Source organism: Lepisma saccharinum (genome assembly GCF_977018435.1).
Source record: "Lepisma saccharinum chromosome 12 unlocalized genomic scaffold, izLepSacc3.1 SUPER_12_unloc_1, whole genome shotgun sequence".
Classification (NCBI taxonomy): Eukaryota; Metazoa; Arthropoda; class Insecta; order Zygentoma; family Lepismatidae; genus Lepisma; species Lepisma saccharinum.
In genome coordinates this window covers 9184258-9256346 of record NW_028142891.1, presented here as the reverse complement: position 1 = coordinate 9256346, position 72089 = coordinate 9184258, and the positions used below count along the sequence as shown (strand labels likewise).

The following is a 72089-nucleotide window of genomic DNA, read 5'->3' as shown; positions in this document are numbered from 1 at the left end:
TGACGACCTTGCGTGAAAAAATTGCGAATTTCATTTTGATTTTCCAGGATGGCGTCGTCGAACACAACAACTGAATTTTCACGACAATCGTCGAGTGGTTTTATTTCCGAGGCGAACGTTGCAATGTCCAGACCATCGTACACTTTCATCAGTTGCTGGTATTTGGATTGCTCCAAACTTTTCGAGAACACGTACAGGTGCCTGTTCTTCCAATCTAACCAATTCGGTGCGAGGAGAAAATTGTCCACGAGCAGTGTCGTTTTCCCACACCCCGAAGGACCTACGATCAGACAGCGGATGCTGTCGGGAAGCAACTTGCCGTTCTTTTTTTTTCTCGTTTGACTTTCCGGATCCGGTAGACGCTTCACCACGTTCCACGTACTCACAAGATCACTTCGTTCGCGTCGATCCAACTCTTTTCCGGAAGTCCCAGCCATTTGACAAACAGTTTGTCACCTTTCCTACGCAATACTTTCTCGATGAGGTACGTGTCGGGGTGTTTCGTTTTAGAGAGTTCCTCTTCGTAAAATCTTCCTTTCAAAATCTCGCCGCTACTATCTTTTATTATATACGTGTGTCGGTTTCCGGGTAGAACTCGAACCACCGTAAAAAGTTCCGTGCTCCAATTTTTTGTGAATCCCTTCTCGAAGGTGCGTTTGAATTTGCTGATCCTCACCTGGTCTCCAATTTTGTATTTAGCTTTTTTTGTCGTGGGTGTGTACTTTGGGCAGTAAACGGTAGAAATTAAACGCTGCTCGTCAGACTTGGTAACGTCAACTGGCTTCATGCCTATCGTTCTGTGTACCGTATCATTATAGGTGTCGACGAGTTCCGACAGGATGTCGACCCATTTGTAATTTCCCCGAAGCGTGAATCGTTTCCACATGTGTGTTTTCAAGGTTCGATTGAATCTTTCCACGATGCTGGCTTTGACGTGACTGAAAGTCGAATAATGTCGAATCTCATGTTTTTGAATAAACTTTTGGAATACAGCGTTGTAAAATTCTTTACCGTTGTCCGTTTGCAGAAACCGTGGTTGTCTGCCGCCGCTTTCGCGAAAAATTAATTTGAAAGCTTCCGTGACGCATGTTCCCGTTTTGGCTTTCAAAAGTAGAGCCCATGCGAATTTCGAAAACGTGTCTATGACGGTGAGGAGGTACTTGTTACCCTTGTTCAATTTATGTACGTTTTTCAAATTGCCGCTACTCATCTCCACGAGGTCGCTTTGCCAGAGGTCGTCGATGCCCTTGGTTACCACAGCCAAACGTTCGTAGTTACGGCGTGCAGGTTTATGCAATTCTTCGACGATGGCTTGCCTAGACATTTTTTTGTTTAGAGATTACGTTTCAAGAGAAGCACAAGCGTGATGGGATTCAAAGAGGGTGGCACTTCGCTCGTGTTTTGAATGATCAGCTTATCGCCGGCACTCACGTCGAAAACGGTAAGATCTTCGTCTTCGTGTATTTCATATATGTTGCGCGTTTCGTTCCAACGTGCCAGAGGAATGTTTCCTGCTTTCTGGACACCACGATTCGATATCAAGGTCATGGTGGGAACGCTAGCTTTTCTACCGTGAGACCAGTACGAAAATTCGTTTATCTGAATCGTGCCATCGAGGAGAAACTTGTAGTACGGATGATAAGGATGTAACATGTACAGTTTGTTACCTTCGACGAACGTGGAGATTCTCTGTTGATTGGGTACGCTGTTGATTTCGATGGCTTGCAGAGAATGCAGTTTAGCGAATTTAGTGTCGACGCCGAGCAGATTACTGTGAACTTGTCCGAGTTTATTTTCGATGGGCAGCAAATGCTCGACTATGGTATCCGTTACGGCAGAAAACGACGGTTTGATTTTCACTTCCACGTTCAACTGCTTGTAGTTTTCGTTGAGTTCTTGCAACTTGGCACCGAAAGAGGCCAGCGTCGATTCCTGCGTGGATTCCAGCACTCCAACTTGATCTCTGATGTTGACGACAATGTTCTGAAGGTTCTCGACTTGATTCAATTTCGAGCTCTTCTCGGTATGATCGCTCACGATGCTTCGGATCTCTGTAAACTGCGTGTGAAGGTCGGCGACGCTCTGCGAAGTGGGCAGCGTCGACACCAGCGAACTAATTTCGTCTCGAATCTGTTCCACGTTCGCCGTTTCCGTTTCTAGTCGTTTCAGCATACGTGATATGTTTCTTTTCAAAGCGTGCAATTCTTTGGAGGTGGGGAGATTGGCCACCCTACTCTCGAGATCGCTCAATGAACTTTTGATGTTGCTCGATTCGGATAGTGCCGTCACCGCCGTTTTCAATTTTTCCAAATCTTCGCTCGAAGGCACGCTCGTCCGTAACGATTCCAAGTCAGCCTGTATGTTGTCCAGTACGTGATGAAAATGAGCGAGATTCGTTTCGACGTTCGAATTTTCTAAATATTCGATCTTCTGCTGAACCGTGCTCAACGTGTCTTGAATGCTCGTCAACGCTCTCGCTTCAGCGTGAATATTTTTAATTTCTTCGTTGATCAATTCCAGAGACGCCTGAAGCGTAGCGATGGTGGTTTGAATGTGTTCGAAATCTTGATAGGCCTCCAATTCAATTTTTATGTTCGCGACGCTTTTACCGATGACCTGCAGTTCGTCCGACGATGGTAGGTTCGTCATTGTATCTTCCAAAGTCTGCAACTTGGATTTAATTTCTTCCAACGTGCTGGTGAATTCTTCTTGTAATTTGGAAACAACGACATGTAAGCGTTCTGCGTCTATATCGTTCACGACGGTTTGAAGTTCAGAGAAATTCTTTTCTATTGCGGAAGTTCGTTCTTCGATTTCGAGTTTCAGTTTTTCCAAATCTTCATTTTTCGATTGAAATTGCTGTAATTTGGCCAAATCATTTTGAAGCGAATCCACGCTCAACTGTATATTTTGAACGCTGTCGTAAGAAGGTACGTCGACATAATTTTTTATGAGTGTTTTTAGTTCGGAATCGATTTTCAGAATGGGGTCGAGACATTGCGTTTGGAGCGTAGCGATTTCCGACTCTAAACTTTTGTTTAAGGTCTCCTGCAAAGCAATCAAATCAGTCCTCAACTTCTTAACTCGAATGTCCAACATGAGAATCTCTTCTGCGTGGTCTACACGCTTGGTGTTGCCGAAAATGTCGTTAGGCATTTTTGGTTAACGGTTATTTATAATAGGATAGACGATTCGTAATTCTACGAAGAGAGGAATAAGTTTGTCGTAATCTCCGAGAAGTTCCATGTAAAGATAATCTCCTGCAGACACATCGTACGTAATGTTAGAAAGCATCTTGTCGTGCTTGATTCGAAAAATGTTCTTGCTGGTAGAAATTTTGATTTCGCCTGCGTTTTCCGGATTCACAGTGATTTGAAGTTTCCCGTCGATCGGAATTTCGTAGAAATGTAAATTGTTATTAAAAACATAAAACATCTTGCCCACATCGTCATTCAGTTTCGTCCAAATGCTGTTGAGGTGAATAATCAACAGACCGTTGAGTTTAGGTAACACGGAAGGTAAGGCATGATCTGGTATGGTTTCCATAATGATCTGTTTTTTGAAACCGAACAAATTCATAGGCATGCTGGTTATTTAAGAATACGGTCAAAGTTTTTTGTAATGACAGTCAAAATGTTTTTTTTTGTTTTGTTTTGTTTTTATGAATCTTCTGTTGAAGATGGACATATGTTGCAGGTTTTGCTTTCTGCTAAGCGATAGTGCCACCACGACAATGTGTGAATACGACACTCGAGGACGCGCCTCTTATTGTCATTAGGATCCAGCGCAATTTTTCTAACTTTATTTGTGGTCAACACATGGTCGACGCTCTGGATGCGCTGTTCTGCTCTTAGGACCGACGACCTGGTCTTGAGGCAATCGACGAAGTCCTCGAATGTGAGATGCTCCCGAACCACCTGTCTGCCGACACCCTTGGCCTTCTTGGTAAAGCTGCCCTCGGCTTTGATGGCATAGGCCTTGGCGCGAGGACCTGCAAACTCGAGACTTAAATCACCGTTCTTCTCGTCTTTGAGTTTGCCAGGCACCTTCTTGTTGCGGGGCAGGATACCGTACTTGTTTTGCTGGGCATAGCCCGAGGCGTCGAAAAGGTTAACCAAAGATGGAACTGTGGCTATATCCCCGTACGCGTCGTCCGTGCGAACGTGGTACACCAAGCTGTCCGTGTCCGTGTAGAGTAGGCTAATATTGTCGTTATAGTGCTGGCGTAGTTTCCCATAATATATTTGAAACATGTGCAGCTTGCTCAGGTCTAATACTGAGGCGCCAACATAAATTGGCTTGTTGAGCTTAACCTCGCTCTTCCTCATATGCACCAGAGCAAGCTGTTCGTTATAAATAGTCCCCGATTTGAATAACGGGTTTGCTACGAGCCTGCGACATTGTGCTTTGTTTGATATTAGCCTCACATCTACACGATTCCGTACATTCTCCATGGTTTTCCCGAACACCGCATTGTTCATAAGCTTGAAGAAATCCTTATCAAGCTCGGACGTGGCTGCGGTGCGGTGTTTGGTGTTGACTTCAATATATGGACGCAACCACGGAGAATGCTCGAACTTGAGGATGCGGTGAACTGCGTGGACCGCGACCCCTTGCTGCATCAACCACCGGAGATTCTGGTAGTGTAGGACGTAATTCTTCTTGGGCTCGAAATCCATAACGAGCTTCTTCTGGTTGGAATCGGGTGGACACTTGAACTCGGGTGCAGGGGGGACATCGCTGAACAAATCCTGCAGCTTCTCGGAGAATTGCAGATCAACCTCGGCGAAGAACCCATGTTCTGAATCGTCGAAGCTTTCAATGTTAAAGTTGGAGGGGTCGGCCCACTCGAACCCTCTAAAGGGGAGTGGCTGCATCATGGAGTGTCCGTACAAGTTATTCACGTCCGTGTGCATGATGTAGCTGGACGGTTGTGAGGGGTCGTAGCCAGTAGCCATGTGATGGTTGTTGGCGCGCGCGTACCGTTGCGACACCTGGACCATGCCACCCCGGATGCCGCGTTCCACAAACAGCACCATGTCATAATCGGAAAGAAGCTCCAGCTCGATCTTCGTCACCAGAAACATGGCTGACCACGCCAGTCCGGGGAGACTATAGAAGTAGGCGGGGTCCAGCTGGTAGATCTTCATTGCGGTCGCACGGAACGTCTGGAACACGTCGGCGAGGAGCGTCACATCAAGTCTGAGGTAGGCGTCGTGGTAGTCCCCGAGAGTTCGACAACCCAGCTCGCGCCACATGGACTGGGCATGGTGATATTCTTCGTCGGTGATGTTCGAGCCTCGTAGCTGACTGTAGAACTTCGCCTGGGGAGGTAGCGACGTCTCCGCGAACTTGGTAGGGTCTGTGATGTATTCGTAGGGATAGACCCCCTTACGCTTGAAGAGGCCGGCGTCCAAGTTCGGAAAGTTTGCTGAGGTGATGAGCATTTGCTCGTCGCTAAGCTTCCCCACGAGAGCATCGAGGCTTGCCGGGAGGAACCTCAGGGAGTCGAGGAAGCGAAGCTCGACGGTAGAGCGTGATCCCGGGATCGACACTCGTTTGCTCACACTGATGTAACGCTCCTCGTTCTGGGCGAGAACGTTGATTCCCTTGTTGTCGTATCCAAGATGCTTGATCAGGTGGTGGAAGTCGTACCCCGAGCCGTTGTGGAAAAAGATCGGGATAAATCGAGAGTCCCGGGCCATGAGGTTGCATCCGTTGCACCATGGACCAACGTACCTACCGTTAAAGTGATCGTGGTGTTGGACTTTACGGTTGTTGGCGGTGTACTTCTTGACGCAGACAGGGCAAGCGATGGCCTCGTCGTGTCTACGTTGATCGTCGGGGGACAGTGGGAGCATAGACTTGGGGGCCAACAGTACCTTTCCTATCTCGTTGGCCTCGACAACCATCCTCTCGAGGAAGTGTTTGGCTTCGTCGGGGCCACGGTACACGTAGGGCTCGGGGGCGATGTGCTGGTCACGTCGCACCACAACGTATGCGAAACTGGATGCCTCGTGGAGTTGGTAAGGGGTGGTGGAGGAAACTTCGGGATCTGGATCGCAAGTGGACAGGGGTTTGAGGAAGGCCTCGAAATCCGCGATGATGATAGCGGGATGCTCCACCATGGCACCGTGCATGCGGAAACGCTCCACGGTGCCACGTTTGGGCAAGACTGCCACCCCAGGCTCGTTGGCATCGCAATAAAATTTGTGGCGAGCGAGCTTCTCTGCAGCGATGTTGGGACCTCTGATGCGCTGATAATCCTGCTGTTCTCGATTATCAAATATGGACAAGCACCTGCGACAAACTTCTATGTGGTGACTCTCACTGCTCCGTTGACTCGAAACAAGTCTAGAGAGGGAGCGAATGAGGGTGTAGTGGTGATGAGTTTCATCCTTGATTAGCAGAAGGTGAATTTCCCGCACACCATCGTCGTCTACGTCGCTCACCCGGATAGGGTACACCACATTTTTGTCAGTGAGGCCGTAAACGTTGATGGCCAACCGAGGGTGTAGTGGTGATGAGTTGTGTGTACGGGCCTCGAACTTGCGAATGTCCCGGACCTCCACCGGGTAGTCGATCCCAACCATAGCAACTTCCAGCTGACTCGTAGGGTAGGTAGTGGTTAACTCGGCGTGGTTGGTTTTTCCAGTGGACAGGGTGCAACGCTGCCAGAACACACCATACGAAGCACTTGGCGTCACCGTTTTGAATGTTCAGGACAGCCTTCTTTGCCGCGATGGAAGGTGGTAAGGGGACGTAGCTGGTGGCGGAGAGAGGCGTAAACTTGCAAAGTTTGACGCACAGTTCGTGAGGCCCGCCACACAGCGAACCCCCCGAGCCCTCAGCTTCATGTTCTTCTTGTTTTGCCACCAGCTCCTCGGCAAACTGGTTGTAGATGACCTCGAGGTTGTCGACATCCGCCAGATGCAGCGTCTTCGCCTTGGTGTTGTGGCAGAAGCTGTAAATTTCATCGGACGGCTTCTTGTACTGGCAACGTAGCGATGCGTAGAATTTGGTGGAGTGCGTTGCAAGCGCATCACCGAGGATGGAAATTATCTCTGCTCGCTTCTCCTCTAAAAAGCTACGCACGTCGCATGAGCCCTCCGAAGTGAGGACAAAGTCCTCTAACAACCGCTCGAAAGCAGTCCGGTTCGCTTTCGCCACAGGCTTGACACGTTTGGCGGATGGTGCATTGATGGAGGCTGCTTCTGCCTTCCTCTTGGTGGGGCTGGTCGACGGTTGTGGAACAGGTGTTCCGACGACAATTTTGCATGATGTTATATGCCTCTTTAAATTATTAATGGTAATATGTATACCGCACCTGGGACATGGTTCGGTGGCAGCCAAATGCTTGCCTGGCACGCAGGTACGACAATGTCTTGCAAAATTTCTGCTTGATATGCTTATTTTGCACACAGGGCAACTTTTCATGGAGCGCATTTTTTTTGGGGGGTATGTTTATTTATATGCGATCTGTTGGTGGTAGAGTGTTTACAAAAAAATGCCTTACGAGAAAAATTTTGTTTTCCTCAAATATGTGCTTTAATAAACCCTGTAAAAAAATTTAAAAAAATATATAAGAAAAATATGATTGTAGATAGAAAAAAAAGCACAATAAATATTGTATGCATGTGTAATTCTATTTAGTTTATTTTTTGCTAGACACGAATCTTCTTCAGATTTTATTGCCCATTAGTATATTTTTCTACCAATCTAGTAGAGGTATGAAACTATGAAAATATACTTGTTTATATATATTCTATTGTTTCGGCTGATATAATAGCAAATATATATATATATATATATATATAGCTATTTTAAAATTCTAAAATTTTCAGGTATACTTATTTTTACATGCAAACATACATCATAAAAAATTACACAATCGTATTTTTTTTCCATACACACATTTTTTACTTTCAGAAAACAAAGTTATTTTCGATTTTTTTAAATCAAACAATAAACATTATTTGTGTTTATAGTATTTGTCGGGCAATAGCAGATAAAACAAGAATGGGTTTTCTACGACCCATAGTTTACGAGTTACAAAACAACTTAGAAATTACATCTTGAAATTTAAATTTAAAATAACTTGGAAACAGTAAGCACTAATCATTATGTTTCCAATAGGTTGTAGAGTACATTCAATTTTTTATCAAATATCATTAAAATTTTCAAATTAGAGTAAAAACTAAGCCGGCAAATCAAGTTTCTCAAAAAATAAAAAAATTGTCTGTATTTCCAAAACTTGAGGGGGTGGAATCGATTTTATTTGCTAGTCGAATAGTTTTCGTCGAATACTATCCAACAAACCTAAAATCATCATCCTAGCTCAATTAGGAGCCGAGAAAATCAATGTCTTGGAAAACGTCTTAAGATTTTTGTCTTAAGAAAATTTTCTTGACAGACCGGAAGTAACATCTTGAGATACCGGAAGTCGACTTTCTTAAAGATTAAGATATTTGTCTTAAGACGTTTTCCAAGACATTGATTTTCTCGACTCCTAATTGAGCTAGAACCATGTAACTTTGGTCTATGTATATACCAGTACTTGCCCGACCCTGTGGCCGAGTGGTTAACACATCACGCTACGACGCCAAGAGTCCCGGGTTCAAATCCCGGTCGGGTATGGTTGTTTGTGAATATCCATTTTCATCAATTTCATCACTCATCCCCATCTTCGCAAATTAGCCAAGAGGCACAAAACGCGAAGTTAAAATAAACTAAATCAATCAATCAATCAATCATTAAGTTCCGTGTTGCAATCATGAAATTAAATTTTAATTAACTTTTTTTTCTATCCATCTCTCAAATCTATATAGCCTGTTCATATTTGGCATGTCGACCATTTTGTTTACGTAGCAAAAAAATCTCAAGCCATTTTTTTTGCGAATGCTCGTTGTAGCCATAAGTATATTTGGATATAATTGCCGGATTTTATTTAACTTTAGGTTTAAAAATCAATAAGCGTGCATAAAAAAAACTAAATATTTTAAATAAATAAGATTCGAATAACTATGTACTTCCACTAGCCTTTGCGATGGCGCAGCGATAGCATTGTAATCAAGAGATCTCGGGTTCGATACCCGCACAAGTGGTTCTTGAAACTGTAGGTCCAGTCCCGATTAGCCTTACTGTGCATAAAGTAGACTTAAAACATCAAATCAATCAGTACTTCCACTAGCCTCTGCGATAGCACAGCGGTAGCATTGTAATCAAGGGTTCGATACCTGCACAAGTGGTTCTTGAAACTGTAGGTCCAGTCCCGATTAGCCTTACTGTGCATAAAGTAGACTTAAAACATCAAATCAATCAGTACTTCCACTAGCCTCTGCGATGGCACAGCAATAGCCTTGTAATCAAGGGTTCGATATCCGGTGGAGGCATAAGTGGTTCTTGAAACTGTAGGTCCAGTCCCGATTAACCTTACGCACATAAAATAGACTTAAAAAAACACCAACTCAATCAATCAATCAGTACTTCCACTAGATATCAAAAACACGCAACTCTCCTCCATTTTTTCTTGCGTTCCTCTAACAATTTAACACATTTTATTTTTTTTTAAATATGCCCCGCACACATATTTCCTACCTACCAACAACAGCACACGGAAAAAAAAAATATTCCAGCTACCAAAATGCATGCTTCAAATATATCAAAGCAGAGAGAGACATGAAACATCTTCTATATTCTCTCTTTTTTTGCATGTTTTGTGAGTATATTTTCTTCCACAATACATAAGAGCTATTTGGTTTTCAAGAAGTTATACCTTCCTTCCGCAATCTCTTATATCTGTTTGGCTAGTTTCAAAAATCAACTCACAAAAACAAAGCCATACTTATAAATCAAAGCCAACTCATGCAAGCTAAGAAACAAAATTACTTACTTTTGGAAAATACTGCAGAAATGCTCTTCACTAACGTTCAAAATAAAACAGAACTTTCTACACCAGTGCTTTAGGTTTTATACGGTTTTCTAATGAGGTCAAAAATGAAATGTTAGCCATGCAAGGTAATATTGCATACAATACACATGATGTTATCTGTAGGGCAGGAAGTTAACATCAGCTCTGGCAATTGTTGAGAAATAGTGACATCAGTTTGCAGCATAGGTAGCAGTGGCCCCAAGGCCAACGTATTGTTAAATTTGTTAACAACCTGCTGTACAGATAGCATCATGTGTATTGTATACGTCAGTAGGGCAGGAAGTTACTTCCATCGTCCCAAGGCCTATGTATTGTTGACTTTGTGTCATTGCATCAACATTGATAGCACACGCAGAGAGGAGAGAGAACAAAATTGTAGTTTTTCTAGATGTGTTTGCGTCGCAATACAGAAATAAAAATAAGCACGCGCAACGCGTATGCGTGTGCAGCACATCGTTCCTGCGAGAGAGGTTTACATTGGTGCCCGGGACTTGGAAATAAGGCATATTCGCTCACCACTGTTGCCAACTCTAGGTCTCTCTTTTTATCTTACAGCAATGTTGGTATCTCTATCTTTTTTTTAGTTGCAGGTGGGTTGCCAACACACTCTAGTTAATAATGCTACATATTATACACACACACGCACACGCATACTGTGTTGCCATCCATCCATCCATCTCTTTCTCTTTTACGGCAGTGTGTGTTTGTTGCCGGCTCTCCTTGCCCAGTGTATGTATGTTACGCCAGTATATAAATTGGCTAAACCCTTGCCAAGTAAAAAAAAGCTGTAGGTAAATATTAGCGACATTGTCAGTTGTTTAACTCTTCCCCCTCTCTCTCCTCTCTCTTTTTTTTTGTAAAAAGCTATGGTAAAAATACCAGTAGGTTGGCAAATTGCTTTATGCACTGTAAAGCAAACCTCAAGGAAGGTTGCCAGCTCCTTGCTTTAGGTTAGGTTAGACCAAAATAAAAACCTTGGTGACTTTTCGAGTAAGATGTTGGCAATACTGCGAGCACACAAGATTGCCAGCTTCTTGCTTTAGGTTAGATTAGACCAAAAAAAATCTTGGTGATTTTTTCAGGTAAGATGTTGGCCACACTGCGAGAAAATAAGACTTATGCCTTACAAGAGCAAACCATTAAAGCGAGCCTCAAGCAAGATTGCCAGCTCCTTGCTTTAGGCTAGGTTAGACCCAAAAAAAACCTTGGTGATTTTTTCGAGTAAAATATTAGCAACACTGCAAGAAAATAGAGTTTATGCCTTACGAAAACAAACCATTAAGGCAAGCCTCAAGCAAGATTGCCAGCTCCTTGCTTTAGGCTAGGTTAGACCCAAAAAAAAACCTTGGTGATTTTTTCGAGTGAGGAGTTGGCAACACTGCGAGAAAATGAGGCTCATGCCTTACGAGAGAAATCCATTAAGGCGAGCCTCACCGAGCCTCAATTGAGGTTTGTCAACTGGTCCACTACCACTACTCCCCTCCGCCACGGAGGCCGGCGAGGTGGGAATGTCTTTTGGATTTTCTTTGTAGATGCGAAAATCTTTAACTGTGAATATTATATATTCAATAATGTGGTTTCTGTATCCAGTGGGTGAGAGGTGATTATTCCTGGTTGGGGTGGCTCAAGATCCTCCTCACCCCCTTTAATCTCAACCTCCATTAAAATGAATAGATGTGTCTAGGATCGCAATTTTCACATTTCGAGGACCTCCCCGATGGCGCCTTGTAATCAAGGGGTCCCGAGGTCGATACCCGGTGGAGGCACATAGTGGTTCGGATCTCACTTTAAATTGTAGGCCAGTCCAGATTAGCCTTACTGTGCATAAAAGTGGACTTAAACCACCAAATCAATCAATTTCACATTTCGAACTCCTGATTTTCCGTTCCGTTAAATTCAAATAAGCTCGAAACGAGGTCCACAGTTTTATATGTTTTAGAGCTGTTACCTGGTTTTAAAATTTGTTCTTTTTTAAAAAAAAAAACATGAATTCTAAAAACAAAGAAAAATATTTATGCAAATTTTGCATTAAACAACAGGACATTCGTGTATGCTGTTCTAAAATAAAATATTTATCATGGCTTCACAATATATCTAGGTACCAAGGTCGTATTTAGGGAGGTCCAGGGAGTCCGGACCCCCCCCCCCGAAAGACTTACCAAGTAGTAATGGTAAATAATCAAAATATAATTGTTTAGCATTTGTTATATAATTGATGGTTATTTCCGCTGATATGGCTTTGAGGGTTCTAAAGATTTATGCACGCTACTAATGATAATATCCGTAACATATTAATAAGGAACTTCACTTTTCGCTAATTTGATCAAAATCCTATTTTGTTATTCAATAAATATTCAATTCCTTTTCTATTTGACATTAAATTCCTTGCCAGGGCAGTTGTTTTTATGCAAATCTTGGCGATCTTAACTACACGTAAGCTAGATAATGAATGCGTGCTGTTATATATCTATTCTTTTACTATCTTTTACCTGTTCATGTAATAATAACAATACAATATCAATTAATTTACATATTTAATTAATATTTTAATTTAATTAAATATAATTATTTTAATTCTTATTATAATTATTATTGCGACACTTGGTTGGACCCCCGAAATATATGTCTAGATGTGCCTGCTAGTATATATATATATGGGAGGCTGAATTTTGTAACCCCCCAAATGAAAAACGTTCCTGCGCCACTGGTGACACAGACAACTGGTATCAGAAGGACGAAGTGGATAGATTAAATTGTAGATGCCAACTTGGTAACTAGATTTGCAAATATTTGACATGTAAGCGGAGACAAAATTCGATATGACCATTTCCACTTGAATTATATTTTCTTTCTATCATTTTTCGTATGGTTTGTTTACTTCCTGTTAGGTTACAGAACGTTTTCTCGTTTTGTTTTACGGTACATAATGTGGCTGATTGTAACTATGTCATTTTTCACAGAATATGTGTGTTCCTGGCAAACCTGGAACGCATCGCTTCACGGCAGGATATGACGTCACAAATGCAATCAAATGTTGTGTGTGGTTGCCAGCATTCAGGCGGCAAATCGGGCTTTTTTGAACGACTGTAGCGCCGAAACGATGCACCAACGAGAAAAGTGTTACTGAGAAAAGTTGTTTGTTTTGATGTCCTCTATACGTTTCCGTGGTTCGTAGGCGCCATTAAAATGACACCTTGTACACACACACACACACACACACACACACACACACACACACACACACACACACGCACGCACGCACGCACGCACACACACATACACACAAACACTGATGGCCTCGTGCACCAACGCCGATTATTTCGAAATTCAGATGAACGAGATTTCCACAATTTTATTCCACTCTAAATGAACTTGGTTTAAAGATTTCCATTGCACCAACGAAAAACGACGTTCGCGATATTCCGTTCAACTGATCCGAGGTTAATTTCTAAAGCCGCGTTTAAAATTAACCGATATGCCATCTGGTGGGAATTTCAGGAACTTGTCTAAGTAGGATACGTTGTGTTAAAGTCGTTTAAAGCATGGAAATATGCGAAAGAGTATGGTCTACTGTTCATTCTTTTTTGTGCTCTAAATCGTTTTATGGGTCAGAACAAATGAAAAGTTTTAATGTATTTCCACCCCGTGGAATCAACAAAATGAAATGTGTAAATAAATCAGGGGAAACGTAATTGATTGACAGAAGATTGGCATGGGAAACAACACTGTAATTCGCAAAGAAATTACGAAGAATTTCTATTTTTCTATATTGCCATGAAAGTAAAGTTTTAAATTGTACTTTATAAATAAAACTTTTTTCTTTTTCGAAAAGTCATGAAGCGTCTTACCCAATGTATTCATGTATTATGTATGTGTGAAATTTGGAACAGGTGCAAGTCGATTAAGAGAGAAGATGAAAATAGTTTGAGAATGATTTAATGTCAAATGTAACCAGAAAAAGAAAATGGAAATGCTAATGTTGCTGCTTCATTCAGTACGATGTCCTTTTCCAGTGAGGATAGCCTAGTCATGAAATCGTGAATATTATCGAGAAAGAACTGCAACGATATGTTCGCAATTTTCTCCTGCCAGCTTTTCAAGTATAGGTCAATTTCAATTTCATTATTTTCAAACAATTTCCGAGAATCCCAGTTACAACCGAAGTAGTAGTCAATATGTACCTTTGACAACAACTTTGATTTCTTGACCCCACGACCGCCAAAACCTCAAAAACTCACTTTCTCTCCACGTTCCGCGCCTCATTTATTGCGCCGACGATGTTTCACGGCGCAAAAAAAGCCGTGATGAGTGAAAGATGAGCTCTCATCCTCTCATCCTCTCATCCTCTCATCCTTGAAGGATGAATGCATCTTATTGTAATTTTCCAAGTCCCGGTCAAATGTTTGTATATCGTGACCTTTGTAAACCTCTCTCTTTCGGGAACGATGTGCCACACACACGCACACACACGCGCGCACGTGTATCACTTTCTCTCCACGTTCCGCGCCTTATTTATTGCGCTGACGATGTTTCACGGCGCAGAAAAGCAGTGATGAGTGAAAGATGCACTCTCATCCCCTCATCCCCTCATCTTCTCATCCTCTCATCCTCTCATCCTCTCATTCTCTCATCCTCTCATCCTCTCATCCTTTGAAGGATGAATGCACTTTATCGTAATTTTCCAACCCCGGGGGACCAAAAATGTTTATATATCGTGACCTTTGTAAACCTCTCTCGGGGGAACGATGTGCCACACGAGCGCGCCTGCCTCTTATTATTTCCGTATTGTGACGCAAACAAACAAATAATAATTGTTGTTTTTTAGGATTCCTGGCCCCTATAACCTCGCCAGGGTGCGTGGTGCCCAACCAAAAAAGTAAAAGGTTTTCTAACGGCTGCGGTTCTAGATAACCACACCTCTGTAGAGTTTCACGTGTTTTTTTTTTTCTCAAACTTCCATGAAACTCTACAGAGGACCTCCGTAATGCATGCAACGTGTACTAACGACTCTAGTGTTATTTTGATGTTGTAATATTTTTGGATATAGAGTTTTATTGTGAGATATAGATAAAAATAATTATGTTTATTATAATATTTTCTTGATGAAGATGGAGAATGTATGTGCGTGTGTTACAAAAAAAGTTGCATGTTTTTTTTTTCTAGTGTGTGTGTATGTGTTTTTGATGTTTCGGCAGCATCTGAAACGATAAAAAAAGAAAGAATTTTATTGTTAATTTTTGTGTAAAAACAACAACAAATTTTCTGCAAATTCTGATTGTCTTGTGCTATAGTGATGAAAAAAAAGATATTGTAACTGATAACTAATAAAATTGACATTTGTAACTGATCTGAACTAGTGAAATTCGTATTGTGCTATTGTAACTGATTGTGCTAGTACAAAAAATTTCTTATTGTGCAAGAAAATTGTAAAAAAATTGTTAAAACTGCTCTGTGACCCTCTCGTTCTTCACGTCATGGACGAAGAATTTCTCTGCAATCAGGATGACGCTGCACACGGTGTCCTCGGGCAAGGCATCGTGGAACTCGCAGACGACCTTGATGTTGGTGCGATCGTTGACCACAACCTTCTTCCTTTTTGTGGCGTTGATGACGAACATCGGCCTGTGGATTTTGAATTCGCTGGGCGTGTAGTACATGTCCACGCTTCCCTCGGTCACGCGTTTGAAAGAGGTGTAAGCTTCTTAAAGTTTGAGGTAATCGTTTTTGGTCATGTCGAGGTTGTAATTCTCGCGCGGGAACACTTCGTTGCGTCCATTCTTGAGATAAACGTTCTTGATTTTGCAGTCATCGAATTTGCTGGAATTTTTTTCCTGATTCTTATCGCGCCCGGTCTGAAAGAGCACTACGACGAAATCTGGCATGTCGAACTGTATGTTGTTGAACTGCGTCGTCACGTCGAATTCCATGTGACTTCCCGACGCCACCTTCTGTACGCACTGGTAACCGTGAAAGTGAATCGCCACCTGCGGACTTTTCAAGATCTCCGCTTTGTACTTGAGGGCGTAGTTCGTTTCGTATTCCACCACAGGCATTCTCAATTCCATGCTCCGGATGACGCATTTCGCCGCTTCGGGTAAAGTGTTGGCTATCGGCGTGCCGTCGGCGTTCAAGTTGGTGTATCGCATCAGTGCGTCGTTGTCGTTGGCCGCTCTTCGAAACGTGACCATCAGTCCTCCCTTCCACATGATCTCCTTGTAGTCGGAGAAGAATCCCGGAAGCAGACGCATGGGAAAGAGCGCCGTGTGACTTCTCGTCGATATTTTGGTTCCCGCTTCGAATCCTCCCGCCTGATAGTACGCTGCGTCCGTTTTGGATAATTTCAATGTTCCCACTGCCGTCGACGTGATGCCTGGATAGTCTATTCTGTCTATGACGGTGTTGTGTTTTCTCACCTCCACCTGCGAGAACAGGTGAGGCACGAAGTTGTCCACGAGTATCAAATTTGCATTGGGCGGAAAGGCTTCTCCGCTTTCTTTCTTCACCACGTCGAATTGAAGGTAGAGGTCCGCTCTGTGAGGATGAATAAACCCGTCGCCTACGTCCACGTCGTATTCGATCTCCCTGTTCGCTTCGTTGAGATTGGCGAACGTGCGACGGTTGGGAGGGAAAGATTGCAATTCGTAACTTTCGATTTGCTCCATTTTCATTATGCGTGTTATTTATTATACGTTGATCTCCACGATGGCCGTCGTCGTTGCACCTGCGAAATCCACCACCTCTCCTTTCTCGTTCGTCACCACCAACTCTATGTCGTCTATGCGGTTGCGACATACTGGAAAATAGATCGGTGAAGAGGGCGTGTAGATGATCGGTTCCATGATCTCGGAACTTGGTTTGAACGTGGCTATGATTCCCGTCTGCTTGTGACTTCCTAACAATCCGTCCGAAGATTTCGTGATCATTCCTTCCGCCACGTTACAGTGTACGTTCAGAGTCTCTATGGCCAAGAATTTCGGAATGTTGGTTGCTACGTGCTTGATGCCAGCTTCGAGTTTGGTGTCGTTCTCGAAACCTAAAAGTTCTCCCATGGTGCCCAGGTCCACGGTCTCCGTCGCGGATAGGATTTCCACTCTGTGGGTGACCGAATTTTGAGAAAGGTATGTGCCTTTGGGTAACTGAGCTTGCAAAGTGGAAAGATTGTATTGGCCTGGCGTGACGACCATGTGTTCGCTTCCGACGCTAATTTTGTTGTTGTGATGCGTGACATTAGGTATGAGGTACATGCTGTAGAATGCACGCAGAGCCACGGATTTAGGATAGACGATGTCGTCGTGCAGCGTGAGTTTCAAGATCGAAGATTCGCTCGTGAGATGGAACACCCCCATTGTCGTGATGCTGTTTCAGGTTCCACAGTGCTTTCTGGAAATCTTCCACCTGCGGTGGCTTATTTATTTTAGAGAGAAACGCGAGCACGGAGAGGCAGAGATGACCGCAGTTCACGTCTCTGAAATCTTGAATGCGTTCGTCGTTGTAGTATATAGAGGTTTTGTTCGTTTTCAGGTAATGGACTAAATTTGTAGGTGGAACACCTCCGAAAGAATCGAAAACGAATGCTTTGTTATTGTCATTGTTTTTGTGGTAACATATCCAATGCGTGCCTGGATTTTTTGATTGTCCAAGTTGACTACTCCACATTCTCTTTTTTTGACGGTTGAAGGTAACGAGTCGGACATGAAAACTCCTCTGAAGTGTTTGATTCGTAACGGTTCGATCAGAGATTCAATGTCTCGGTTGGTGAGTGCAGCTGTTTCTTTTTTTTAAACTTTCTCATCACGCCCTTCCCCCCTTTCTTCTCCATGGCCAGGTTGTGGCGTTTCTGTTCTTCCAACTCGGCCTTGTTCTTCTTCGAGTCGATGACGGTTTTCGCGATGGCGGCACTTCCACCGGCCAAACTTCCAACGGCCCCCAATGCTGCCAGGATGGCTGGGATGCTGAATATGAAACCTCCGATCTTTTGCTGTTTCCGCGAACGCTGCAATCTTTTCAATTGAGGTGTGCTGAGCAGTAATTTCATTCCGTGTCCTTTCGACAAGCAAGAACGTTTCTTCTCGCGCTGTTTCTTGGTGAGTAACCCATCGAGGGCACCTAGATTTTTTAGATTCGAATATGGTATCTGGTACACGACACCCTTGGGCTTCATGTTGATGCTCTATGTGTTATTTTTTCATGGTATGTTATTTATATATAAATGTTCTGAGATTTTTTTCAATGGATGTTATTTTATATATACTCCGCGTAGCCCCATTACACAAATTCTATTACATGCTTTGTTTTCTTACCAAGAAGTTCTTTTGTCCCCTTGTACACGATACGAGTTTTGTTCTCGATTAAGATAGCTAGCTTCTCGTCGGATAACATGATAGCGTATCGATCTGGTAAAAATAGACTGTATTGTCCGTTGAGCAACAGACGCACCTTGGGACCATACTGGGTAGAAACGATTGAACCGGAAGTTATCGTGTAAGGTTTGTCGACTTCCAATTCCTGAATTTTTACATACTCGACTGACAAATTTAGCATTTGTTTTAATGCTTGGAGGTCACTCATTTTCCAGTTGTCATATCGAAGGAGAGAAATTTTCAGTGTGTGTGTTAGAGAAATTTAATTTTTTTCACGATGTGTGTTATTTATATATACCGAAGATCATTTTTTTTTCACGATGTGTGTTATTTATATATATATATTTTTTTCACGATTTGTATCGAAGATTTTTTAACAGAGGAAGAAAGTTCGTGCTTCGGAGAACGCGATGATGTGCGTGATGATTTCTTCAGTTTCCTGTTTGGACTTACGCCAATCATCAGTATATCGTCTTCTTCCCTGCCTCGCCTCGTGCAGTTCGTCCAACCTCTCGTTCAATTTCTCCCCCGCGGCCGACGGAAGAGTGTTGAGATCACCGCACCTCATTCCACTGATCTCCCGAAGACGGTCCTTGAGAACTATTTCGCATCCCATGTGAAATGCCGGCGTCGTTTTAGCTATGATCACAAGTTTATTAACATCTCCGTTACCTATCTTTTTGAATATTTTAGATAGTAGTTCGTGCGGCAAATCAGTTATGCAAGCCATGTTTATTTTTTACTGTATGTTATTTATATACTCCACCCCAATTTTTGTTTCGTGTTCATGGCGATGGTGGTACCCAGTGCGGCGACCCGTTCACCCAACGATGCGTCTCTGCTCACGAACCTTTCGAAAGCTGCATGTTCCAATTTTTTGTCTGCTTCGTGACGTGCGTCCAGATCCGTCTGCGTGGTGTTGTAGGCAATGTCGTGATCTTTGCATGCCGCGTCCATCGGATTCACACCCTTGTCTCCTCTCTCCAATCTTTTCTCGAGTTTGGTACCCGGTCCGCAGTACTGGTAGCCAGGTAAATGCATCTCGAAAGGTAACTTGTTGATGATGTCGTTCACGAGTCCCTTTCCTTCGGCCACGTTCCAGAATCTCGGAGGCAGCGTGTTGATGATTTTGATCAGGTAACCTATGCCCTTGTCGTCGTTCACGATGAAGTTGGAAAGTTTTGTGCTGATCATGTCCACGATGCCAACCTTCTCGTTGTAGAAATTACGATTGCCTGCATTCTCTTCGCCGGCTATCACCAACAATCGGTCCACGAGCTTCCTCACGTCGTCCACCCAAACGAATTCTTTGGGTAACGTGTTGTAGCGTTTGACGCCGCTGCCTGTTTTGACCTGGTTCCAAATCGGTTTGATGAGATTCCTGTACTTCTCGCCGCTGCTCGATTTCACCCTATTCTGCGAGGCATCGTTGTTTTGGTACAAGGCATCCGTCATGATCAAAATTTCCTTGTAACTCTGGTAATCTTCGTCGGTGTAATCTTTCGGCTGCTTTTTGGCAAAGAGTTCCCACAGTCCCACCGTACCCGGATACCTGGTCCAACTATCCTTCTCGCCTAAATTAACTTTAATGTCGTTGCCTTAGAAGGTCACCTTCGATTTCCCAATCTTCCACACCACACCACCGCCTTCGTTGGTTTCCATGCTGGGATACAATCCGAACACTTCATCCTTGTCGAATTTCCCCGTACTCAGGTAGTCTCGTGCCAAAGGTCCCAACTCGATTTTATCCGAAGACGACGACGTGCTACCTATAGCTCGACGTCGTGCCGGTGCATCCTTCAGTTCGAACGGCGTCGAAGGAATGCTCGAAATGGGCGTGGGTACGGCATAACTTTTAGCTGCGAGCGGTACGAGTTCGTTGATCAAATTTTTATTTTGTTCCGTGACACTTTTAATTTCTTTACCTAGACCGCTGATGGCATCGATCACAGGTTGATCCTTACGTTTCTTCTCTTCGTAGAATCCGCGATTCTCGGATTTCCAACCTTTGAAGCGTTTCGCGAGGTAATCGCGAAGCTTGAGATTTTCGTCTTCGATTTTTCGTTTCGTCATAACGTTTATTTATATACGTCGTTTCTCACAACGTTGCAACGTTTAGAAAGTCGTTGATTTTGTTTCTGTATTTTCCGTCGTTGGGTTTCCTCGTCATGTCGATCGTCGTGAATCCGAAATCGTCACCGTTCCAGCAAGTAGAGCAGCAGCGTTCCGAAAATTGATTGTAGTTCATGTCTCCGCCTACGTAGTCATCGTACGCGTGCTTGAGGTTGGTGTGATCTTGACGAAACAAACATATGAAATTAGCGTTGTCGCGTACTAACTGTTTTGGAATTTTGGAAAACGTTTGAGCTAGGTAGAAGCAATCCATTCCTTTGTGACGACCTTGCGTGAAAAAGTTGCGAATTTCATTTTGATTTTCCAGGATGGCGTCGTCGAACACAACAACTGAATTTTCACGACAATCGTCGAGTGGTTTTATTTCCGAGGCGAACGTTGCAATGTCCAGACCATCGTACACTTTCATCAGTTGCTGGTATTTGGATTGCTCCAAACTTTTCGAGAACACGTACAGGTGCCTATTCTTCCAATCTAACCAATTCGGTGCGAGGAGAAAATTGTCCACGAGCAGTGTCGTTTTCCCACACCCCGAAGGACCTACGATCAGACAGCGGATGCTGTCGGGAAGCAACTCGCCGTTCTTTTTTTTCTCGTTTGACTTTCCGGATCCGGTAGACGCTTCACCACGTTCCACGTACTCACAAGATCACTTCGTTCGCGTCGATTCAACTCTTTTCCGGAAGTCCCAGCCATTTGACAAACAGTTTGTCACCTTTCCTACGCAATACTTTCTCGATGAGGTACGTGTCGGGGTGTTTCGTTTTAGAGAGTTCCTCTTCATAAAATCTTCCTTTCAAAATCTCGCTGCTACTATCTTTTATTATATACGTGTGTCGGTTTCCGGGTAGAACTCGAACCACGGTAAAAAGTTCCGTGCTCCAATTTTTTGTGAATCCCTTCTCGAAGGTGCGTTTGAATTTGCTGATCCTCACCCGGTCTCCAATTTTGTATTTAGCTTTCTTTGTCGTGGGTGTGTACTTTGGACAGTAAACGGTAGAAATTAAACGCTTCTCGTCGGACTTGGTAACGTCAGCTGGCTTCATGCCTATCGTTCTGTGTACCGTGTGATTATAGGTGTCGACGAGTTCCGGCAGGATGTCGACCCATTTGTAATTTCCCCGAAGCGTGAATCGTTTCCACATGTGTGTTTTCAAGGTTCGATTGAATCTTTCCACGATGCCGGCTTTGATGTGACTGAAGGTCGAATAATGTCGAATCTTGTGTTTTTGAATAAACTTTTGGAATACAGCGTTGTAAAATTCCTTCCCCTTGTCCGTTTGCAGAAACCGTGGTCGTCTGCCGCCGCTTTCGCGAAAAATTAATTTGAATGTTTCCGTGACGGACGATCCCGTTTTGGCTTTCAAAGGTAGAGCCCATGCGAATTTCGAAAATGTGTCTATGACGGTGAGGAGGTACTTGTTGCCCTTGTTGAATTTATGTACATTTTTCAAATTGCCACTGCTCATCTCTGCGAGATCGCTTTGCCAGAGGTCGTCGATGCCCTTGGTTACCACAGCCAAACGTTCGTAGTTACCGCGTGCAGGTTTATGCAATTCTTCGACGATGGCTTGCCTAGACATTTTTTTAGAGATTACGTTTCAAAAGAAGCACCAGCGTGATGGGATTCACAGAGGGTGGCACCTCGCTCGTGTTTTGAATGATCAGCTTATCGCCGGCACTCACGTCGAAAACGGTAAGATCTTCGTCTTCGTGTATTTCATATATGTTGCGCGTTTCGTTCCAACGTGCCAGAGGAATGTTTCCTGCTTTCTGGACACCACGATTCGATATCAAAGTCATGGTGGGAACGCTAGCTTTTCTACCATGAGACCAGTACGAAAATTCGTTTATCTGAATCGTGCCATCGAGGAGAAACTTGTAGTACTGATGATAAGGATGTAACATGTAGAGTTTGTTACCTTCGACGAACGTGGAGATTCTCTGTTGATTGGGTACGCTGTTGATTTCGATGGCTTGCAGAGAATGCAGTTTAGCGAATTTAGTGTCGACGCCGAGCAGATTACTGTGAACGTGTCCGAGTTTATTTTCGATGGGCAGCAAATGCTCGACTATGGTATCCGTTACGGCAGACAACGACGGTTTGATTTTCACTTCCACGTTCAACTGCTTGTAGTTTTCGTTGAGTTCTTGCAAATTGGCAGCGAAAGAAGCCAGCGTCGATTCCTGCGCGGATTCCAGCACTCCGACTTGATCTCTGATGTTGACGACGATGTTCTGAAGGTTCTCGACTTGATTCAATTTCGAGCTCTTCTCGGTAAGATCGTTCACGATGCTTCGGATCTCTGTAAACTGCGTGTGAAGATCGGCGACGCTCTGCGAAGTGGGCAGCGTCGACACCAGCGAACTGATTTCGTCTCGAATCTGTTCCACGTTCGCCGTTTCCGTTTCCAGTCGTTTCAGCATACGTGATATGTTCCTTTTCAAAGCGTGCAATTCTTTGGAGGTGGGGAGATTGGCCACCCTACTCTCGAGATCGCTCAATGAACTTTTGATGTTGCTCGATTCGGATAGTGCCGTCACCGCCGTTTTCAATTTTTCCAAATCTTCGCTCGAAGGCACGCTCGTCCGTAACGATTCCAAGTCACCCTGTATGTTGTCCAGTACGTGATGAAAATGAGCGAGATTGGATTCGACGTTCAAATTTTCTAAATATTCGATCTTCTGCTGAACCGTGCCCAACGTGTCTTGAATGCTCGTCAACGCTCTCGCTTCAGCTTGAATATTTTTAATTTCTTCGTTGATCAATTCCAAGGATGCCTGAAGCGTAGCGATGGTGGTTTGAATGTGTTCGAAATCTTGATAGGCCTCCAATTGAATTTTTATGTTCGCTACGCTTTTACCGATGACCTGCAGTTCGTCCGACGATGGTAGGTTCGTCATGGTATCTTCCAAAGTCTGTAACTTGGATTTAATTTCTTCCAACGTGCCGGTGAATTCTTCTTGTAATTTGGAAACGACGACGTGCAAGCGTTCTACATCAATATCCTTCACCACGGTTTGAAGTTCGGAGAAATTCTTCTCGATTGCGGAAGTTCGCTCCTCGATTTCGAGTTTCAATTTTTCCAAATCTTCATTTTTCAATTGAAATTGCTGTAATTTGGTCAAATCATTTTGAAGCGAATCCACGCTCAACTGTATATTTTGAACGTTGTCGTAAGAAGGTACGTCGACATAATTTTTTATGAGCGTTTTCAGTTCGGAATCGATTTTCAGAATAAGGTCGAGACATTGCGTTTGGAGCGTAGCAATTTCCGACTCTAAACTTTTGTTTAAGGTCTCCTGCAAAGCAATCAAATCGGTCCTCAACTTCTTAACACGAACGTCCAACATGAGAATCTCTTCTGCGTGGTCCACACGCTTGGTGTTGCCGAAAATGTCGTTAGGCATTTTTGGTTAACGGTTATTTATAATAGGATAGACGATTCGTAATTCTACGAAGAGAGGAATGAGTTTGTCGTAATCCCCGAGGAGTTCCATGTAAAAATAATCTCCTGCTGAAACATCGTACGCAATGTTAGAAAGCATCTTGTCGTGCTTGATTCGAAAAATGTTCTTGCCGGTAGAAATTTTGATTTCGCCTACGTTTTCCGGATTCACGGTGATCCGAAGTTTCCCGTCGATCGGAATTTCGTAGAAATGTAAATTGTTATTGAAGACGTAAAACATCTTGCCCACATCGTCGTCCAATTTCGTCCAAATACTGTTGAGGTGAACGATCAGTAGACCGTTGAGTATGGATAACATGGAAGGTAAGAGGTTATTGGAATTTGGTGGTGCACTTTCCATGTTGATCTGTTTCCGGAAACCAAAAAGATTCATTGTTCTTGTTAGTTATTTAAATTTTCTATATGCTGTGCCCCTTTGTAGATCGAATAAAAAGAAGAGAAGATTTTATCTACGGCGATGCAATTCAAAACACTCGAACGTGTAATTATGTCATTAGATCGGGATGAAGAAGAAAAAAATAAGAGTTGAATTTAATGAGGCCTCGTTTAGAGCGAGCTTAACGACATAATAACAACTTCCAACTTTTCATCCCCCGAGGGCTCCTCTTTTCCTCCATATGTTTTTGAAGAATAGCAAAAGACACAGCGGACTTCATGGCTATGGGGTTACGGTTAACACACGTCACATTTATCGCTTCCATTACAGTGGCCCCACTCTCTCGTGTGGATTTGACAATCGAGAACACGTAACTTGTTGTCTCTGCCATTCAATGCGACCTTGGTTACGCGCGTCGTGTACAGTTCGTGTAATTTATTCGCAATGCGATGATCTGTGCTGAGTTGTCTTTTACCTTGAAACAGGCATTCTTTGTAGTCTTTCATGCTAAATTTGCTGGTACTTATTTTTTCTACCCCTTTCGCTTTCTTGATCTCTTTTTCTTCTGCAATCTTGACGCAGTACATTTTGGCACGAAGCCCCGCAAATTCGCTGATGTAATTACCAGCCGCTTCATCTTTGAACTTTCCTATGGTCATTTTATTTTCTGTCGAATGCAAGTGATGGTCTGATGGTAAGTTGCTAAAATCAAAAAGATGCTTCATCGAACTCAGATCATGTTCGAGGCTTGGTGTTTGGATTAGAAAAATGAAGCTATCCGTATCAATGTAACATATTCGGATGTTATCTCCATAAAAGGGTTGAAACTGATCGTAGTACGATTGGTACATGTGCAATTTTGATAGTTCAAGGACGGTGGCACCTATGGCAATCGGCTTGTTGAGCATCACTTGCTTCTTGTTCTTCTCGACGAATACTAGATTCTCGTCGAAAATGGTGAAGTTTTTGAAGTAGGGGGACGCGACAATCTTCTCAAATTTCTTTTCGTCCGTGACCAACATTGCGTCGATGTAATTACGCACGTTCTCCATCGTCTTGCCGTAGATGGCGTTATTGAACAGTTTGTACAGATCCTTGTCTGCAGGCGATGTCGATTGCGCTCTGCGTCGCGTGTTCTCGGCTATGTACGGTTCGAGCCACCTACTCTGTCGGAACTTCAATCCTCTATGTACTTTCTTCAGCTGCAAGCCGTGACTCACGTAAAATTGGAGGAGTCGGTAGTGCAGAACGTAATTCCGCTTGTTCTCCATGCTTAGTATTAGTTTTGGCTCCGATCCTCCAGGTGGCTTCTCTTTGGTGGGGGCCAGGGCCAATCCGTGATGTTTCTCGTGAAGCGTTTCGGGATAATCGAGATCCACTTCCAAGAAACAGCCCCATTCGTTATCTTCGCTCCAGTTGAGAAAATCCTCGCAGGAGAGTTCCTCTTCGGTCATCCACGCGTAGTCGCTGATGGGAAGACACTGGGACATGGAGTGGCCGTACAGGTTGTTGACATCCCAGTAGACGATGTAGGTGTTGGGCTTCGATGCATCGTAACCAGGCGTATGAGGATTGTTTGCCTGAGCATGGCGTCGGGGACATTGGACGATGCCACCGCGTATCGCACTCTCCATGAATGCATACTGTTCCTTCTCTGCAATAAGTCCCAGTTCCACGTTGGTGTATTTCATCATCGATTCCCAAGTCAATCCCGGCGTGGTGAAGAAATACGCAGGATCCAACTTGTAGATCGAGATGCATCTCTTGCGAAACGATTCGAAAATGTCCATGAGGAGAGTCACGTCCAATTTGAGATAGAGATCGTGATAATCACGAAAAGTTTGGCAATTGAAGGCCGTCCACACACTACGAGCGTGTTCGTAGTCCTCTTCGGAACAGACGTCCTCCGTGAGATGAGAATAAAATGCCTCCCGGGGTGGAAGTTCCGTCTCGTCAAATTTGTCGAAATCGTTGACGTACTCGTAGGGGTAGACGCCCTTGCGACGCAACAGATTCAAATTCTCATCTCTCCCCAAAAAACATTTTTGCTTGGTGGCCACAAGATCTTCGTCGCCAAGTTGAGCTGCAAGAGTAGCAAGGCTGGAGGACAGGAAATTGTAAGAGTCCAGGATTCTAACTTCCACACTTCCTCCTTCTTCGAGAGGGATCCACACTCTCACTGTAATATACTTCTCGCTCGTTCTCGGAATGATACTGATTCGAGTCACTATGTTGTAGAGCTCTTTGACGAACAGATGCGTATCGTATTTTTCCGTGTAATGCAGAAACACGGCAACAAAATGCGACTCCTTAATTTTAAGATTGCACGAATTACAGATGGTGCTCAGGAATAATCCATTCTGGTGGTCTTGGTGTACGACCCTGTGATTTTCGGGGGTGAAAGTCTGGTTACACTCCGCGCATCTTGTCGCCGTGTCATGTCTCCGCTGTTGTTCCGTCGTGAGAGCAGGTGGAGAAACGTAAGAGCCTTTCAGGCTGGGTGCAAGTTCTCTCGCGCATTCCGCTATCTTCTTAACAAAATATTTTGCCGCATCGGGTCCGCAATACAAGATGACATCATTTAATTTTTCTCCGTAGATGGAGAAACTGCAAGGCTCGTGGTGAAAAATTTGGATTGTGCTTGAGGTAGAGGGATCAGGGTTGCAAGACGTCATGGGAACTTGGAAGCTTTCAAAGTCGGCATAAAGAACGACGGGATGGTGGAGAAGAGCCTGGTGTTTCTGAAATTTCATCTTGGTTCCGGGTTCCGGCATGACATCTTCGGGTTCTGCATTCACGGAACCAAAACACTTGTGCTGTTCTCTCATCTTCTTTCCCACGCGAAAAGTTCTCAAGCATCGATCGCAAATTTCGATCTTATCGTGATGCTTGCTGATCTGTCTTCCTACTAATCGTGAGAAATTCCGTATCAAACTGTAACGGCCATCTACAAGCAAGAGTCGAATTACATTATTCTGGCTTCTCGCAGGTCTTAACACACGAATGTTGTCGCAATCGTCAACCCCAAACACAAAAATATCGATATCTTCTTTTTTTTTTTTCCTCTCTATAGTTTTTTAAAAATTGATCGATCTCATTCACGGGCAGAGGATAGGAAATTCCTCGCATGATATTCTTGTATTTCCTCTCGTATCGTCTGTAATTGGACAGGCGTTGGGGGTTAACATTATTAGCTGGGTGTAATGCGGCGATGACAGACCATAGGAAACTCTTCTCATCATTACTTTGTATGTTTAACACTGCATTTTGCTTTTTTTTTTGTTTGTTTTTTTGAGCGCTACGTAAGGGTTTGAAATTGCACACTCGAAGCTGTAACGTGTGGCTGCGACCGCAAGGGGTCCATCCACTTCCTCTACCTTCAAACTCTTCTTGTTTTTGTGTCAGGTGCTCAAATAGCCGTGTCACTATCTCGTCCAGATCCTTGTGATTGCCCTCATGCAAGTCTTCGCACCCTACGTAAAAGCTGAAAGTGCTTGTCTTGGATGAGACAACTTTCTCATACATGAGGGTCAAGACGAGATGAATTTTAATTGAAACATTGACGAGGCAATCACGTAATTGATCAACTACCAGAGATTTCACATTGTCGAGGAAGGTGCTCGAGTCACATTTTTCGTCACCTCCGGATTTATACGTCATGATGCGTGCACTTTTATTCAAAGCACCGCCTTCATGCGCATCAATGCGAGATTTCTTTACCGGGGGGGCGACATCATGTTCAGGTAGACGACATTTTTTCAAATGCCTGGCAATATTGGGTTTAGAAATTAATTTTCCACAGTTACGACATGCCACTTTCCCGCAAAAACCAGAGGGACCTGGTTGCGGTTCCATTTTTTTCTCTGTTATTTATATACAGAGAAATTTTTTTTGGGGGGGGTTGTGGTGCTGGTGGTAGGGGAAAGCACACTGAAACAGAAGGAAAAAAAATAGATTAAAAAAGTTGAAAAGTGTTAGATATTTTTTCCTTACACAAAAATGCATATATATATTAGACGTGAACAGTGTGTGTACTGTTGTAGGAGGTGTGTGTCAATTTTTATGACTCCTCTCAATATGTGTGTGTGTGTGTCAGACGTAAAACAAAAGAAATATATATCGTGAAAACAAAATAAAACATACTTGAAAAAAAACTTACCTTTCAAGAGAGATAGAGAGACTTCAAAAAACTTGTAGCTCACTAAAACTTCCACGATGATATATGTATACTGTCAAACAAACAATTAAGAATACTGAACTGCCATGATTGACGTTCACCTTTCAAGAAAAATAGAGAGACTTCAAAATAAAATTTGTAGCTCACTAAAACTTCCACGATGATATATATGTATACTATCAGACAAGTAATTAAGAATACTGAACTGCCACGATTGACGTTCACTATGATAATGATGTACAAAAAGAGAAACTGGTGTGTTATATAGGAACGGGGAGTTTGTTGCCGTTTGTGCTTGCCGAGGGTGGAGTCGTCCACTGCGGAAGCGGATGGCAATAAACACCGTTGACAGTTCCACCTCATGCGTGTTTGTCATGGTATTCGATCATTTTTCCTCAACCAGATTCCCTTCGGGCGGAAGCAGATGCGAGATGATTAGGTTCGGAGAGTTTGTTGCCGTTTGTGGTTGCCGAGGGTGGAGTCGTCCACTGCGGAAGCGGATGGCAATAAACATCGTTGACAGTTCCACCTCATGCGTGTTTGTCATGGTATTCGATCATTTTTCCTCAACCAGATTCCCTTCGGGCGGAAGCAGATGCGAGATGATTAGGTTCGGGGAGTTTGTTGCCGTTTGTGGTTGCCGAGGGTGGAGTCGTCCACTGCGGAAGCGGATGGCAATAAACATCGTTGACAGTTCCACCTCATGCGTGTTTGTCATGGTATTCGATCATTTTTCCTCAACCAGATTCCCTTCGGGCGGAAGCAGATGCGAGATGATTAGGTTCGGGGAGTTTGTTGCCGTTTGTGGTTGCCGAGGGTGGAGTCGTCCACTGCGGAAGCGGATGGCAATAAACATCGTTGACAGTTCCACCTCATGCGTGTTTGTCATGGTATTCGATCATTTTTCCTCAACCAGATTCCCTTCGGGCGGAAGCAGATGCGAGATGATTAGGTTCGGGGAGTTTGTTGCCGTTTGTGGTTGCCGAGGGTGGAGTCGTCCACTGCGGAAGCGGATGGCAATAAACATCGTTGACAGTTCCACCTCATGCGTGTTTGTCATGGTATTCGATCATTTTTCCTCAACCAGATTCACTTCGGGCGGAAGCAGATGCGAGATGATTAGGTTCGGGGAGTTTGTTGTCGTTTGTGCTTGCCGAGGGTGGAGTCGTCCACTGCGGAAGCGGATGGCAATAAACATCGTTGACAGTTCCACCTCATGCGTGTTTGTCATGGTATTCGATCATTTTTCCTCAACCAGATTCCCTTCGGGCGGAAGCAGATGCGAGATGATTAGGTTCGGGGAGTTTGTTGTCGTTTGTGCTTGCCGAGGGTGGAGTCGTCCACTGCGGAAGCGGATGGCAATAAACACCGTTGACAGTTCCACCTCATGCGTGTTTGTCATGGTATTCGATCATTTTTCCTCAACCAGATTCCCTTCGGGCGGAAGCAGATGCGAGATGATTAGGTTCGGGGAGTTTGTTGCCGTTTGTGGTTGCCGAGGGTGGAGTCGTCCACTGCGGAAGCGGATGGCAATAAACATCGTTGACAGTTCCACCTCATGCGTGTTTGTCATGGTATTCGATCATTTTTCCTCAACCAGATTCGCTTCGGGCGGAAGCAGATGCGAGATGATTAGGTTCGGGGAGTTTGTTGTCGTTTGTGGTTGCCGAGGGTGGAGTCGTCCACTGCGGAAGCGGATGGCAATAAACATCGTTGAGGCTTCGTATAGGATTATCGATTTATGTTTCATGGAATAATCTACGTAAGATTCCAGCATCGAGAATAAATGATATTGATTGAATTTTTGGCAGCATTCGCAATACAAATCCAAACTCGTGACGATTTTCGCCGCCACGCACCCTGGCGAGGTTATAGGGGCCAGGAATCCTAAAAAACAACAATTATTAATTGTTTGTTTGCGTCACAATACGGAAATAATAAGAGGCAGGCGCGCGCGTGTGGCAGATCGTTCCCCCGAGAGAGGTTTACAAAGGTCACGATATATAAACATTTTTGGTCCCCCGGGGTTGGAAAATTACGATAAGGTGCATTCATCCTTCAAAGGATGAGAGGATGAGAGGATGAGAGAATGAGAGGATGAGAGGATGAGAGGATGAGAAGATGAGGGGATGAGAGGATGAGAGTGCATCTTTCACTCATCACTGCTTTTCTGCGCCGTGAAACATCGTCAGCGCAATAAATAAGGCGCGGAACGTGGAGAGAAAGTGATACACGCGCGCGCGTGTGTGTGCGTGTGTGTGGCACATCGTTCCCGAAAGAGAGAGGTTTACAAAGGTCACGATATACAAACATTTGACCGGGACTTGGAAAATTACAATAAGATGCATTCATCCTTCAAGGATGAGAGGATGAGAGGATGAGAGGATGAGAGCTCATCTTTCACTCATCACGGCTTTTTTTGCGCCGTGAAACATCGTCGGCGCAATAAATGAGGCGCGGAACGTGGAGAGAAAGTGAGTTTTTGAGGTTTTGGCGGTCGTGGGGTCAAGAAATCAAAGTTGTTGTCAAAGGTACATATTGACTACTACTAACCGAGGTGCAGATGATACAGCGCTGCTTTGAAGAACCAGTGCGTATACATTAGTTTCGTCTCCGTTTTCCCTGTTATTTTTGCCCATCATAATTAAATGCTTCGTTCTCATCACAGCTTCACCTTCGTTAGAGTTCCTGGAATTCACATCGTATTCGCAATATTTAAAAATATCGCGTAATTTAAACGTTTCTCCTCCATAGTAGCTATGACAACACGCTGCTGTTTCGTACTACTGTTGAATGTATTTCTTATATATATATATAAATATATACAGGGTGATTCAAAAGTCGCGCGACATAGGACAACTCCGTTATTTGTGCAGATAGCGAAAAAACGATAGAGGGCATAAGTGTAGGAAATACATTGTTGGAAATCATGAGCGTAATTGTTGCGACAGCAGATGGACCATTTATTAGTCTGCTTGAAATCACAAACAAAACAAAACAAAATGACTGTCAAAATGGCAAACGAAAAGAAATACAAACAAATCAATGTCATAGCCATACTCCATTTACGACCGAAGAACAAATTTGACAATCGCAATAGCAATAGCAACCGCACGGAGTGGCAAACTGGTACAAAGGAACGACCTGAACTGCAATGTCCAGTAGCTGCACCGCTGGGACACTACCGGAGGAATTGTTCAAATTGATTGCCATCCTGTTGACGGCACATCCGAATACGGTTCACAGAACTCTTGCGCACATTACGTAACACCATAGGTGTTATTGCTGCACAGGCTCCTCTGATGTTTTCCTGAAGTTGCTGCAGTGTTCGGGGCCTGTTTCTGTACACGACAGATTTGAGATGACCCCAGAGGAAAAAGTCAAGTGGTGTTAAATCTGGCGACCTAGGCGGCCATTCCGCGGCACCCCTGCGACCTATCCAACGCCCAGGTAAAACGTCATTCAGCAATTTGCGAGTTGTTACTCCGAAATGCGGCGGTGCTCCATCTTGCTGAAAGAAAATCTCCCGTCGTTTTGCTAGGGGTAGATTATCCAAATAGGGCAGGAGTGTCATCTCGAGATGCTCTCTGTACAGTTCAGCAGAGAGCTTGTTGTTAAGAAATACGAGACCGATGAGAACATCCCCGTGTATGCCACACCACACATTTAACCTTGGGTCAGTCTGATGATGAGCATCTACAGCGATGTATGGGTTCTCGGTTGCTCAATACACAGCGTTATGTCTATTCACTGTTCCGTTCAGATGGAAACAGACCTCATCGCTGAAAAGAATATCAGCTTCAAGGTGTGGCTGCTGCGTTCGTCTTTCAGTAAACCACTCACAGAACTGCACCCGTCTATCTGTGTCATCTCCATGCAGTTTCTGGACAAAATGCACACGATATGGATGGAAATGATTTCTGGATAGTATCCTGGACACGGATGCTTGACTGATGCCGCATTCTTGAGCCACTTTTCGTGTTGACCGTGTTGGACTGACTGTCAGCTTAGCTAGTACGCTAGCTGAGGTTGCATGAGATGTTGCTGTACGGGGCCGCCCAGACCGTCGTTTGTCATGGATATTGCCTGTTACCTTGAACCGCTCCAGTAAACGACCAATGGTTGCATGATGTGGCGGTGGTTGATCTGGATGCCGTCTGTGATATTCCTCCGCAGCTTCCCGTAGACTCATCCCTGCAACATGGATAAGAACCATTTCCACCCTTTCCTGAATTGTGTACTGTGACATTGTTGTTGATTACTGGAAAAAGAAAATTCAACATTACGGTCATGATTTAAAACGTATTTTCCAACAATTTTGTTCTTGTTTCCTGCACACAATGAAAATAATACAAATGCAACATCATGGTCATGATTACAAACATATGTCCAACAATTTTACCCTCTATCGTTTTTTCGGTATCTGCACAAATAACGGAGTTGTCCTATGTCGCGCGACTTTTGAATCACCCTGTATTTAGTTGTAGCTTTGCTGCTATGCACCAGTTACATTTGTTTTACATTTCATAATTTTACAATTTCATAATTTTACGATTTCATAATTTTATAATATAATATTTTCTATCACAATATAGTTGGTAAGTACATATATTACTTTCTTCGTTGGGTTCCTCAAAAGTGTTGACAAGGCGTATGGGACATTATATCCTGCTTCTTTTAGGTCTCTAAAGAAATAATCACGCGTGGTTGCATTAAGATGACATTCAAATATAATATGATCAGGTGTTCCTTCAGTTGCACCACACTGACAGATTATACAATCTTCCTAGTGTACAGGTTTTTAGGGACTATTGTGTAATTTAGCTGACATCTAAGAAGGCTTGTTAAAGAGTTTCTTGAAAGGTTACAGTGACGTGCGGTGACGTCGACACATGGGGTAGCAATCAGTGGCGTGCTCAATGGGGAGAGGTTGTTGTGGCTCATATCCCTCCTCCCCTTTAGGGCCTAGTATTCCTAAAAATAGAACGTCAATAACAGGAAAGGATTGCCAAATGATGAATGAGTACTAAAAAAGTACACGTAACCCCCACCCCCATTTGTTAATATAAAAATATATGATTTGACTACTAAACCAGAGATCCTGGGTTCGAATCTCGGCTTGGCCATGGGTATTCTTTGTGTGTGTCCCTTTATCAATTATATTTATCATCTTCGCGATTAGTCAAAAGTGGCGGAAAAGCGAAGTAAAATAAACCAAATCAAGCAATCAATCAATGATTTGACTTTATTTTTGCTACTTAGCGTCGCTTTTTTCTCACATTTGGTTAATTGCGAAGATGATACGATAAATTAATGAAGGGACAAACACAAAGAACACCCATGCTCAGGTCGGAGTTTGAACCCGGAACTCCTGGTGTCCTAGCGTGCTGTGATAAACACTCCTCCAAGGTTGGTTGATTTGGTGTTTTAAGTCCACTTTATGCACAGAAACAAAACAGGTAACAAAACACACTTTTTTATAGTTTCTTCAATAACATTCATTTGGCTTTTTGAGTTCTGAGATACATTTTTCATTTCAAATTATTTCATTATTCACTGCAGAGTACAACACAGGAACAAGAATGCACGCTCATCACGGGTTCGAATCCCGGCGTGGATTGTTCGAGGTCCCTTCATTAATTTCATCACATCATCCTCATTTTCGCGATAACCAAATGTGGCAGAAAAGCGAAGTAAAATAAACCAATCCAACAACAATATGAATGTGCGTTCACTTACCCAAATAAATACATCCGTTGGATGCCAAGAGATTAGTATATTTAAATAAAACACTACTAAAACGAGAGCGAGAGAGAGCCTGAGCAAATATTTGTAATTTAATCATTATATATTCCATATTTGAAAAACAAAAAAGAAAGAAAGCATAACATTATTGTCTGCACATAACACGTTCCCATTCATAAATAATAAAACTACATCCCATATTGTACATACATATTGTACAACATGTAAAAGGTTGTGTAAATACAGAGAACATAAGTACTGCAGAAAATTTTCCCTTGAGTACTTTAGAACATTTACAAAGGAATCGAATGGAAACCAATTCCCTATCTGTCCTACAGGAGATAGAGTGGGGGACCTGAAATCACAGGCTTTCAACCATTGCAGCGGGGACGAGGGGGCAAGGGAGGTAGAGGCAGAAATCTTCCCTTTTCCTTCGGAAACCTGTTTCTCCCTGGAACTGCTAAGGCGGAAGAAGTGCGAGTTAGGCCAGTTTTGTCCGCGGATCACACCGAGGGACGAGAAGCACGTGAAAAAGAAAGTGTTGCATATGAACTGTGGCTTTAACAAGAAAATAAATATTGTGATTTTAAAATAATTAGAGATGTGGGATTGATTAATCTATCTCTGCTAGACTAGCTACTCCTCAGTGCACGTCACTGAAAGGTTAATGTCTTGATACCAAGGTTCTTTAGGTATAAGTGGCTGAATTGAATAATATTTTTTCCCATTAGTCTTCCCTGTAATTGTCCATTGTTTCTGCCAACTTTTCAACAATTCTGTTTCAGCATGCGACTCTAGCGCTTCTGCAGAAAATTTAATCCGAAGCGATCGGTGACTTGATTCTTCAGCTGCGTACTTGGCTAATGCGTCTGCTACGCCTTCTATGGATGCATGCCCAGGAGTCCAGACAAAAGAAATACTGTATCCTGAGTTGGTTAGTTTGTGATATAAAATTTTTATGTTAACAATGTACCAGTCTACATAGTAATCAGCTGTTATCGATCCCAGGGAGTGTAAGACTGACGCTGAATCAGTGGCGATCACTACCCTCTTGAGGTTTTTCTCCTGTATATACAACAATGCTTGACGAATAGCAAACGCTTCCGCCGTGAATATTGAAAATTCTGCTGGTAATGGGTAGATTTTGTATTCCATTAGATTATTGCAATATATTGCAGCTCTAGTGTTACCAGTTGCGGACTATGATGCGTCTGTATATACTATGTAAAAATCTTCATGCACTACAGAGTGTACATATTCCATGAATATGTTATTCAACATACTTGGCATTGAAGTTCGTGTATCTTTATCTGGATATGGAGGAAAGTGAACAGGAAGTATTCTTGCTAATTTAAAATAGTCTGTCGTAAAGCACGGAGACGTTGAAAATCTAATAAGTTTCGGTATGAAATCCTTAATCGACTTGTATGCTGTGAATAAGATTGGAAGATTTAATTTATATTTAGCTGTACGGTTTGAAGCGTTTGGTATTGGATTCCTTGTTTATAAGTATTTGCATTAATATTATGTTGGGTCGAGAACAAAAGGAAGGACAGAGGCCAGCGACGGTTGACGGAGCAGGGCCGCATTGGAGGGAGGGGCGGCGGGGTGGTTCAATGAACTCGGCTTTAGATGTGTTTTTTTTCCTTTTTTCATTCTTTCATTCATACGGTTTTTTTTGTTTTTTCATAATCTTGTGTAGTAGGTAGTTGTGCGTTTGTTTTTTCCTTGTGTAGTGGTTGTTGTATGTTTGTGTGTCTTGTGCAATAGTTGTGCTGTGTAGTGTATGAGTTTGTCTTGTGTAGTAGCTGTGGTGTCTAGTGTGGTTGTGTTTGTCTTATGTAGTAGTTGTGGTGTGCTTGTATGTGGGTTTGTCTTGTGTAGTAGGTGTGCTGTCTAGTGTGGTTGGGATTGTCTTGTGTAGTAGTTGTGCTGTCTAGTGTGTTTGTGTTTATCTTATGTAGTAGTTATGCTGTCTAATGTATTTCCGTTTGTCTTGTGTAGTATCGGTGATGTGTATGTATGTGTCTTGTGTTGTAGTTGTGCTGTCTAGTATGTTTGTGTCGTAGTTGTGCTGTCTAGTATGTTTGTTTTGTCTTGCGTAGTAGTTGTGGTGTGTAGTTTGTTTATGTTTATGTTTATATTGTGTAGTAGTTGTGGTGTGTTTGTGTTTATATTGTGTAGTAGTTGTGGTGTGTTTGTGTGTGTCTTGTGTAGTAGTTGTGCTGTCTAATGTGTTTGTGTTCGTCTTGTGTAGTAATTGTGCTGTCTAATGTGTTTGTGTTTGTCTTGTGTAGTAGTTCCTCCATTCATATTGGGGGTTAGGCGTAGAGCTGACAACTCTGCACTATATAAAAAAAATGTCAAGAAACAGCAATATAAGGCCATGGATGTTCCCAAGGTAAAATATTCCGGAGGTAAAATAGTCCCCCGTTCGGATCTCCGGGTGGGGACTACTTTGGGAGGTTCCTGGACTAAGGATAAGATCTACGTTAGGAATAAGGTTATTAAATTAGGCACCTGGAATGTTCTGAGCCTTTACCGGCCTGGGGCATTTCAGTGTACAGTTAATGAGATAGTTAAGTATAAATTAGATGTAGTAGCTGTTCAGGAAGTTAGGTGGCCAGGAGAAGGGAATTGTAAAACTAAAAATTATACTTTTTTCTATGGTGGTACTGAAAATCATAATTTTGGAACAGGCTTTTTCATAAATAATAGAATTATCTCGGCTCTGAAAACAGTAGAATTTATTAATGATAGGATATCATATGCAGTTTTACAGGGTAGGTGGTGTAAAATTATTTTAATAAACATACATGCACCAACGGAAGATAAAGATGATAATACTAAAGATGATTTTTATACAGAGTTAGAACAGGTCTTTGAAAAATTTTCTCAGTATGATATGAAAATTCTGTTAGGTGACTGTAATGCACAGATTGGCAAAGAAGAGACATTTAAACCCACGATTGGTAAAGAAAGTCTTCATGAATTAAGTAATGATAATGGTATAAGATTGATTACTTTTGCAACCTCAAACAATTTAATTGTGAAAAGTACCACATTTAAACATAAAGATATCCATAAATATACCTGGTCTTCTCCAGATGGTAAAACTCATAATCAGATAGATCATATTCTCATTGATAAGAGAAGGCATACTAGTATAATTGACGTTCGTACACATAGAGGTGCTGACTGTGCCAGTGACCATTATTTAGTAATTGCTAAATTAAGAGAAAGACTCTCAGTGATAAATCATAAGCAACAAAATCTAAAATTTATAAAATTTGATACAGGAAAGTTTACTGATGAAAGAATTAAGAAAAAATACCAAATTAAACTGTCAAATAGATTTGATGTTTTGCAGGATTTAAATGATGATGAAAATATAAATGAAACAGACGTAAATAAGAATTGGGAGCACATACGTAATGCAATAGAATCAGCAGCTAAAGAAAGTATAGGATACCATAAACCGAGAAAAAGTAAGCCATGGTTTGATAATGAATGTCATAATCTAATAGAAATAAGAAATCAGGCTAGACTTAGGTGGTTAAATAACTCTGATGATACAAATCTAAACAATTATAATAGAATAAAGCGAGAAGTTAACCGCACGTTTAGAAGTAAAAAAAGAGATTACTTGAAAAACAAAATTAACGAAATTGAAACAAACAGCAAAAATAAAAATATCAGAGATTTATATAAAGGTGTACATGAGTTTAGAAAGGGGTGGCAACCTAAAGTAAACTTGATAAAAGATAAAGACGGTGATTTTCTAGCTGACCCAAGCGGTATTCTAAATAGATGGAAGAACTACTTTAATGACCTTTTAAATGTTCATGTAGGAGATAAATCAGAAGTAAATGAAGTCCACACAGCAGAACCTTTAGTTCCAGAACCTAACTTGACTGAAGTTAAAGATGCTATTAAAAAGCTAAAGAATAACAAAGCACCTGGCATTGATTTAATACCAGCTGAGTTAATTAAATATGGTGGAAATTCATTAATATGTCAAATTCATAAATTAATTTGTTTAATATGGAATAAAGAAGAAATCCCTCAACAGTGGAAAGAATCCATAATTGTTCCTGTGTTTAAAAAAGGTGATAAAATGAACTGCAATAATTACCGTGGAATTTCTCTACTCTCAACAACATATAAAATATTATCTAACATTATTTTAACAAGACTAACCTCATATGCTAATGAAATTATAGGTGATTATCAATGTGGATTTAAACGTAACAGATCAACTACAGATCAAATTTTTCACATCAGACAGACACTTGAAAAAAAGTGGGAATATAATCAAAATGTCCATCAGCTATTCATTGATTTCAAAAAAGCATATGATTCGGTCAAAAGAGATAAATTATATAATATATTAGTAGAGTTTGGAATACCTAAGAAGCTTGTTAGTATGATAAAAATATGCACCAGTGAAACAGAAAGTAATATTCGTGTGGGTATTAATATGTCTGACAAATTTACAATTCATGATGGGTTAAAACAAGGAGATGCATTATCTCCATTGCTCTTTAATTTTGCCTTAGAATATGCTGTAAGGAAGGTAAAAGAAACTAAAGAAGGACTAAAATTAAATGGTGTGACTCAGTTGTTAGCATATGCAGATGATGTAGACTTACTGGGGGATGATGTGAATACAATTAAGAATAATGCTAAAATATTTTTCAAAACTGCTAAAGAGATATTTTTGGAAGTTAACAAAGAGAAAACTAAATATATGCTTACAGGCCGAAACCAAGTGTTAGGTAATAATCAAAATCTAATTATTGATAACAACTCGTTTGAACCAGTTTCCAAATTCAAATACTTAGGAGTAATATTAACAAATGAAAATTATATTAAAGAGGAAATAAAAGGTAGGCTTAATACAGGAAATGCATGTTACTTCTCTCTTCATAAACTTTTGTCTTCTCGTTTCATATCTAAGAAACTAGTAGTGTAAATTGGCCGTTTCTAAGCCACACTTGGTAGGTATCCCTTTTTTTTATCAATTGAATATCAGTTTTTGACATATTTTGACAATTTTTTGTCGATGTTTTAGCGTTCAGCGATGTTTTAGTACAAATTTTCACTGCACCACTTTTTTCCCCACTCACACTTGGTAGGTATATCACGATCTTACGTGATATAACTTAACCTATCTTTTTTTCTAACGATTTTTTAATTTTTTTACGATCCTAAGTGATATAACTTAACCTATCATTTTTTTTATTTACGCACCGAACTAACCTACAAGGGACTCTGTTTGTTTTAATATTTCAGTATTTTAAGGTTTTCACAAATTTTATATAACCTAAAATGTGTTGGGTGTTGATTTTTTTTTTAGTATGTGGCTATTTTTTTTACGAATTTTTTAAAACTGTTCCGTCACCCTCTCGTTCTTCACGTCGTACGCGAAGGACTTCTCTGCGACCAGTATGACGCTTCACACGGTATCCTCGGGCAACGGACTGTTGAACTCGCACACGACCTTGATGTTGGTTGGATCGTTGACCACCACCTGCTTCCGCTTCGTCGTGTTGATGACGAACATGGGTCTGCGTGCTTTGAATTCGCTGGGTGTGTAGTACATGTCCACGTTTCCCTCGGTCACGCGCTTGTAAGCGGTGTAAGCTTCGTAAAGTTTGAGGTAATCATCTTTGGTCATGTCGAGGTTGTAATTCTCGCGCGGGAACACTTCGTTCCTGCCATTCTTGAGATAAACGTTTGTGATCTTGCAGTCGTCGAACTTGCTGGAATCTTTTTCCTGGTTGTTATCGCGCCCGGTCTCAAAGAGCACTACGACGAAATCTGGCATGTCGAACTGTATGTTGTTGAATTGCGTCGTGACGTCGAATTCCATGTGACTTCCCGACGCTAATTTTTGCACGCACTGGTAACCGTGAAAGTGAATCGCCACCTGTGGACTTTTCAAGATCTCCGCTTTGTACTTGAGGGCGTAGTTCGTTTCGTATTCCACGATCGGCATTCTTAACTCCATGCTCCGGATGACGCATTTCGCTGCTTCGGGTAAAGTGTTGGGCAGCGGCGTGCCATCCGCGTTCAAGTTACTGTATCGCATCAGTGCGTCGTTGTCGTTGGCCGCTCTTCGAAATGTGATCCTCAGTCCTCCCTTCCACATGATCTCCTTGTAGTCCGAGAAGTATCCCGGCAGCAGACGCATGGGAAAGAGCACCGTGTGACTTCTCGTCGATATTTTCGTCCCCGCTTCGAATCCTCCCGCCTGATAGTATGCCGCGTCCGTTTTGGATAATTTCAATGTTCCCACTGCCGTCGACGTGATGCCTGGATAATCTATTCTGTCGATGACGGTGTTGTGTATCCTCACCTCCACCTGCGAGAACAGGTGAGGCACGAAGTTGTCCACGAGTTTCAAATTGGCATTGGGCGGAAAGGCTTCTCCGCTTTCCTTCTTCACAACTTCGAATTGAAGGTAGAGGTCCGCTCTGTGAGGATTAACGAAGCCGCCGCCTACGTCCACGTCGTATTCGATCTCCCGGTTCGCTTCGTTCAAATTGGCGAACGTGCGACGGTTGGGAGGGAAAGATTGCAATTCGTAACTTTCGATTTGCTCCATTTTTTTTCACTATGTGTGTTATTTATTATACGTTGATCTCCAGGACGGCCGTGGTTGTTGCACCTGCGAAATCCACCACGTCTCCTTTCTCGTTCGTCACCACCAACTCTATGTCGTCTATGCGGTTGTGACATACTGGAAAATATATCGGCGAAGAGGGTGTGTAGATGATCGGTTCCATGAACTCGGAACTTGGTTTGAACGTGGCGAAGATTCCCGTCTGCTTGTGACTTCCCAACAATCCGTCCGAGGATTTCGTGATCATGCCTTCCGCTACGTTGCAGTCAACGTTCAAAGTTTCGATGTCCAAGAATTTAGGAATGTTTGCTCCCGTGTGCTTGATGCCAGCTTCGAGTTTTGTGTTGTTCTCGAAACCTAAAAGATCTCCTATGGTGCCAAGGTCCACGGTCTCCGACGCGGATACGATTTCCACTCTGTGCGTGACCGAATTTTGAGAAAGGTACGTGCCTTTGGGTAATTGAGCTTGCAAAGTAGAAAGATTGTATTGACCTGGCGTGACGACGATATGTTCGCTTCCGACGCTAATTTTGTTGTTGTGCTGCGTGACGTTAGGTATGAGGTACATGCTGTAGAATGCACGCAGAGCTACGGATTTAGGATAGACGATGTCGTCGTGCAGCTTGAGTTTCAAGATCGAAGATTCGCTCGTGAGATGGAACACGCCCATCGTGATGCTGTTTCAGGTTCCACAATGCTTTCTGGAAATCTTCCACCTGTGGCTTATTTATTTTAGAGAGAAACGCGAGCATGGAGAGGCAGAGATGACCGCAGTTCACGTCTCCGAAATTTTGAATGCGTTCGTCGTTGTAGTATATAGGATTGTTCGTTTTCAGATAACGAGCTAAATTTGTAGTTGGAACACCTCCGAAAGAATCGAAAACGAATGCTTTATCAATTTTGTGGTAACATATCCAATGCGTGCCTGAATTTTCTTGACTGTCCAAGTTGACTACTCCGCATTCTCTTCTTTTAACGGTTGAAGGTAACGAGTCGGACATGAAAACTCCTCTGAAGTTTTTGATTTGTAATGGTTTGATCAGAGATTCAATATCTCGGTTGGTGAGTGCTGTTTCTTTTTTTAAACTTTTTCATTACGCCCACCCCCTTCCCCCTTCTTCTCCATGGCCAGATTGTGACGTTTCTGTTCTTCCAATTCCGCCTTGTTCTTCTTCGAGTCGATGACGGTTTTCGCGATGGCGGCGCTACCCCCAGCCAAACTTCCAACGGCCCCCAATGCTGCCAGGATGGCCGGGATGCTGAATATGAAACCTCCGATCTTTTGCTGTTTCCGCGAACGCTGCAATCTTTTCAATTGAGGTGTACTGAGAAGTAATTTCATACCGCGTCCTTTCGTCAAGCAAGAACGTTTCTTCTCGCGTTGTTTCTTGGTGAGTACCCCATCGAGGGCACCCAGCGTTTTCAGATTCGAATATGGTATCTGGTACACGACACCCTTGGGCTTCATGTTGATGCTCTATATGTTATTTTTTCACGGTATGTTATTTATATATATAAATGTTCTGAGATTTTTTTTGTTTCCCTCTCTCGTGTAATTTTTTTTTCAAGGAATGTTATTTATATATATATATATGTTCCGAGATTTTTTTTGTTTCGTGTAATTTTTTTTTTCAAGGATATACTTCGCGCAGCCCCGTTACACAAATTCTATTACGTGCTTCGTTTTCTTACCAAGAAGTTCCTTTGTCCCCTTGTACACGATTGAAGTTTTGTTCTCGATTAAAATAGATAGCTTCTCGTCGGATAACATGTTAGCGTATCGATCTCGTAAAAATAGACTGTATTGTCCGTCGAGCAACAGACGCACCTTGGGACCATACTGGGTAGAAACAATTGAACCGGAAGTTATCGTCTTCCAATTCCTGAATTTTTATATACTCGACTGAAAAATTTAGCAGTTGTTTTAATGCTTGGAGGTCACTCATTTTTTCAGTCGTCATATCGAAGAGAAATTTCAGGGTGTGTTACAGAATTTTAATTTTTCACAATGTGTGTTATTTATATATACCGAAGATCTTTTTTTTGATCTCGTAGATTTTTTTTCACGATGTGTGTTATTTATATATCGTTTTTTTTACTTGTACATTTTTTTTGGCATGTAATTTTTTTTTGTCTTGTACATTTTTTTGACACGTATATTTTTTTTGACATGTAAATTTTTTTGACACGTACATTTTTTTTGTCTCGTATATTTTTTTGACACGTACGTTTTTTTTGTGGCGTATATTTTTTGAACGTACATTTTTTTGACACATTTTTTTGTCATTTTTTTTGGACAGGTACATTTTTTTGACGAACTTTTTTTTGTTGCACATTTTTTGACAACTTTTTGACGACAATTTTTTTTGACGATAAAATTTTTTTTACGATAAGGCAACTTTTTTTTCTGACGATGATAATTTTTCCACGTCAACTTTTTTTTGACGATAAAAAATTTTTACGATAAGGCAAGGCAACTTTTTTCTGACGATAATTTTTCCACGTCACCTTTTTATTGACAAATTTTTTTTGACGATATAAATTTTTTACGATAAGGCAAGGTAACTTTTTTCTGACGATGATAATTTTTCCACGTCAACTTTTTTTTGACGACAAATTTTCTTGACGATAAAAATTTTTTACGATAAGGCAACTTTTTTTCTGGCGATGCCACGTCAACTTTTTTTGTCGAGACAAATTTTTTTCTGACGATGCGACGTCAACTTTTCTTTACGATAAAATTTTTTACGATAAGGCAACTTTTTTCTGACGATGTCCATGGCAAATTTTTTTTTTTACATGTACATTTTTTTTGTCTCATTTTTTGACATGTATATTTTTTTCACGATTTGTATCGAAGATTTTTTTGTGTGCGTTAGGGGAAGAAAGCTCGTGCTTGGGACAACGCGATCATGTGCGTGATGATATCTTCGGTCTGTTTAGACTTGCACCAATCATCCGTGTATCGTCTTCTCCCCTGCCTCGCCTCGAGACGTTCGTTCAACATATCGTTTAATTTTTCCCCTGCGGCCGAAAGAAGAGTGTCGAGATCACCGCACCTCATGCCACTGATCTCCCGACGATGGTCCTTGACATCCATTTCACATGGGATACGAAATGCCGGTGTTGTGTTTGCTATGATTACAAGTTTCCCTATATCCTCACAATCTCCGTTTAGTGCGTGTTTGAATATTTTACATAGCAGTTCGTGCGGTAAATCGGTTATACCAGACATGTTGTTATTATTTATTTCTATTTACTGTATGTTATTTATATACCACACCCAAATTTTTGTTTCGTGTTCATGGCGATGGTCGTACCTAATGCGCCAACCCGTTCACCCAACGATGCGTCTCTGCTGACGAATCTTTCGAAAGCGGCATGTTCCAATTTCTTGTCTGCTTCGTGACGTGCATCCAGATCGGTGCGAGTGGTGTTGTAAGCGATGTCGTGATCTTTGCATGCCGCGTCCAACGGATTCACACCCTTGTCTCCTCTCTCCAATCTTTTCTCGAGTTTGGTACCCGCTCCGCAGTACTGGTAGCCAGGTAGATGCATCTCGAAAGGTAACTTGTTGATGATGTCGTTCACGAGTCCTTTTCCCTCGGCCACGTTCCAGAATCTCGGAGGCAGCGTGTTGATGATTTTGATCAGGTAACCTATGCCCTTGTCGTCGTTCACGATGAAGTTGGAAAGTTTCGTGCTGATCATGTCCACGATGCCAACTTTCTCGTTGTAGAAATTACGGTTGCCTGCATTCTCTTCGCCGGCTATCACCAACAATCGGTCCACGAGCTTCCTCACGTCGTCCACCCAAACGAATTCTTTGGGTAACGTGTTGTAGCGTTTGACGCCGCTTCCACTCTTCACCTCGTTCCAAATCGGTTTGATGAGATTCCTGTACTTCTCGCCGCTGCTCGATTTCACCCTATTCTGCGAGGCATCGTTGTTCTGGTACATGGCATCCGTCATGATCAGAATTTCCCTGTAACTCTGGTAATCTTCGTCGGTGTAATCTTTCGGCTGCTTTTTGGCAACGAGTTCCCACAGTCCCACCGTACCCGGATACCTGGTCCAACTATTCTTATCGCCTAAATTAACTTTAATGTCGTTGCCTTCGAAGGTGACTTTCGATTTCCCATTCTTCCACACCACACCTTCGTTGGTTTCCATGCTCGGATACAATCCGAACACTTCATCCTTGTCGAACTTCCCCGTGCTCAGGTAGTCTCGTGCCAAAGGTCCCAACTCGATCTTATCCGAAGACGTGCTGCTTATGGCTTGAAGACGTGCTGCTTATGGCTTGACGTCGTGCCGGTACGTCCTTCAGTTCGAACGGCGTCGAAGGAATGCTCGAAATGGGCGTGGGTACGGTGTAACTTTTAGCTGCAAGTGGTACGAGTTCGTTGATCAAATTTTTATTTTGTTCCGTGACGCCTTTAATTTCTTTACCTAGATCGCCGATGGCGTCGATCACAGGTTGATCTTGACGTTTCTTCTCTTCGTAGAATCCGCGATTCTCTAATTTCCAACCTTTGAAGCGTTTCACGAGGTAATCGCGAAGCTTAAGATTTTCGTCTTCGATTTTTCGTTTCGTCATAACGTTATTTATACACGTCGTTTCTCGCAACGTTGCAACGTTTAGAAAGTCGTTGATTTTGTTTCTGTATTTTCCGTCGTTGGGTTTCCTCGTCATGTAGATCGTCGCGAATCTGAAATCGTCACTGTTCCAGCAAGAAGAGCAGCGTTCCGAAAATTGATTGTAGTTCATGTCTCCGCCTACGTAGTCATCGTACGCGTGCTTGAGGTTGGTGTGATCTTGACGAAACAAACATATGAAATTAGCGTTGTCGCGTAGTAACTGTTTTGGAATTTTGGAAAACGTTTGAGTAAGGTAAAAGCAATCCATTCCTTTGTGACGACCTTGCGTGAAAAAGTTGCGAATTTCATTTTGATTTTCCAGGATGACATCGTCGAACACAACGACTGAATTTTCACGACAATCGTCGAGTGGTTTTATTTCCGAAGCGAACGTTGCAATGTCCAGACCATCGTACAGTTTCATCAGTTGCTGGTATTTGGATTGCTCCAAACTTTTCGAGAACACGTACAGGTTCCTGTTCTTCCAATCTAACCAATTCGGTGCGAGGAGAAAATTGTCCACGAGCAGTGTCGTTTTCCCACACCCTGAAGGACCTACGATTAGACAGCGGATGCTTTCGGGAAGCAACTCGACGTTCTTTTTTTTCGTTTGACGTTCCGAATCTGGTAGACGCTTCACCAAGTTCCACGAACTCACAAGATCACTTCGTTCGCGTCGATCCAACTCTTTTCCGGAAGTCCCAGCCATTTGACAAACAGTTTGTCACCTTTCCTACGCAAAACTTTCTCGATGAGGTACGTGTCGGGGTGTTTTGTTTTAGAGTTCCTCTTCGTAAAATCTTCCTTTCAAAATCTCGCCGCTACTACCTTTTATTATATACGTGTGTCGGTTTCCGGGTAAATCTCGAACCACCGTAAAAAATTCCGTGCTCCAATTTTTTGTGAATCCCTTCTCGAAGGTGCGTTTGAATTTGCTGATTCTCACCTGGTCTCCAATTTTGAATTTTGATTTCTTGGTAGTCGGAGTGTACTTTGGACAGTAAACTGTAGAAATTAAACGCTGCTCGTCAGATTTCGTAACGTCAGCTGGCTTCATGCCTATCGTTCTGTGTACCGTATCATTATAGGTGTCGACGAGTTCCGGCAGGATGTCGACCCATTTGTAATTTCCCCGAAGCGTGAATCGTTTCCACATGTGTGTTTTCAAGGTTCGATTAAATCTTTCCACGATGCTGGCTTTGATGTGACTGAAGGTCGAATAATGTCGAATGTCATGTTTTTGAATAAACTTTTGGAATACTGCGTTGTAAAATTCTTTACCGTTGTCCGTGTGCAGAAACCGAGGTCGTCTGTTGCTTTCGCGAAAAATTAATTTGAATGCTTCCGTGACGCATGTTCCCGTTTTAGCTTTCAAAGGTAGAGCCCATGCGAATTTCGAAAATGTGTATATGACGGTGAGGAGGTACTTGTTGCCCTTGTTCAATTTATGTACATTTTTTAAATTGCCGCTGCTCATCTCCACGAGGTCACTTTGCCAGAGGTCATCGATTCCCTTGGTTGCCACAGCTAAACGTTCGTAGTTGCGGCGTGCAGGTTTATGCAATTCTTCGACGATGGCTTGCCTAGACATTTTGAAGATTACGTTTGAAGAGAAGCACGAGCGTGATGGGATTCAAAGAGGGTGGTACCTCGCTCGTGTTTTTAATGATCAGCTTATCGCCGGCACTCACGTCGAAAACGGTGGTCTACACGCTTGGTGTGGCCGAAAATGTCGTTAGGCATTTTATTAACGGTTATTTATAATAGGATAGACGATTCGTAATTCTACGAAGAGAGGAACGAGTTTGTCGTAATCTCCGAGGAGTTGAACGTAAAGATAATCTCTTGCGGAAACATCGTACGTAATATTAGAAAGCATCTTGTCGTGCTTGATTCGAAAAACGTTCTTGCTGGTAGAAGTTTTGATTTCGCCTACGTTTTCCGGATTCACGGTGATTTGAAGTTTCCCACCGATCGGAATTTCGTAAAAATGTAAATTGTTTTTGAAGTTGTAAAAAGTTTTGCCGACGTCCTCATCCAATTTCGTCCAAATGCTGTTGAGATGAATGATCAACAGACCGTTGAGTTTAGGTAACACGGAAGGTAAGACTTCATGATCTGGTATGGACGGTGCAGTTTCCATGATGATCTGTTTTTTGAAACCGAACAAGTTCATAGGCATGCTGGTTATTTAAGGATACGGTCAAAGTTTTATTTTGTAATGACAGTCTAAATGTTTTTTTTTACTGAGTAGCAAAATGCTTTTTTTTTGAGTTAGTGAAAATTGTTGTGTGTGGTGGTGAGTGCTAATTATTTGCACTGTGCGCAATTCTTATTTATTTCTAAACGACGATGTCCCCAAGGCAATGTGTGAATACCACACTCGAGGACTCACCTCTTATCGTCATCGGGATCCAGCGCAATTTTTCTAACTTTGTTTGTGGTGATGATATGGTCGACGCTCTGGATTCTTTGTTCTATACTTAGTATCGTCGATTGTGAGTAAAGGCAATCGATGTAATCGTGGAAGGTGAGTTTGTTCTCCACCGTATTTTTGCCCACACCTTTTGCTTTCTTCGTGACGCTACTCTCTGTTCTCATGGCATACATCTTCGAACGCAAACCCGCGAACTCGACAATAATATCACCGTTACATTCATCTTTCAGTTTACCTAGGACTTTTTTGTTACGAGATGGAATTCCAAATCTGTTGGGTGAAATACTCAAGCATGGAAGGATTTTTTATGTCTTCGTATAGGTTATGTGTTTGTATGCTGTAAATAAAGCTGTCGGTGTCCGGGTACAAAAGAGACATCTTATCATTGTAGAAAGGTTTCATCACGTCATAATGAAATTCGAACATGTAAAGTTTCGACAAGTCGAGAACCGTTGCGCCAACGTAAATTGGTTTTCTGAATTTCATCAATTTTATATCTAGATTGAAAAGTGCCAAATTCTCGTTGTAAATTTTTCTCGACTTGAATCTAGGATCGGCTATCCACTTCCGACATTTATTCTTATCGGAAATTAATTTCACGTCTACGTGCTTTCTAACATTCTCTATGGTCTTTCCGTACACCGCATTGTTCATTAATTTAAAGAAGTCCTTGTCTAAATCGGAAGTGGCAGCTGTTCTATGTTGTGTGTTAGTTTCTATGTAAGGTCTTAACCACGTGGAATGTTTAAACTTTAGTATTCTTCTAACATTTACTATCTGAACACCCTTCCCAATCAAAAACCGGAGATTCTTGTAGTGGACGACGTATCTCTGTTTAGGGTCCAATGTTAACAAAAGCTTGTCTTGAACCGAGTCGGGTGGACATTTGATTTCGGGAGTCGGAGGCAAATCCGAAAACGTGTCGTGCAGGTGGTCGGAGAATTGGAGATCTACCTCTGCGAAGAAACCACACTCGCTATCGTCGAAATGAATAATGTCTATCGAAGTGGGATCTAACCATTCGAATCCCCCGTAAGGAAGTTTCTGAACCATGGCATGTCCGTAGAGATTAATAACGTCGGCGTAGAAGATGTAATTCGATGCTCGATTTGAATCGTAATCTTCTTTCATGTGTACGTTATTAGCTTTTGCATGTCTCTGTACGCATTGCACCATTCCACCTCGTATCCCTCTTTCGATAAATACCAACATGTCAACGTCCGATATTAGTTCCAGCTTGACCTTTGTCTGGAATAACATTCCCGACCACGCTAATCCCGGTAGACTGTAGAAATACGCTGGATCTAATTTATAAATATTCGTTGCCGTTTTCCTGAACGCTTGAAAAACATCCGCGAGTATCGTCACGTCTAATTTTAAGTATGCGTCGTGGTAGTCTCCGAGTGTCCTACATTCTAATTTCTCCCACATGAGTTGCGCGTGTTGGTATTCTTCGTCCGTGATTCCTTTCTCTCTGAGTCTGCTGTAAAATTCTCTTGGAAGTGGAAGAGCGTCGTCGTTAAATTTAGAACCATCACTAACATATTCGTAAGGATAAACCCCTTTACGTCTAACGAGTTCTATGTCTATGTTGGGAAAACTAGCTCTAGTTATTTTGAATTGATCGTCGGTGAGTTCGTTCGCTAAAGCATCCAGACTTGCAGAGAGAAATCTATACGAATCCAGGAAGCGCATCTCGATTGTATGTTTCGTTCCCGGAATCGACACTTGCTTGCTGAGACTAATGTAGCGTTCTTCATTCTCGGCCAAGACACCTATACGTTTCGGATCGTAGCCAAGATGTCTCACCAGGTGGTGAAAATCATATCCGCTTCCGTTGTGAAAGAATATGGGGATGAATTTAGGTTTCTGGATTTTAAGATTGCACGTGTTACAAATTCCACCTATGTAGTTTCCGCTGAAATGATCGTGGTGGAATATTTTTTTGTTCTCAACAGTGAAACTTTGATCACATACCGGACACACCTCAGTGGAATTGTAATTTTGAAGTTCATTTTCAGTTAAAGGTGCCATCGGTTTTGATGTAAGCAGTACGCTACCAATTACCTCAACCTCCTCCACCATTTTTTCCAGGAAGTGTTCGATTACATTTGGTCCGCGGTATATATATGCTTCATTTACTTTATCACGTCGCACAACAACATAGCCGAAACTATTAGATTGATGAAGCTGGTACGGCGTTGTGGAGGAAATTTCAGGATCCGGTTCGCAGTAGGAGAGTGGTTTCAGGAAAGACTCAAAATCTGCGACGATGATTGCGGGATGTTCTAACAATGCCTTGCGCATTTTGAATTCTTCGACTTCGTTCGTTTCGGGCATCAAGATTCTAGCCGGTCTGTTGTTGCCGTAATAAATTTTATGTTCGACAAGTTTATCGATAGCAATTTGACGTCCGGTGTAATTTTGATAATCGAGTTGTTTTCGATCGTCGAACGTGGTTAGGCATCTCGGGCAAACTTCGATGCAATGTTCATGCTTGGTTGTTTGGCTTCCTAGTAATCGAGACATTGAACGAATTAGCGTGTAATGATAGACATCCTCGTTGGAAATGAGAAGGAGATTTATTACACAAGCATCGTCATCGTCGATATCGCTTATCCTGACGGGATGCACGAGATATTTATCTGACGTGAAGGAATATACATTAATAGCGATGCGTTTTCCTGCACGATTTTCGAACTTTGTTATATCCGATAATGTCACCGGGTATTCGATGCCAGACATTACACTTTCAAACTCGGACTCGTATTGTTTGTAATGATAAACCCGTTCTGGATGATTTGACCAATGAATCGGGTGAAGTTCCGCCAACACACACCAAAGAAAACACTTGTTATCGCTGTTCTGTATATTTAACACATCCCTCTTGTGTTGAATGTTCGGTGGAAGAGGAACGTAGCTGGCGAAGAGGCGAGAATCGGTTCACGTAAACAGTTAACGTGTGAGGACTTCCACACAGAGACCATCCCGACCCTTTAGCCTCGAAATCGTCGTGTTTCTTAACCAGCTCATTGGTAACTATATAATAGAAGTTGTCTAAATTTTCGACGTCAGCAAAATAAAGTGTCTGTTTTTTTGTACGATGATAAAAAATATTCTTTGTGCCATCAACTTTCTCGTATTCAGAAAACAGAACAACATATACTTTTATAGAGTTGTTTTCAAGTTTATCTTTTAAAATATTTAGTACATATGTTTTTGTTTCATCCAAGAAACTAAGGATGTCACGGCCTGGTTCTGACTTAATTGAAAAATCCTGGAGTTGGTCGTTGAATGCAGATCTAATTGGTTTGGGTTCATTAGATAATTTAATTTGCTTGGAAGTGGAAGCTTCCGTATCTGCATTATCGATTTTCCTTTTCGATGCTTGTCCGGTCGATGGTTTGCAAATTTTAAGGTGTTTACTTAAATGTGCAATGCTGATCATCTTTCCGCATCGAGCACAAGACTTAGAAGGTAACGAACGATTAATTCTCGAACCTGTTTCACTACATCTTGCCCTGTGTACCGATAAATTGTTCCTTGAGATTAGCTTCCCACAAGTAACACATTCAGTTTTATCATTTTTACGATTGAAACTGGTGGTGGATGCCATTGCTTTCTCCAAAATCACAGAAATCAAAAAGTCTAGTATATAGCGATACAATTTTCAGGTATGTTATTTATATAGAATTTCTTGGGGCAAATACAAAAAAACTCAAAAATTCAATGTACTGTGAATACAATTTTCAAGTATGTTATTTATATAGAATTTTCTTGGGGTGAATACCAAACTCAAAAAATTCAATCTACTGTGAATAGAATTTTCAGGTATGTTATTTATATAGAATTTCTTGGGGTGATTACAAAAATCAAAATTCAACTTAACGTGAATATAATTTTCAGGTATGTTATTTTATATAGAATTTCTTGGGGTGATTACAAAAATCAAAATTCAACTTAACGTGAATATAATTTCCAGGTATGTTATTTTATATAGAATTTCTCGGGGTGATTACAAAAATCAAAAATTCAACTTAACGTGAATATAATTTCCAGGTATGTTATTTTATATAGAATTTTCTCGGGGCGAATACAAAACTCAAAATCCGAGACAGTTCAGTTTTAACGTTTTCATATTTGAAAAAAAATGCAAAATACGCCTTGGAGATTTCAACCAATCCACTTTACTAGATTGGGAAAACTCTAACTATTGTCATTTGGAACCTTTAACCTTTTTTGGTGACGTAGAGTACGCGTAGAGAGGTTGGATTTAGTGTGTCGGTCGAGTCTCGGTGTCCTCTGTCCTCCCATACCAAAATAAACATAGGTCGTCATGGAACAAAAAAAAATGTTCCGAAAATTTTCTACGTCCAGCGTTAAAAAAAATCTTAAATTGCAAATATCTCGAAAATGGTAAGAGTTATCGAAAAAATATATCGAAAAACACCCCCATACGGCATCGTTAGATGCCTCCTGTCGATTTTGGAGGTGTAGAATACGTATACCGAGTTTTGGTGGTCCTGGGGTCAAGGGGTAAGAAGTTAGCCCACCCCCTCCCAAAAACTTTGATCACTCGTAACTTTTGAACAAATAGTCGTAGAGAGGTCGGGTTTAGTGTGTCGGTCGAGTCTCGGTGTCCTCTGTCCACCCATACCAAAATAAACATAGGTCGTCATGGAACCATTTTTTTTCATCAATCGAAAATTTTTTCCAAGTCCTGCGTTAAAAAAAATCTTAGGACAAAAAAAACCCTACAAAGACAGAGACATGGACATAGACATTACATATAGACATAGACATTAGACAACTTAACCTAACTTAACCGGGAACACGAGCCCGGGGACAGGGATAGGACCCCGGGGACAGGGGTCCAGGGACAAGGGGAAAGGGACTCCCGGGAACACGAGCCCAGGGACAGGAATAGGACCCCAGGGACAGGGGGGACCCTCGGGGACAGGGGGTGGTCACTCCACCGCAGCAGTGGTTGAACGCAGCTAATGATCGAATATTGTTTCCAATGTGCTTTGGATACATACATGAACACCATATATATATATATATATATATATATATATATATATATCAAGAACAACATATACATTAAACAACCCCGTTCAGAATCCGTAGACTCAACACAGAGAAGTAAATATACACACTGTTAAACACTCCTAGACACGCTGAAAAACTTTCGACCACGACCGGGTTCGAACCTATAGGCCACACGTAGAGTGAACGCCTTAACACGCACGGCTACGGAGGAGAACCGAAAAAGGTTGTGTATAATTGTTCTTATATACCCAACAAAACTCAGATGATGATAACCAAGTGCAAAAAAGCATTGCATTTTTTTTTACACACAAACAAAGCACCACTTAGTTCACAAAACCTCTAACAGATGGCAGATAGTTACATGGTTCTAGTTAGGATGATGATTTTTGGTTTGTTGGATAGGGGTTGAAGAAGACTATTTGTTGTAGTGACCACAGTATTGTTTTTTTTTTTTGTGTTTTCTGTTCTCTTACGAGAATTAATATAGGTTGTCATAGAACCCTCCAATTCATGACTTAGGAAAAATCTGTTTGGTGATTCATCACGTACACCTATATGTGAGAAAAAGTATGAATAGAACCTATGATCAGAAATCCAAAATGGCGACCGGAAGTGGGGTTATCTTGGAAACGGTAAGACTTAGGAAAAATCTGTTTGGTGATTCATCATGTACACCTATATGTGAGAAAAAGTATGAATAGAACCTATGATCGGAAATCCAAAATGGCGACCGGAAGTGGGGTTATCTTGGAAACGGTAAGACTTAGGAAAAATCTGTTTGGTGATTCATCATGTACACCTATATGTGAGAAAAAGTATGAATAGAACCTATGATCGGAAATCCAAAATGGCGACCGGAAGTGGGGTTATCTTGGAAACGGTAAAACTTAGGAAAATTCTGTTTGGTGATTCATCATGTACACCTATATGTGAGAAAAAGTATGAATAGAACCTATGCTCGGAAATCCAAAATGGCGACCGGAAGTGGGGTTATCTTGGAAACGGTAAGACTTAGGAAAAATCTGTTTGCGAATTCGACGACTGCAAGATCAAAAACGTTTATCTCAAGAATGGCAGGAACGAAGTGTTCCCGCGCGAGAATTACAACCTCGACATGACCAAAGATGATTACCTCAAACTTTACGAAGCTTACACCGCTTACAAGCGCGTGACCGAGGGAAACGTGGACATGTACTACACACCCAGCGAATTCAAAGCACGCAGACCCATGTTCGTCATCAACACGACGAAGCGGAAGCAGGTGGTGGTCAACGATCCAACCAACATCAAGGTCGTGTGCGAGTTCAACAGTCCGTTGCCCGAGGATACCGTGTGCAGCGTCATACTGGTCGCAGAGTAGTCCTTCGCGTACGACGTGAAGAACGAGAGGGTGACGGAACAGTTTTAAAAAATTCGTAAAAAAAATTGCCACATTCTAAAAAAAAAAATCAACACCCAACACATTTTAGGTTATATAAAATTTGTGAAAACCTTAAAATACTGAAATATTAAAACAAACAGAGTCCCTTGTAGGTTAGTTCGGTGCGTAAATAAAAAAATGATAGGTTAAGTTATATCACTTAGGATCGTAAAAAAATTTAAAAATCGTAAGAAAAAAAGATAGGTTAAGTTATATCACGTAAGATCGTGATATGCCTACCAAGTGTGAGTGGGGAAAAAAGTGGTGCAGTGAAAATTTGTACTAAAACATCGCTGAACGCTAAAACATCGACAAAAAATTGTCAAAATATGTCAAAAACTGATATTCAATTGAGAAAAAAAGGGATACCTACAAAGTGTGGCTTAGAAACGGCCAATTTACACTACTGAAACTAAAAGTTAAAATATACAAAACAGTAATTTTGCCTGTAGTATTATATGGATGTGAAACTTGGTCCCTTACATTGAAAGAGGAACATAAATTGAGAGTATTTGAAAATAAGATCCTTAGGAAAATCTTTGGACCTAAAAGGGATGAGGAGACAGGTGAGTGGAGAAGGTTACATAATTTAGAACTACATAATTTGTATTCATGTCCAGATATTATTAGAATAATTAAATCAAGAAGACTTAGGTGGGCAGGCCATGTGGCACGAATGGGAGAGGAAAGAGGAGTTCACAGGATTCTTGTTGGGAAACCTGATGGTAAGAGACCTGTAGGAAGGCCAAGACGAAGATGGAGGGACAACGTTGAGATGGACCTAAAGGAAATCGGTAGGGATGAAAAAGAATATATAGACCTTGCTCAAGATAGGGAAAGATGGAAGGCCTGTGTTGCTGCAGCCATGAACCTTCGGGTTTAAGAAGGCTAGAGAGTTAGTTAGTTAGTCTGTACGGTTTGATGACATTAAGGCTTGTAAAAGTGATAATTTTGGTATTATCGGACTGGATATGGAAGACATCTTTTTCATTAAGAATTTTCTCGCAAGATATTGTGCCCGTAGATGAAATGGTGGTTCTCCTACTTCAACAAACGAAGCATGTTTAGGTGTTCCTTTCCATAGACCAAAGATTCTACATAAACTATGATATTGTATTGAAGAGTTATCCTACTTAGAGCGGCCATATTGGAAGCGACACTAGCGCTCAGGTGGTAATTTTAATCGCGAATACCTGGTTGGTTGGCTAAAAGTACAATCAAGAACCGCATATATTAGTGTGATGTGTTAAAGTATCAACATGTAGGAGAAGAAAGTAATTCGGGCTGCAAACTTCTCTGAATTTGAGATGTACTAATCAACCTTCTTCTTCTACCGGACTTTAACGCCTTACGAAATGCATTCAATTTTGATGCTACTGATGTCTGTGGTAAGTATTTGAATTTTTCATTTCTTAATTCCTATATATTTATATTGTCGTGTAAATAGCCAGTAACATGTATTTTCGTAAATTTATACAATCATATTACCAACACTATGTAACAATATCGTAATATTGCTCTGTTCTAATTTACCTTGCACTTGCACGTAATATATGACATTTATGTATGTTTTGTGTTCTGGGGTACAAAGTATTTAGAAACATTACGAATTTGCACCACAGACCCACAAATTATTATTATTTTGGCAGATTCTACACAGTTCTCGAATTATCAGCATTGTACATCGAACATCTCTAGCGCTTGTACGCCCTCGATATTACTTTCCACTCTTTTTAGTTTTTATATTCAAAAGCAACTGCCTGCAATCGAAGCGTCTGTATCGTGAACCAGATAAGACACCAAAACGGTCGCGAATGGCCGATCAGAAGATAAACTCGTTTTGATGTTCCTAGATCGCGATCAACTGTTGAATTGTCTTCGTGCAATGGAATCTTCCATTGATCCTTTCCCGATCCGAGTTTAAATTTTGGTCTTCGTTTGTGCACTCGGCCATCACACACGTAAGCCCATACATAAATGGGAGGCAGGGGAAATTCCATTTTAGAAGAGCTCAGATGGATTTCCTGTTTTTAATGAAAAGTTTACTTAAATACACCTTATCTCTTTAGTTTTTAGAATTTATGGTTATTGAAAAACAAATAATTCCTAAACATACTAAGCTCTAGACCTCGTTTTGGGCTCATCTCGAATGTGATGGAACTTAAAATCAGAAGTTCGGCATTTGAAAGTAGCTAGCAAACATGCACCTCTTCATTTTAATGCAGGGTGCGATTTGAAGGGGATAGGAAGGATTACCCCTTCTTTTGAACTATCAAACCTCCGGTTATGAATTATGCCATCATTATTCCAGTTCTGTTCAATTAAGTTTAATGCACCATAGCTACATACAAAAATTTCGTTGCCCAATTTATGGCTTTTGCGTACATTGGGACCAATTTACACGGGTCAGAGCCAACCCAATAATTTAGGTGATTTTTTGTGAACTTATAATTCAAGCGTTTGAGCCCACCTAATGTTTTTGAAAAGTTGGCGCCCTGGCTGTGCCTTTTTTAGATGCCATGTATTCGGCATTTTTTCCGACTTCTGGTGTTTTACATGTACTTTTGTATCGAATACTAAAAGTGGGTTTTGATTTTGATGTATTTTGGGTCGATTCGTCGTTTAATCCTGTTCGAACGCTTGTTGAGATCTATAGCGGTTTATTGTGTCTTAAATAAGTCAAGATGGTCGCCGATCGACTCGTGAGAGATCCAACTATTTGACAAAATAGTCATTTATAGTAGAATTTGCTACAATTGCTGAAAGTACTATCATTGTATATGTAAAACAGAAAGTATTCAGTTCTTAGAGCAAAACAAGAAAAAGACAGCTATTCTTGAAATATTTGCCGGCCCGCCTGGCGGAGTGGTTAGCACATTGCGCTACGATGCCTGACGTCCCGGGTTCGAATCCAGACCTGCGTATTCGATGTTTGTGAGTGTCCATTCATCATATCGTCACTCATCCCGATCTTCGCAATTAGTCAACAGCGGCACAAAAGCGAAGTAAAATGGAGCAAATCAATCAATCAATCTTGAAATGTTGAAAACGATTGATCAAAGGTGTAGGAGGACGGTAGTTCAGGAGTTAAGAGGAACACCATGCGTTAGAAGCAATTTTTTCAACCTTTGGTGAACAATATAAATAGTCGGCAATTTTATGGGAAATAGCCTTTAGCACGCCGCGCGGTCTGACGAAAGTAAGCCCAGTGTCGCCGAGGCTTTGAGCGCGAAATTTGAATTCGTATACATAATGGAGAAAAATCGTAATAACTCTGGCACTATGGGACCAATCTACTTCGGATAACTTTTGTTTTGCAGGTAATACATCGGTGCATGCAACCATGTAAAATTTGGATGCCCCAACCGCGGGGGGGTTACGGGCGGGGCTGCATCCCCCGAATTTCAATAAAAAAAAACATAAAAATGAGGAGTTTGCCCCCTCTTCTCCAATTACTTTGGGGAGAAAACCGGAACTTTTGCCTTTTTTTTTTTTTTTTTTTTAAAGAATGGACCTTACGCAACAGAATCAAACTTGATTCATGTTCGTGGGTACAATACAATTTGAATAATAAGGCAAAACGTAAAACTCTGTTTTTTCCCCTCAAAACAGCGAATTTGCATATTATTCATAAAATTGTTATAACTCGGACACTATGGGACCAATCTACTTCGGATAACTTTTGTTTTTCAGGTAGAACATCAGTGCATGCAACCATGTAAAATTTGGATGCCCCAACCGCGTGGGGGTTACGGGCGGGGGTTGCATCCCCCGAATTTCAATGGAAAAAAAACATAAAATGTGGAGTTTGGCCCCTCTTCTCCAGCTACTTTGGGGAAAAACCGGAACTTTTGCTTTTTTTTTTTTTTTTTTTTTTTTTTCAAAGAATGGACCTTTCGCAACAGAATGAAACTTGATTCATGTTCGTGGGTGCAATACAATTTGAATAATAAGGCAAAACGTAAGCTTGGAAGAAAACAACATCGTAAATACCAAGCATTCATTGTGTCTGTCAAGTGTGAGCCCAAACACGTGACATATTCCGAGAAAGGAGGGGGTATTTGGAATTTTCGTAATCACATGTTCCCGAACCGAACTGTCAGGGTTTCAACCTCAATACACAAACATAAGTGTGGCAAACCCTCGATAATTGTATCTAAAGCTGTTTGTTCCATATATGCAACCGCGGCTGACAGGGACATACTTTTTTTTGTTCCGCATATGGAACGGCGGGGGACTAAAGGATAGAGCGCCTTTCCGTAGTTCCTTGGAACTATCTTTCAGAGCATAATACGTATTATTTGACATCGATGATAAGATTCATCTACACACAATTTCTAAGTAAGAGTATTAGTGGAGGGGGAATCCCAAGCGCACGCCAATGGTTCGTTGCCATTGCCGATATCACTTGCAAAAGTTAAAACAAACTCTTCAGCAGAACCAATCATCGTAAGTTGGATGGCAGACGACAGAACTACGCAGGAATGGGACGGAGGTGCAGACGACAGAATCGCGCGGGAAACAAATCCTCTCATCTGATTGGATAATTCGCTAGATATGGCATAGCCTCACCAATGTTTATGTTTACATTTTTTACACGGTCTATTCAGCTACAGACCCAACGTGCAGAGAAGGCTAGTTAATGAACAGCACGAAAACAGCGACGTCGGCTGAGGGAGCAAGATAGTTGACGCCCATCTTGACACTTTACCCCTTCCCTTTATGCCCTGTACTTTTCTCGCATTATCCCAGATAAGCCTCTTGTCCTATATAAAGGACACCGTGCCTTTTCTTACGTAGACACCTGTGGAAACAGTTTCCGCCTTTACGGATAGATGGCATTATAGTTACCTTTTCACGAAGGTCTCTTCTTTGTGTTTGCACGTTATTTGCGTCATTCTTTGTTGTTGTGTGGAGTCCTGGCATTATTGAAGTCACGTGTAAGTTGAGCGGTGATGGAAGACAGCAGTTTTGGATTTGAAAGGTAATAATTTCAAGGAATTTTTATATTTTAAGTACTTTTAAGTGTGTTATTGTACCGAGGAAGGTACAAACCTATGAAAAATGACACATTGCATGTTGCAGTGCTTTGTTGCCACTTTCTTAGTACGTTAGTACAGCAGTGTCCTACATGTAGGTCACCAGGCCTATAGGGAAGCCCCGTGTCATGCATAATAGTATTGTACGGTTCAATATTTTCAGGGGTCTCTCCCTAAACGAAGTTCTGGAGTTGCTGAATGACGATGAGGACAGTTTTGCCAAAGGACCATCTTTTGATATTACACTATTTCCTCCAGATAATGCATGTGATGACGTAACAGATGAAGACTCCGGAGAGGAAGAATCACCTGTAATTGACAATATGCCAGGGAGTCAGTTGCGTGCAGAAGGCAAAAGCGTTGTCTTGCTGTATGCAGATGTGCTTCACAAATTTGGAAATTTTCCCTTTCAGCTCTTTTTCGACAATTATTTTACATCCATTGAGTTGCTTGAAGAACTGCAAGCAAGAGGTATTAGGGCTACAGGGACTCTTAGGAATGATCGAATACGTGACGCCCCGTTGCAATCAGCAAAGGAGTTCAAGAAAACTGCCAGAGGTACTGTTGACTTCGTAAAACTTGAAGACGAAGGAATACTGATTGCAAGGTGGAATGATAATAATGTGGTAACAATGGCTTCAAATTATTCCTCTGTACATCCGCTGCACAATGTAAGTCGCTATTCTCAGAAAGAAAAGAAGCGTGTGATTGTAAAGCAACCACACCTTATCCACACATACAATAAGTACATGGGAGGTGTGGATCGCGCGGACCAAAATATTGCTCTTTATAGAACCTCAGTAAGAGGGAAGAAATGGTATTTCAGCCTTCTCTCACATTTCCTTGACATGTCAGTACAAAATGCATGGCAATTGCATAGACATGATAACGGAAAACTGGACCACCTCACTTTCCGGAGAAGAATTGCCTGCTACATGTTGCAAAGAACTGAACGTACAGCAAAATCACAGGGAAGGCCATCACAGAGATTAAATATAGATACACGGTATGACCGTCTTGATCACTGGGTTGTTCAACAGGATAAGCAAACCAGATGCAGACAGTGTCATGCCAAAACTACTACCCGATGCATGAAATGTGATATAGGACTGCACGTGAAATGCTTTGTGCTCTACCATACAAAATAAGTCCTATGAAACAAACTACAGTGAAAATTTTATTCCCAATGTAGCAATAAACCTAAATTCAAAACCACAAATGTCTGTATATTTACTAATTTGTAGAACGAGATGTATCAATCATAGTGTATAAATACAAATGTGCATATCTTACTACATTTTTCACTTATATTCCAAACAGTGATTGTAATATGTCTACTGTAGTAAATAAGTATTGTGCAACCTATAGTGCCTGGTGACCATTACTGCCATGATTAACTTTAATAGAAACATTCACCTCCTTTGAGCCTGACGTTCTATATATAGGACATAGGATATAGCAACATTCACCTCCTTTTAAACCTGACGTCCTATATATAGGACATAGCACAACTTGTAGCATAATATATGTATTGCAGCATAATTCATAAAAATGTGTTCAATGACATCCAAACGTGGTAAATTTCTCGTAAGGGACAAACGGATTTCATCAAATTTACGGGAGAAATTACTTACCGAATGCAGTTTCTTTATACTTCTGGAAGTTCGGGGAAGTGTTTTCTCGCATCGTTCATTGAATTTTGACGGTAAATCATCTATTTTTCGATATAAATGTGTGACCAATGCACGGAAGTTCTTGCATCCATTTACTTCCAGGTGGATGTAGCCTGTGTGTGATGACGTAATCCTGGTCAGTGTTTCCAAACACGTGTTTTTGTAACTGAAGAAGATACGTTTCCACAAATGGTTTGTGGGGCTATGTGTCAATGGTTCGAGGGGCTATGTGTCAATGGTTCGTGGGGCTATGCGTCAATGGTTCGTGGGGCTATGCGAGAATGGTGTGTGGGGCTACGCATATTTTTTTCGAAACCAATTTTTAACTATTGTAACCTATAGTGACCCTACCTAACCTAACCTTACCGAAAATGGTTCGTGGGGCTATGTATGAATGGTTTGTGGGGCTATGCGTCAATGGTTTGTGGGCCACGTAGGTATTTTTGGGTGCAGTGGGGTGGAAACACTGCATGGTGAGTACAGTAGTGAAACTACGATCGCCATTTTGCGTGTTACCGAAGGCAAAAAGAAACGAAGAAAACTTACTCAATATGTCGCAAATAGAGCTTATTTCCGTGAAATAAGCGAAATGCCACTTTCAGCAATGTTTCTCAATGCAGAATACTTAAGTACGAATATTCAAATTAAATGAACTAGCAAATTTCAGCTGTTTGTCCCATACGAGAAATTTACCCACTTTACTATACCGGAGACGGATTTCTTCAAATTTACAGGAGAAAGTACTTCCGCAAATCATTTTCTGTAGCGTTGTTGACGTTCGTGAATGTAGTTTTGATCCATTTTAATTCGAATGCATGTGGTTTTGTAAGAAAATCTATTTCCGACGCGCTATTGCTGCAGCCGCCATTTGCTTTCTGCACGAGAGCACAATACGCTCTCGTATTGTCCGTATATGCTAAATTGAATGAAAGGAGTGCTAATGGAACCTAACCTAACCTAGTAGGCATACCTCGTCCCTGTGATGGTTCGTGGGGCTATCGTGAATTTTTGGGCTAATGTCAATGGTTTTTGGGGCTACCCGTGGATGGTTTGTTGGAAATAAGGAACAACAGTAAGTACTCGTTAATGTAAGAAATAGACATTAATTTTCGTTAGAAATTCATTATTTCACCTTAAGAAATGTTCCGCAATGCAGAATAGTACGTTAGCAATGTAAAAAATTGCGAAATACATCATTCATAGGTGTCTCCGGTATAGTAATGTAGTACCCTCTAAGGCTATTTATGAATGGTTCGTGGGACTATTTATGAATGGTTCGTGGGGCTATATATGAATGGTTCGTGGGGCTATCCATGAATGGTTCGTGGGGCTATTTATAAATGGTTCGTGGGGCTGTCCGCGAATGGTTCATGGGGCTATTTATGAATGGTTCGTGGGGCTATCCGTGAATGGTTCGTGGGGCTATTTATGAATGGTTCGTTGGACTGTCCGCGAATGGTTCGTGGGGCTGTCCGCGAATGTTTCGTGGGGCTATTTATGAATGGTTCGTGGGGCTATTTATGAATGGTTCGGGGGGCTATCTGTGAATGGTTCGTGAGGCTATCTGTGAATGGTTCGTGGGGCTATTTATGAATGGTTCGTGGGGCTATTTATTAATGGTTCGTGGGGCTATCCGTGAATGGTTCATGGGGCTATCCGTGAATGGTTCATGGGGCTATTTATGAATGGTTCGTGGGGTTTTGAACCCGAAATTTTTTTTTTCTAATTTTAAAAAACAAATTTAACTATGTTTGCGTAACCTAACACAACCTAACCTAACCTTGCCAAGCTTGGTTCTTGGGATATTTATCAATTGTTCGTGGGGTTATCCGTGCATGGTTCGTGCGTTTTTCGAATCTGGAAGGAAATACAAAATCAGTAACACCAAAGTAGGTATTTTTCTATGAGGAAGGTTGCAACACTGCATAACCACTGATCATGGACAACGCTATTCAAGATTTCTCCGCCATATCGCATGTAACACAAACGAAAGCGAACAATATAAAAATACTCTATATTTCTAAAATTGACATTATTTGCAGGGAAGAAACGAAACGTGAACTTCAAGAATTCGTAGGAATGCAGAATACGTAACTATCAGTGTGAAAAATACGAAAATAAGGGAAGTAGAGACGTTTGGTGGTTACTGAAATTTTAATAATTTATATTGTAATTTGTAACCGATGCTTGTTTCCGTGGCGGCAGAACATACAGAGACATTTTTCATAATGAGGAAAGCATTAATTATCTTTTGCATTGCACATGTAATTATGTTTCGATTGTTTTATGTATTAATCATAATGTCGAAATTCGTACCTGAAATGTGTAAAAACATTTACCTACACTTTAATTTACGATAAGAGTGTTGTATTGATAACCTTTTCACAAGGTACCCAAGTATCAACTTCGATTACATGAGTGCCTCCCCGATGTAGTGATAACGTCGTTGCCTTATATTCAAGGGGTTACAGGTTCAATACCCGATGGAGTAGCACACTGGCCCCAGCTACGATTAGCCTATCTGTACAGCAAATGTAGAATTGCATCTTGAACTGGTGTCTGGAATTGATGGAGTAAGGGTTTTAGCAAGCAAATACCCCATGTTGAAAATCTGGTAACAGTTCGTTATATGGGAGGCACTTTTCTTCAAATTTCTTCAAACATAACGGTTCCAATTGTGTTATGCTCTTTTTTCAAAATCTCGTAGCAGAAACACTAACTATCGTAGGACTTTGGCAATCATTGTCACACGAAATTTGAACCTTTCTTAAAGTATTTAGCTGTGTTTCGATTTCGGAAAAGTATTTGTTAGTGTTGAAAAAAAGGTACTAGTTTACTATACTTCAGACAGATTTCTTCATTTCTACAGAAGAAACTACAGTCTCACTGCAGAACATGGGCTGCTTTTTTCCGCTAAATAGACGAACAAAATTTATATCTGTACCAGTTAGATATGCCGGAGACACATTTAACTCGTTTATTTTTAAATAAAAATAATTTCTACCTACCTCATATGCATAGCGGAACATTTTTCAAGTTGGGATCACTTATTTTTCATGAAAAAAGCGTTATTTTTAACATTATAATTATTTATTTGTCGTTGCTAATTCGGCGGCCAAATCTTGACTTACGTTGTCTGTCGTCAACTGATATGCAATACCGTCAGCTGATGTGTAGTGTTTCTAAACCTATGAACCTGTAAATGCCACACAAGCTGTTCACAAAACGTTTTCAATCGAAAATTGTTCCACAAACCATTCACGGAAGGTTAGGTTAGGTTAGGTTAGGAAAATTTAGAAAAATTAATTTAAACAAAAAAAAAAAAGCTAACTTTCGTACACATATAGAGCCACTTCCCATCCCGTGCAATGTGTAGCTTACATATACTAGAACATTTAAGACATTCCATTTCTTCCTTCACGATTCCATGTTCAATTAAAAAATCTTGTGGGTCTTCAATATCCAGAAACATTTTCTCAACGCAACCTTGACACGTCATCTTGTCAAACTACCGCATGGTTGCTACACTGACAGGGGGTTACATAACCGAACGCACGGAACATTTGATTCACGTAGTCGACAGCAATGGTGGCACGAGCTATCGTGCAACGGAGATGCATGAATGACAAAAAATACCTTACTTACAGGCCAAATAAGTTGCACGATTCGAAAAAACAATTTCCCCGGCTTCAGAAAGTCCACAAGAACTCAATTCCGTAAGTACTTTCTCGTCTTTTCTCCTGTAAATTTCAAGAAATGTGTCTCTGGCTTATCTAATGTTACATTTATATCCCCTGAAAGTACGTACCTTCTACTTCCATTTTCCAGTGTTACTTTTCCGATTACTATTATATTATTGCCCGTAAAAAATGTTTTTCCTGCTACTAAAAGCAATGCATTTCTCCATTTGTTCGCATCCATATTGTTTACACGCTGAAGTGTTGTGCGATAAGTGAGACCCGTCGTTTCATGGCATTCGAGTTGATTTGTCGCTTCGGATTCCACCCACCCACACACGCACAGTTTCTTTCATTATTTCAGATGAGGAATGCTTACAATGTTAGGTTAGACCTGTTACGTTGGGTTCTAATAGCATAAATACAACGAAAAATGTTTTTTCCTGCTACTAAAAGCGGTACTACTTTACTATACCGGAGACACCTATCAATGATTTATTTCGCAATTTTTTACATTGCTAACGTACTATTCTGCATTGCGGAACATTTCTTTAGGTGAAATAATGAATTTATAACAAAAATAATGTCCATTTCTTGTTCCTTATTTCCAACAAACCATCCACGGGTAGCCGCAAAAACCATTGACGTTAGCCAAAAAAATCACAATAGCCCCACGAACCATCACGGGGATAAGGTATGCCTACTAAGTTAGGTTAGGCCTGTTAGGTTAGGTTCCATTAGTACTACTTTCGTTTAATTTAGCATATACGGACAATACGAGAGCGTATTGTGCTCTCGTGCAGAAAGCAAATGGCGGCAGCAGCAAAAGCACGTCGGAAATAGATTTTCGTAGAAAACCACATGCATTCGCATTAAACTGGATATATTCCCGAACATCAACAACGCTACAGAAAATGATTTGCGTAAGTACTTTCTCCTGTACATTTGAAGAAATACGTCTCCGGTATAGTAGTTACCCTTAAAGCAATCAATGCATTTCTCCATTCGTTCGTGTCCATATTGTTTACGCACAGTTTCTTTCATTATTCCGACGAGGAATGCCTACAATGTTAGGTTAGGCCTGTTAGGTAAGGTTTCATTAGCATAAATACAATGACAAATTATTATTTAGGCTAAGAGAACTAAACCTAGCTACCTAACAACATAGGCATATTTTGCTTTCACTAGATTTGTGCAGGAATGTGCTTTTTCCTTCGTTGCAACGATTTCAATAGTGCCCAACCTGGACACGTATTTCTGGTTTTTTTTTTAAAGAAAAAAAATATCCGCACCTTTTACTTTTCCCGATTGCTAACTACAAAACGTTACCAAAAAATTATGAGCCACGTTCCTCCTAAGCAGTCCATATTCTGCAGTCTTACTGAAACTACTTACCGTAATAAGTTCCTGTAGTATTGTCTAACATCGGGAAGGTGTTTTGTGTGAAATTCAGGTAAGTTTTCCATATCCTGGAAATGGATTTCTTCAAATTTAAAAGTTTGGGGCTCATTTGGGGGCAGGTGACTCCGGCCAATTTCTAACATACCTTTAACAGGGAGTCTATAGAGAAAGCCGGAGCCGTGTTAGCGGTTGGGGGAGGTAGGTCAATTACCCCAGGGGCAGAGCCTGGAATCGGTGGGAAATTTGGACTCAAGATTTCAAACTAAAATAATTTTTTAGTTTAAATTTCCCACCGATTCCGGGATGGAAAGCCCCAAAAACCATTCATGGAATGTTCCGCGAAGCAGATAGGTAAGTACGAATGTCAAAAATTGATGAAACTAAGAAGTCTTGCCAGTGATTCCAGACGTGCCTTTTATTACGAGAATTTTTTTTTTTTTTAACATACCTAACCTTGGCGGAAATGGTTCATGGGGCTATCCGTCAATGGTTCATGGGACTATCGTGGATGTTTTTTGGGGGGTTTGTGATGACATAATGAAAACTAAAGTAGGTATTTTTCGGTTAAGAAGGTTGAAAAACTGCATGCCCACTCCAAATCGACGAAACACAAGCACGACGTGTGATGATTCCACAGCTGTGTGCACCATATTGTATGTTCCGCAACGGAAGGAAGGAACCAAACGAATTACTCGTAATGTGAAAAATCTATGTTATTTTCATGTAATAAGCATAACGGCACCTTCAACTATGTTCCGCAATACACAATTCGTAAGTATGAACCATGAGAAACACAAAATATCCAATTGTAATGTGTAGGGAATGGAACTTTAGGTAAATACATGTTTTTTCTGCGATAAGATAGAGACCTTCGTTTTTGCCAAAATTCTGATCAAATAAAAACACATATTTTCCAGTTTTCCCAATGTAAATACATATTTTGTGAATTTTCATTTTAAATACATAAAATTGCTTATTTACTTCAGCTACCTCAAAATCCTCAAAGGAAAAATATTTAGGTAAATATGCGATAACGCCCGGACACCTTTCACTCATTTATATCCTTAATTTTACCACTGGTACTTACCTATTTTGCCTTGCGGAACATTCTTTAACGTGAAGTTATGCCTTTTTCCATAAAATACTGTCAACTTTTCATATTACGATTGATTATTTGTCTTACTTGTTCCGCTCCTGTAATAGACAATATGGCGTGCACTCGTAATGGATCATCACGCGTCATGATGCACCATCTTGTGTTTTGTCGATTTTCAGTGCGCAAGCAGTGTTTCAAACTTTCATGACGGAAAATTACGTACTATTTCGATTTTTTTTTCATGTTTACCTCCACAAACCATGCACGTTAGCCCCAAAATCCATCCATGGGTAGCCCCACAAACCATTGACGTTAGCCCCAAAAACCATCCACGCCTAGCCCCACAAACTATTCACACAAGGTTCGGTAAGGCCTGTTAGGTTAGGTTCCATTAGCACTCATTTTACCCCTAAATTCATCGAAAAAAGAAAGCGCGGCGAAAATAGAAATTTTCGTAAAAAGAAGGCACGTTTGGAAACACTGCAGAGATCGCATGACTTTCAACGCTCTCGCCATCTGCACACACACAATAGAAACAACGGCATAATGTGGCAGGAATGCCAATTTCTTACGTAAAAAGTGATTAATTCTTGTTCGGCAGCAATAAACTACGAAGTTTTTACTTTCCGTGAAAGAAAATACCTTCAAGAACGTCCAGAATGCTAAAGAAACTCATTTCAGTAAGTACTTTCTCCTGTAAATTTGAAGAAATCCGTCCGGGCGATATCGCATATTTACCAATATTTATTCTCTGCACCTCTTTCATATTGAGTGCGTTAGGTTTGTTTTGTCTTTGAACACGCTCGCTGTTAGACTTCTGGCACCTCGCCTACGATCCTATTGGGGGAAAATATTACCCCCACTGGATCTAAGCCTCAAGTGCTAATGTTTAAATGTACAGAAATTTTTGGGAAAAATAGAGTTTTTCAAACTTTGTGCCAAATTGCACATGTTTTGGAAGGTGAAGTAGAGGAAGAGGAATCTTTGGAAAACTTCAGAATTAGAGGCATTTCGTGCTTCAAATATGCAAGAATTGTTTCTTGTGACGTGGAGCGATCTTTCTCGCAATATAAGATGCTTTTTTAGAGATAATCGTCACAGATTTACAATGGAAAATTTAGAAAAACTAATGTGATCCACTGCAACTCTTCCAAGAAATAGCTCACTAAGAGGTAAGCATTTAGAAACTGATTTCAGGTGTTTCAAATGCATGTAATATTTTGTTGTTATTACCAAATGTTTTTTATTTTTGTCACATATTTTCAACATTTGTGACACATAAAAAAAAATATTTCTGAGTTTTTTTTTTGCACATAAAGATCCGTTCCCTTGTAATGTGTATCCGATATAACGACGGACCTGTTTTGAATGTCACTTTTCCATGAGAGTGTGCATGTATATGAAACCATAATTTGGTCCAAGTTTCTTTTATTTTGTTGCAATTTCGTCATGCTACGAATGCAATTCTAACATGAATGTATGCTTTCGTAGTTTGGTTAGGCAGGCCAGGTTTGGTTCTCTTAGTATGAAAATAATGGAGTGACTATGTTCTCCAGGTGGTGAAGCTAGCTTTTGAGCTCTACGTCCCTCTTCTTTTTTTTTTGGTTCTAGTTTCACCAGATTTTAAACTGTAAAGGTTCCGATTGTTTTATGATATTCTTTAAATAATGCTCCTAGCAGGGAGACCAATTTTCATAGAATTTTGGCAATTATTGTCACACGAAATTTAAACCTTCCTTGAAGTAATGATCACTGTTTGGATTTTTGAAAAAAAGGGGTAACGATTCAGATTGTTTATGATTTCTCCTAGCACAAAAACTAATTATCGTAGAATTATGGAAATCATTGTCACACGAAATTTGAAGCTTCCTTAAAGTAGTGAGCACTGTTTGGACTCTGGAAAAAGTTATTTATGTTGAGAAAACAACTTGAAAATTACCTTACGCACTTCTCATGAAAAAGATATTCTCCGTCGACAAGCGACAGTAAATATCGTAGAAGCGTGGGAATGAATGTCGAAGTAAATCGGAACCTTAGTAGAATGCATTTAGAGACTTTATTTCAATGCTAAGGGAACCAAACCTAACCTGCCTAACCTAACTTGAAAGCATATAATGAACAAAACCTTAAGTAATCGCTAAAACTTTGCAGTATGTGTTAAGAGATGTACATCGAAATTGAACCATGTAAAAATTGCATTCGTAGCATGATGAAATTGCAATATAATAAAAGGAACTTTGGCCACATATTTTCCTTTGACAAGCGACTGTAAGTGTCGTAGACTATTGGAAATTAATGTAGAAGTACATCGGAACCTTAGTAGGATGCATTATGGGACTTTATTTTAATGGTAAGAGAACCAAATATGCACCTCCTAACCTAACTATGAAGGCATATAGTATGCCATGGAGTTGGAAAAATACCACACAGTGTTCTGATATGGACTGGTGGTGCTAATATGCCACTTGATTATGAAGTGGTATTGATATTATGTTGCTAAATGCTTTTGTTGTTACGTTAGACAGGTCAGGTTTAGGGCTATTAACATTAAAATTTCTTTGGTAAATACTTCCCAACACCTGATCATGTAATTTGTGGTTTTCAGCACTTTCTGCTATTCTCAGTACCTAGTGACATTGGAAGTCACACCCATTTTTAACCCTAAAATACTAGTGTACGTAAAATTTAAGTGTGGTGTGCCCTTAATCCCCTTCCCTACCTTCGACCTCTCACCTACACAACCCTCCACCTAGCAGTGCCTCACGCACTCTGTCAGATGTATGGCAGCACTGTGGTAAGGACAGGACAAGCGGTGATCATCTTGATTTGGCTTCTTATGTTGTGCATTGTATGTCAATTTTACGTAGCTCTAGTGAAACTAGAAAATTCTTTCACGTAATTTTGACATTCATAAATTCAATTTTGATAGTTAGGTTTTGAAAATAAAAGTTTAAAAGCATGCACTATTTTCTTGTAAGACTTTAAAATTACATTCATTCCTTTTTTTCATGGTTTGAACTTTTCGTCTTCATTCTTAATGTACGTACAGGCTTGTCAATCAAGACATTCTCTTAAAATATTCTATGTTTATTAAAACCATTTTTACACATTTTAGAATAGGAATAAAACTCCAATGTAAGGAAAATAAACAAGATAATGTTCACAAAGAATCGTCATTTTGTTTTCATGATATGGGGGTTGTTTTGAAAATCGATTCCTTCATGTACGTTCGCCAGTTTCAATGTAATATTGGAACATTCTAGGGTTATTTTAAAATAACTTCTTATCAGTAAGTTCAAAAACACTAACAATGAATATAGTAAAATAAGATAAAATACAATGTTATGGCATGAGTCAGGTAATTATTTTGCTGGATTAAATAGCAACATACGCTGTTCTCAGCACCTGGTGAAAATAGCAGCATATGCTATTTCAACTACCTACTGAAAATAGCCATAATGGTATTCTCACCACCTGGTGAAAATAGTCCCAGCCTTAAAATAAAGCCACTAAATGCATTCTACTAAGGTTCTAGTTTACTTCTGCATTAATTCCGTCTAGGGCAAGAATTTACAATACCGGACCCTTCTGTAATTTATATGCTACTGCTTATACTCACGAAATAATTAGTCGCAATGATTTATCTGAGGTTAACATGTTGGGGCGAGGTGACAAAATTGTTCATTAACGTGTAGAAGTTGTAAAATAAGCTTTTCTATTCTCGCAATGATTCTCCGTATACAAGTATGGGAACGATGTTTGTTGATATGAGCAATTGACATTCACAATTAGTTACGCTGTCTACAGCATTGCTACACTGTTGATTTTATACTTGGAGAACATGGATCTTGTGGAGGAGAACGGTAAAAAAGTTGTTGATTACAGGTAATTTTGGCAACAATGCATCGATCGTAAAATTGCAGGATACGAAAATGGCATCTTTGATGAACGTTTACCATTAAATTCTATGAAAATAAGATTTTTTTATCGGTTCGTTATCACAATTAGCACAAAACCATTCATGGATAGCCCCACTTATCATTCTTGGTTAGGTTAGGCAAACATAGTTAAAATTTGGGGTCGTAAAACCATGCACGGGTAGCCCCAGAAACCATTCACGGTAAGGTTAGGTTAGGCAACCATAGTTAAAATTTGGGGTCGTAGTAATGTCAGGAATGTATATTTCGTGCATGTCTCTTCCGATCACGGACCACTCAATTTCCCTTAAATGCAATTTCTACACGTGACCCCCAAATTTTAACTTCAAATTCGTTATTAGGAGGTCTCAATTAGTGAGTATGCGAAATATTACAAAAATCTGGGAGGGGTCCGGTATTGTAAATTCGCTCCCCCACTAGTAGTGTACGATACTTAGTCACTTGTCAACAGAAACTATATTGTCCATGGGAAGAGCACATGCTCCTGTACCGTAATTTCTCAGTCGTTTTTCTCAACATAATCAACTTATTTTTTAAATCCAATCCGTGCTCAATACTTTAAGGAAGGTTCAAATTTCGTGTGACAAGGATTGTCAAAATTGTACAATAATTGGTCTTCCTGCTAGAAGAATTTGAAAAATAAATCCTAACATATTGTTAAGTGCTGTTTAATGAATACGTGTGGCATGCCCAGGACGACCGGCTACACCCTCGAAAATAATCATAAATCATACCACATAAAGTTTCTAATTATTTCCCCGAGGCCAGCCACATACCGGTTCCTACACGACATGATGTAAAGATTCATTTTTGTTGCAAACTGACTGGGAAGGTTTAACATGAGGCTCACACACCGAATGAAACATTTGAGTGTAGTCACATTGTAATGGTTTGC

The 72089-nt window shown here is 41.2% G+C and overlaps 1 protein-coding gene across 1 annotated transcript; it reads right to left on the bottom strand.

Moving 5' to 3' along the window:
* Positions 1-32171: 32171 nt before the first annotated feature.
* Positions 32172-32696, bottom strand: LOC145982166 (uncharacterized). The gene has a single exon (XM_083115733.1). The coding sequence runs from the start codon at positions 32694-32696 to the stop codon at positions 32172-32174; it is 525 nt and encodes a 174-aa protein (XP_082971859.1).
* Between the last annotated feature and the right edge of the window lie 39393 nt (positions 32697-72089).

Coding starts and splice junctions, on each gene's coding strand:
- LOC145982166 (XM_083115733.1), bottom strand. CDS start 32,696: ATGTCACAGTACACAATTCAGGAAAGGGTGGAAATGGTTCTTATCCAT.